The sequence below is a fragment of the Oncorhynchus kisutch genome, linkage group LG16, assembly GCF_002021735.2.
Source record: "Oncorhynchus kisutch isolate 150728-3 linkage group LG16, Okis_V2, whole genome shotgun sequence".
Taxonomy (NCBI): domain Eukaryota; kingdom Metazoa; phylum Chordata; class Actinopteri; order Salmoniformes; family Salmonidae; genus Oncorhynchus; species Oncorhynchus kisutch.
Window position 1 is genome coordinate 15,288,953 of NC_034189.2, and position 65,618 is coordinate 15,354,570.

At 40.3% G+C, this 65,618-nt stretch overlaps 2 protein-coding genes across 5 annotated transcripts; one reads left to right on the top strand and one right to left on the bottom strand.

Annotated features, from left to right (window-relative positions):
• Nucleotides 1-19,267: 19,267 nt before the first annotated feature.
• On the bottom strand, nucleotides 19,268-45,428 carry LOC109906342 (serine/threonine-protein kinase Nek5). Of its 4 annotated transcripts, XM_020503999.2 has the most exons (13): nucleotides 45,091-45,428; nucleotides 37,966-38,059; nucleotides 37,541-37,774; nucleotides 34,447-37,179; nucleotides 28,440-28,577; nucleotides 25,768-25,870; nucleotides 25,446-25,537; nucleotides 25,085-25,168; nucleotides 21,487-21,548; nucleotides 21,297-21,380; nucleotides 21,080-21,134; nucleotides 20,812-21,000; nucleotides 19,272-20,667 (listed from the first exon to the last, which is right to left on the bottom strand). In XM_020503999.2, the coding sequence occupies exons 5-13, from the start codon at nucleotides 28,563-28,565 to the stop codon at nucleotides 19,798-19,800; spliced, it is 1,665 nt and encodes a 554-aa protein (XP_020359588.1). In that variant the 5' UTR covers nucleotides 28,566-28,577; nucleotides 34,447-37,179; nucleotides 37,541-37,774; nucleotides 37,966-38,059; nucleotides 45,091-45,428; the 3' UTR covers nucleotides 19,272-19,797. The 4 variants fall into 4 exon arrangements, with proteins under 4 accessions (XP_020359589.1, XP_020359588.1, XP_031648848.1 ...); XM_031792988.1 differs by lacking the exon at nucleotides 25,768-25,870; XM_020504000.2 differs by lacking the exons at nucleotides 34,447-37,179; nucleotides 37,541-37,774; nucleotides 37,966-38,059; nucleotides 45,091-45,428 and adding an exon at nucleotides 32,424-32,482 and having other exon boundaries at nucleotides 19,268-20,667.
• A 7,966-nt stretch (nucleotides 45,429-53,394) lies between these two features.
• Nucleotides 53,395-60,488, top strand: LOC109906338 (E3 ubiquitin-protein ligase TRIM39). Its single transcript, XM_020503995.2, has 8 exons — nucleotides 53,395-54,506; nucleotides 55,478-56,059; nucleotides 56,425-56,520; nucleotides 56,844-57,077; nucleotides 57,428-57,590; nucleotides 58,419-58,445; nucleotides 59,389-59,780; nucleotides 60,121-60,488. The coding sequence occupies exons 2-8, from the start codon at nucleotides 55,487-55,489 to the stop codon at nucleotides 60,334-60,336; spliced, it is 1,701 nt and encodes a 566-aa protein (XP_020359584.1). The 5' UTR covers nucleotides 53,395-54,506; nucleotides 55,478-55,486; the 3' UTR covers nucleotides 60,337-60,488.
• The last annotated feature ends 5,130 nt before the right edge of the window (nucleotides 60,489-65,618 follow it).

Consider the following 65,618-nt stretch of genomic DNA (forward strand, 5'->3'; position numbering starts at 1 on the left):
AATGTAAATAAGACCGATGTAGTAGTCCCAGAGTTAATGATCCAAGGTCAGTTTAGCATTTCACCTCCTGATGATTATGATGACTGACCGTGTTTAGAATAAAGAAAACAAAGCTTAATCATGTTCTCTCTATCCATCTGTCTCTCGTCTGCAAGTATGTTTTGATGTGAGAGAGGAAGCCAGTCCCGTCATCGCCACCTCAGCCGCTCTTAAGATAACCTTCAGGCCAACTGGGGGCCCAAGGCTGGTTAGGAGACACCGTAATTGTGATGAACTGAGAGAATATTAGGGTAGCACTGTAATTCATGAATCATATGCTGTCTGCCGCTCTTCATACCTCTTTCCCCTTGTCTTCTACACCTCTCTCCGCACCTCGTCTTTTTTACCCCATTTTATAATGCATTGAATATATGTGCATTGAAGTAGAGATTGAACTTGTATTTATAATATTACAATTATCATAATTATAAATTCATTTATGTATTTATAACACCTGGATAATGAACCTCTTTCAATAAAGCGTTTCACATTCTCCACAGGTTGAAGATAAGTATCTCATTGAAATACTATCCTGTGTCCTCAGACTAATGCAGATGAAGGGAGTTAGATATGCATAGTTCTTTTCTGTATATATGAATTACGAATCAATCATGTTTCTAGTCTATTTCATAGTTACAGTGTGTAATCATTGAGGTCCCAGGAGCAGGAGTGGTAAACACTGTTGAAGTGTATAATTGTAATACATACATTAAGACACAGCATCATTCAAATAATGGAGTTTCATATGACTGAAAAAAAATGTCTCAGAGATTCATACCTGAACCGCATCTTTATTTGCCAAGGAAGAGTACATTATCAGTGAATATATTCAACGTACAGGCTAAAATGTTGGAATCTCATACGTGGTAATAACTACAGTACATGTGTATATAGGACTTGCATCCTTGGCACAATAAAGTTATTATATTCTACTCTATCCATAGGCTTAATTAATGCCATTCAGACTTGAAGTTGACACAACAACTATGATAGCTGAGGTTCATAGATAGGTTCTGATTTAATATTCATACCAAACGTTTTAGGGTCCAGAAACAGATCGGCTACATATTGTAGCTTGCTACACATCCATATGCATACAGTTATTTTTATCCTCCACTACACAATTTGCAAGTAAATAGTTAGCTGTTACTTCAGCTGCATTGCACGGCAAGCTTTCACAATTGTACATTCAATTTGCAGTAAATGCTTTAGTGAGATTCTTTACATTCACTGTTTCACAAGACGACAACCTGGTTTGCTGGTTTTCTCAGGAGTCCCTAAAACATTAAACAACACACATTACAAAGTCATTCTCCTAACACTAGCTAGCTGGCTAATGTTAGCTAGTCAGATAACTTGCTAAATAGACATTTTCGTGAATGAACTTTGTGTCAAAAAAAAAAATTGCACAAACGTTTGTCTCTACATTAACTAAGTTTTTTGCTTGACTCGTTATAACAACTTCCATCTGGTTCCGCCGTGATGTTTTGTCAGCCATCTTTGTTGAAGATCGCCACAAGGCAAGGGTGGCTCGCGTCAAAAATAGATATGATGGGTCATATAAAAACCTTGGGACCCAAATGCCTAATGAGTGCTCTACCTCCCCCTTGTGGTGGTCTGGAGTAATGAAGCCATGATCCTGGGTACCTCTTAAGTCCCGCGGTGCAAGCTCACAACTTTTAAAGGAGGAACCACTGTATGTATATACTGTATCTTATACCATCTATTGCATCTTACCTATGCTGCTCGGCCATCACTCATCTATATACTTATATGTACATATTCTCATTCCATCCCTTTAGATTTGTGTGTATTAGGTTGTTTTTGTGATTTTTTTTTAAATTACTTGTTAGATATTACTGCACTGTTGGAACTAGAAGCACAAACATTTTGCTACACTCGCATTAACATCTGCTAACCAAGTGTGTTACCAATACAATTTGTTTTTGTTTTGATTCCCAATAACTGGTCCATGTTGGTGAGTTCTGTAAGAGGAACATCGTTAATCTTTCTTAGAAAATCCATATGAAACCATACAAAGATTGAGTTATACTGAATTTAATACTTCATATATTGAGGATGGATTTGAGATACCTTTCTTCTTCTCTTTTAGTTCTGCTTTGACTTCATGTAATGATGAAGAATAATCAAAAAAACTTATTTAGGATTTTGAATACTACAAATCAATTATTGATGCGTAACTAGTAAGTCAGTTACTGAAAGTATACATATTTGATTTACTAATAGGCTTCTGTTTCTCCTGAATATCTGGAAGTAAAAAGCATACCTCTTAAAATAAATGACCGGTGAAACCCTTATCACATGAATAGATATGTTCAGAAAAAATACAAAATATGTTCTTATTAAAATAGAAAGAGATTTAGTGATACACACCAGTTCCAGAAACACAGGAATCACTAATGCAGAGTTGTAGACGTGGTTGTTGGGGGGAAATCAGAATTAGCTAAGTAACATTGACATATTTAACCTTTTCACACGGGTGTGATCATTCTACAGTGGTACCTGTAGCTTACGGTCAAAAAGGTGTGATTATAACGCTTATTAAGGACGTCCAGTTTTGGTATGACACAACAATCAGCATTTGAGCTGTTCACAATGTTTTTTCAGAAACATTTTGCACAAACAAGGTCCTTACAAAGTTATGTCCAGAATGTGACCAGTTTATTTTGGTATGCAATGTTCAGACATTCACAGAAATAGCTACAGCATAACACAATCATCCAAACCAGAAAAATGTAGGCGACAATTGTCCTAGCGCTAACTGAGGAAAGAATGGCATAACACAAGCGGTCATATTTTTATACCTCTCGGCGGACAGAAACTACAATATGAATTAGCTAATAGCAATTACTATTTATAATAAATCACATCACGGGTGAGCTCGCCATTGATCGAAATAACTGAGTTAAACACTTTCTCGAAATCGAAAGTAATCCGACAATGGGGAGTTTCTGCGGACATCCATGCTTGTTTTTTCCGCATCAACCAAAGATAATAAGAGGAGACAAGATGAGTTTGGTCTGTATATAGTATGCATGTTGAAGGGGGTGTGTCATCTACAATCATCCACTTCCCTTCATTCACTTCCGGAGGTTTTCCCGAAAGATGAGTGAACCATTCCTTCACCTCATTATAACATCTTTGATCTGACGGAATGCATTGTATAATGTCAACAAACATATGGCGCCACACATAGCTGGCAAATAGCTTAGCTTATTATAATCAGTACAGCATTCAAAAAAGTATTTTACACACATCATAGGTATCCATTACAATATTTGCAATAATCAGAATGCATTATTTGTCACTAGTAATTGAAAACAAGTGAATAAAACTGTAAAAACACGATCCTCTTTACATACATACTGTATGCGCCTACAGTAGAAACGAGAACACGATATACAGAAAATAGGGAACTTACTTATGTGTAAGGAAAACAACAAGGAAGGCAAAGCGAATGCCACCAAGAACATGTTCAAATTCTTGCAAGACTGCGCAAATATATGCACACTAGATCTGCGCAAACATGAGTGAAGTGCAGTGGGCTCAGTAAAGTAAAGCCTCAAACATAAATTGTCCGCAACGCAGAAATGGGCTCCTTCTATGTGAATTAATGAGGAGGCGGAACACACCTCAATTCAACCTGTTTTTAGAAAATACAACTTGCTAGAAAATAATTTGAAATTGACAAGTTGAAACATGGCATATAGATATTTATCAGGCAGCGCATGTTAACTGTCGTGTTGCGTAAAATCACATTTTGGAACAGTGAGCGCATTCTGACATTACGTGCATAAAACAACGCATGCTGGGGAGACCTTTAGAACTCACGTGTGAAAAGGTTAAGGCGTCTCATTTGCAGAATATGCTTACATGTTTTACTTACTGTTGATATGCCTCCCTTCAGACTCTGGTGTTGGCGGCTGCACTTCCTCCCTCATATGGGCCTGTGGTTATACGGGGGTGAAAGCTTCTGCTTTAGTGAGCTAAGCTGTAGCATTGAGGAGGTTGACAAAGTACATGTGTTTAACTTGTGACACACCTCTATGTGTTTCACCATGATTTGGGGAGTATCATATGCTCAAGCACTACTGAGCACATATCCAGCAATTACTGACTAACTGACCTGACAGGTGACCTGCCATGATACTATGCCTTTAGAGGTGGGGGGGGGGTGGAAATGCAGTTGTTGTTCAATCACTGCATTAATATGAAATATGGGTTATATTATATGCATATTCATAATCCATCTTTTCTTGCAGGTTTTTTCCCTCTAGTTAAACAAGTTGTTGTTGTTCGACCACCACCAATTCAAACACCAAAATACACAACTATTACATATTGTCCTACAGTATGTGTTTTCTTGCTGTGTTTTCATCCAGTAAATCTGTTAAGGAGTGTACGCTAGCATACACAAGCTGTCCTCAATCTTCAGCTCCAAAGATGTCCAGTTGCAGTTATGATATTGACAAATAACGTTCAATACTGTTCGTGTGAGTGGTTTCTGAAAGTACAGAATAAAGATGCATTATTAGTAGTTAGAATACAATATCAGGATATAGCAATAAAACAATATTACAAAGAAGTAACAATAACCCTGATATAAAAATAATATAATGCATTCACAAAATCACAAATATGAGTTATATAACAGTAAGAAACAGTAATTGTTGAGCCCCATAAGGGGGCAGGGCAGGGCAGAACAGAGCTATACAGGCCAAATGAAAACAAAACATGGTCATTAGGCCAGGGTAGCTTCAAAAGACAACACAAGTTAATACTTCTGACACAATTAACAGTGTTTTACAGAGCTAATAGAATAATGTAGCTAGCTACATAAGCCGATTTGAATATAACACCATAAAGGTTATGAAATTAGTAACGTTACCTCGTGTGTCCATGGTTATAAGGAATGTACATAAAGATTATGCTCCATACATACAGTGAGCTACAGTAGAAACAACATAAGACATACATAAACTATAATGTAATAAGGCACTTACTTTGAAAGAAATGCACACTTTTCCAGTTATTATCAGTAATGAAAACAACAATGAATGCAATGCGGGCACTTGCGAACAGCCCCTGTTCTGACTGGAGCTGCACAAATCTCTACCGAAACAATTGGGAAGTGTTTGGGGAAGTTTGTCCAGGTCAGTAATACCTAAAAAGTCCATTGTCCGCAAAAGTGAAAGGGCCTCCTTTTTGGGGGGAATTAATGAGTAGGCGGAACACACCGCAATTCAAAGTGTTGTTTGAAAATAAAAATAGAAAAGAAAATCATTTGAAATTGACAGGTTGAAACAGGTTTGAGGGCAGCGAGGATTTACTGTCCTGTTGCGTAACAATCACATTTTGGAACAGTGAGCACATTCTGACATCACACGCCTAAAAAACTCACGCTGGGGGGACCGTTAGAGAAATTTGGAACTCACATATGAAAAGATGAACCTCACTAGGGTAGGGGGCACTATTTTCACCTCTGGATGAAAAGCATGCCCAAAGTAAACTGCCTTCTACACGTATAATTGGTAGATTTGGAAAGATAACACTCTAAAGTTTCCAGAACTGTTAAAATTATGTCTGTGCGTATAACGTAACTGATATGGCAGGCGAAAAGCTGAGGAGAATCCATCCAGGAAGTGCCAGGAAATGGCTGTTTTTCCAATGAAAGCCTATCCACCATTTAAAGGGATAAGACCCAGATTCCGTTCCCTATGGCTTCCACTAGTTGTGAAGTCTTTAGACATTGTTTCAGGATTTTATTCTGAAAAATTAGGGAGAATGACAACTTTGAGTGAGTGGGATAGTGGGATGCCTCCAGAGCTGTTTGCTGCGCGCAACCAAGAGTGCGCATTTCTTGTTTTTCTTTTGTATTGATGACGCTATTGTCCAGTTTAAATATTATCAATAATTTAGGCTAAAAACAACCTGAGGATTGATTATAAACATTGTTTGACATGTTTCCACAAACTTTACTGATACTATTTGGAATTTTTGTCTGCCCGTAGTGACTGCCTTTGAGCCATTGGATTACTGAAAAAAACGCGCCAACAAATTGAGGTTTTTGGATATAAACAGGGACTTTATCGAACAAAATGAACATTTATTTTGTAACTGGGAGTCTTGCGAGTGCAACCATGCAAAGATCAAAGGTAAGTGATAAATTGTATTGCTAATTCTGACTTTCGCAACTAATCTACTTGGATGGTAACTGTATGTAATGTTTTGTGTGCTGTCCTCAGAAAATCGCATAGTTTGCTTTCGCCATTAAGCCTTTTTGAAATCTGACATGGCAGCTGGATTAACAACACGTTAAGCTTTATTTTGATGTATTACACTTGTGATTTCATGAATGTTAAATATTTATAGTAATTTAATTTGAATTTGACGCAATTTCACCGGATCAAATCAAATCAAATCCGGATGTTGGCCAGTTGGGACGCTACCGTTCCAGGAACCCATATTAAGTGAGGTATCCTTGTACATAATTGTTAACTAGCCAGTTGCGGGCAGTCAAAAGTCCATAGAACGAGGGACTAGAGCGCAGGTGTGACGCCTTACGAGGGCACCTGGCTTGGCAAAGTTAAAATTATAATGTGTAATGTTTTGATAAATGGGGTAAACAGGAATGCCCTTGGTTACAATTGTTATATGCTATTTTTTGTGTTTTGTTATTCCTGGTGTTGATGTTGTATTGGATTTTTGGGACCGTGTTACACAGTTAGATAGGAGACACAGGTGCTCTGTTGGTAGTTTTGCACATTTGGATAGACATTAGAGAATATATACCACAGTAAGTGCAGTAGGTGATATTCCCGTATGGAAATAACACCTCATTCTGGGGCCACTAAGTAGGCAATATTTTAATGGATATATGAAATTCCCTGTTCATATGGATAAAATTTAAAATCAGAAAAGTGGTAACCTGTTTATTCTGTTTGTTCTTTCGCTCTGTGTATGTGTTCTGTGTTTCTGTGAGTGTGTGAGTGAAGGAGCAGGAGCCATGGGAGCACATGGGAGCAGAGGACACAGCTTGCCAGACCCCTTGACGGCATCGGGTCTCCCCTTCAGGGAACATGTAACTATGCCCTTGCCAGTCTCCTTTTGTGAGGAGAAATGGCAGCATCAATTCCTCTTGTCTGATCACTGCCCTTTCAATCTAATGGGCAGAGACATCCTATGTAAGTTGGGTATTAACATAACGTGTGGGCCGACTGGGCTGACAGTTATACATGAGGAGGAGGGGGAGCAATTGATGTTGATGTCTGAGTTCTGTGACTGGTATTATGCGTAGAACGTTAACAATGAGGTGCCCAATATTGCTCGTCTTTTCTCAATGGCCAAAACCCATTGGGGCCACAAGGGCAGTTTCATGCCTGAGACAGGCTTACATTGCATTTCCAATTTCTAACCATTGACAAGAGATTTACACTCTGAGAAGGAATGGTTCTCAAAGAGTATAGGTGAAGAGCAATTTGTGTGCTTTAGGGTTAGGGTGCTTTAATTTAACCCCTGCAAGGAAGAAGCTCCACTTGTTTGAAGACAGTGCTCCTCATATGTCCCTTGCTAAATCACAGAGTTGAGTGGGTGGATACTGGATGAAGGGGCTGGGGAATGCTATTGATTGGGAAATGCATCCGGATGTGTCAACCTATTCACCTAGCACATTAATGTTTTGGGATACGCCAGTTGACAGGGGTGTGCATGGACTTCATTTCATTAGCCCTCATTTGTCAGCAACATCATGCTTTTGAATGAGGATTCTATCAGTATGTGCTTCTTAATATGTCTCATGTGACCCTGAAAAGAGCTTGCATCAAAACCAAAATGCTGATTTGGAACTATTTGTGGATGATTCAGCTCAGAGGTCTGAGAAAGGAGAATCACTTTATTGCCTATACTATAACATCAGCTTCAACCACACTTGAATTGTCATCACACCTCTCAGCTCAGAACTGTATGCACTCTTAAGCGCTTGTATCCTGGCTAAAGGCCACAATCTATACTGACAGCAGGTATGCATTTGGGGTCATGTATGATTTTGGTACTATGTTGAAACGGTGTGGGTTCCTCACGTCCTCTGGTATAAAACAATTGCCTATCGAAACTGGTTGATAACCTCTTGAAAGCAATTCCTCTCCCCTCTGAAATAGCAGTGTGTAAGTGTCTGGCACATACTAACTCTTCTGATCCTGTTTCCAAAGGCAATGCAGTGTCTTATCTGGCTGGAAACGCAGCAGCTGTGTGCTGCTGATTCTCCTGTTTTGCAGATGGTTTTACTGGACCGTTCCAGGTGTTGCTGACAACCCCCACCGCTGTCTGAGTAGCTATAGAGGTCCTTGTGGATCCATGCTAGCCCCTGCAGGATGGTGCCATACCACCAGGGGGTGGTCGTCGAGGGACTAGATGGCCAGGGGAGAGCCAAGCTGAGACTCTGAGCATCATGGTGTTTGCCCTTGTTCTTATCTCTCTCGTTACAGTTTCTATATGGATGGTGGTGACCGAAGAGGTGCCATACGATGAACTGAATGGAAAGGCTGGACAAAAGGGGATCAGCACTTATCATGCAGACCCATTGGACTGTACCAGATGCCAGAGACATGACTGTACCATTTGATCTGATGAGGTGTGTATCTAGCAATCTGTATTTTCTGATTCTCATTTCTATTTTTTCAAATTGTGATAATGCCCTGAGGAATAAAGGTTGTAAACTTAGTTTCCCAACGGAGGTAGTTTACATGGAAATATAGTTTAATTCATTCATTTTTATAACCTGTACCATGTAAGTTGCCATATTCTTATTTTCTCAAGAAAGATCATAGTCCTTTTGAGAGAGGAATGTAGGAGGGAAATCAGAATTAGCTAAGTAACATTGAAATAATGAAGGTGTCTCATTTGCAGAATATGCGTACATGTTTTAATTACTGTTGTAATATGTCTCCCTTCAGACTCTGTTGGTGGCTGTATTTCCTCCCTCATATGGGCCTGTGTTTAGGCGGGGTGAAAGTGTTTGCTTTCACATCCTCCTCAGACACCACTCACCACTCTTTTGGACCTCAGTCACTTTTTGACCTCAGCAACACATGTTGCTGTGGAGAGTAGCTGAAAGAGAACTTGGCTTTTATATGTGAAGGTGTATCTAATATGAACCCAGGGATGGCGTGAGTGTAGGAACCAACAATATTCCTTGTGTCAGCAACCCTCCACCCTCTGGCCCATGGTGAGGGATTAAGTCTCCCTTTCGGTCCCCTTTTATGTTCTTCTTCTTTTTTTACCTTAATTTAACCAGGCAAGTCAGTTAAGAACAAATTCTTATTTTCAATGACGGCCTAGGAACAGTGGGTTAACTGCCTGTTCAGGGGCAGAACGACAGACCTTGTCAGCTCGGGATGTGAACGACAGACCTTGTCAGCTCAGGGATATGAACTTGCAACCTTACGGTTACTAGTCCAATGCTCTAACCACTAGGGCTACCCTGCCGCCCCGAAGTAAGTAAGTAACAATATATGTCCTTTTATGTTCTTAGTACTGAACAAAACAACAAGTTCTTTGTACTGGAGGCCAAGTGCTATCACAGGATGTGTGGGGTTAGTGGTTGGAACACCACGTCACCTCGGAGGTTACACCCACCTTTGTTCTGATAGTATTTAACCCAGAGGCTCACTCCACTCAGTGGGGTCTCACTCTTTTCACGTTGTATGTGTATTGTGACTTGCTCCCTGAGATAGAATCAGGGTCAGAGGTCAGCTTTGGGTACAATTTCCTAAATCTCTAAGTTAAAAAATTTCAAATATTTTACTAAGTTATAGTTCATATGAGGAAATCAGTCAAACAGGGATGTAAATAGATTTGTTCACAGAATGAGAGAAATAAGCTTTTGTGCGAATGGAAAATGAATTTTTATTTCAGCTCATGAAACATGGGACCAACACTTTACATGTTGCGTTTATATTTCTATTCAGTGTATATACTGGATCGTGATTGATGACTGGGTTTTAGAAACATTTGTGTCACCCTGGTGATGTTCCCTGGTTTAGGAATCATGCTTCATGTTCTGGTTTATACTTGCCTACGACGCTGCTTGACCCACAGTCTGTAATAATGGAATTAAGCTATGCCTATTTTGGTCATTAATGTGTGATTGACACGTGGCCTGGAATGATCGACTAATTTTGATATTAGACCAATTTTGAGGTCTGCAGTGACATGAGTGATATATCACTTTAACATCTGACTGAAGCTCAGTTCTCCCTAGACCCAGTTGTTCCTATGGGTATGAATCTAATGCTACTTGGCAATGGCCCTACAAAAAATAAAGAGAAAACCCTGTACACAGCAGTACATCTAGATCATAAAAATGGAACCAAAGTCAAGGTCGATCATATGTCATATCTATAATAGTTTCCATTTTTTACACTTGTTTTTGGCTACCATGCCCTACATTGCAGACCAGTCATCTGCAGTGATGCAGTCTCCATCTTGGTTCCCTGGTCCTTTGACATCACCACACATGTGACCTCCTTCAGTTGGTCCATCCCTATTCTCATGTGACTGGTGATGGAGTACAGGACTCCCCCTCCTTCTGTTTGGGTCTCTCTGTCTCTGCTAAGGTTATCTCAGCACTGCAGTCTGTCCACAGCATTTGAGGGTAACAGTTCTCTGAGCTGCAGCTGAGCTGGATGAACACTCTGTGGTGCTTCCTCATGGAGATCCCGGGGACACTGCCCTGCTCTGCTCACAAAGGATGGAATTACTGTATATACATCAGGAAGATAATTTTAAAATTATTTCATGTGGCTCTGCCAAGGCTAATCTAGATCAAAAAGTTGTCAGACAAAATTGAGAAAGTTCCTGCATAGCTTCTGATTATCCTGAACTGCGTAATTTTAAATATCTATTGTCAGTGGTTGGCTTCTCTAAGATTCAGCATGTCAACATTTTCAGGAAAGACTCAAAGACGAGTCAGATCTGTTTAACCAATTCTGTCTAAATTTGGTTAGACTTTATTTTACGGTTGAGTCATTATACCCATAAAACCTAGCGATCAAACAGGCAAATGACTTCAATTGTTATTCCACCATACATTTTTCCCCTAGGGGATTTTAGATACACGAAACACTGCCCTTATTTTAAGTGTAGGCTTACCCTGGTGTGATGTTTTGATAACAAAGTAACTTTTATTGATGTATTCGCATGTATTTACCCTCAAAAATTGAAATGCTACTTACCTGCTAATGTGGCAATCATAAAGAACTAAAAATGCCATGATGATCTGGACGACACTGTCGAATTGGGGCAAAGGTAAGAATCTCTGGATTAACTATCTAATGTTAGTTAAAAACTTCTTAGGGCTGAGATCCCGTTAATGGGATCGATATGACAACAACCAAGTGAAAGTGCAGGGCCCCAAATTCAAAACAACAGAAATCTCATAATTAAAATTCCTCAAACATACAAGTATCTTATACCATTTTAAAGGTAATCTTGTTGTTAATCCCACCACAGTGTCCGATTTCAAATAGGCTTTAAAGCGAAAGCGCCACAAACAATTATGTTAGGTCAGAGCCAAGTCACAGAAAAAAACAGCCATTTTTCCAGCCAAAGAGTGGAGTCACAAAAATCTGAAATAGAGATAGAATGAATCCCTAACCTTTGATGGTCTTCATCCGATGGTACACTCATATGACTTCATGTTACACAATGCATGTATGTTTTGTTCGATAAAGTTCATATTTATATAAAAATAGTATATATTGGCACGTTATGTTCAGTAGTTCCAAAAACATCCAGTGATTTTGCAGAGAGCCACATCAATTTACAGAAATACTCATTATAAATGTTGATGAAAATACAAGTGTTATGCATGGAACTTTAGATGCACTTCTCCTTAATGCAACCGCTGTGTCAGATTTCAAAAAAGCTTTACGGAAAAAGCAAACCATGCAACAATCTGAGTACGGCGCTCAGAGACCCAACAAGCCAAAAAGATATCCGCCATATTGTGCAGTCAACAGAAGTCAGAAATAACATTACAAATATTCACTTACCTTTGATGACCTTCATCAGAATGCACTCCCAGGAATCCCAGTTCCACAAATGTTTGATTTGTTCGAAAATGTCCATTTATGTCCAAAGAGCTACTTTTGTTAGCGAGTTTTGTAAACAAATCCAAAGTCACGAAGCACGTTCACTAGGAGCAGATGCAATGTCAAAAAGTTCCGTTACAGTCCATAGAAACATGTCAAATGATATATAGAATAAATCTTTGGGATGTTTTTAAAATAACACTTAAATAATGTTCCAACCGGAGAATTCCTTTGTCTGTAGAAAAGCAATGGAGCGCGAGCTACCTCTCATGTGAATGTGCGTGACCAGCTCGTGGCAATCTGCCAGACCACTGATTCAAAGAGCCCTTATGAGCCCCCTCCTTTACAGTAGAAACCTCAAACAAGTTTCTAAAGATGGTTGACATCTAGTGGAAGCCTTAGGAAGTGCAACATGACCAATATCCCACTGTATATTCAATAGGGAATGAGTTGAAAATCGACCAACCTCAGATTTGCCACTTCCTGGTTGGATTTTTTCCTCAGGTTTTTGCCTGCCATATGTGTTCTGTTATACTCACAGACATCATTCAAACCGTTTTGGAAACTTCAGAGTGTTTTCTATCCAAATATATGAATACTATGCATATATTACCAACTGGGACTGAGGAGCAGGCAGTTTACTCTGGGCACCTTATTCATCCATGCTACTCAATACTGCCCCCAGCCATAAGAAGTTAAATGTACTAATAAATTGGTAACATTTCTTTAAAATGTTTTCTTTGAACTGTCTTGGGCAAGTTTTAAATTGACACAATAGCTGTTAGCTGTAATGCCCGGGATGTAGTGGAGGAAGAAGTCAGACGCAGGAAACAGAGAGTTCAGAGTAGCGATACTTCTTTATTCACCACACAGGTGAAAACGACACCACTCAAACAAATGCCCCAAAACACAGGGGAACATAACAGTCCCGAACAACACACGTACATGCAAAACCGTGACTTACAGGCGTGCACTAGAGTACACATAAAACAATCCCGTACACTTCAGCAGGCGGGCCAGCTGGATAATAAAGCCCAACCAATTAACCTAACTAAAGACAGGTGTAACTAATAAACAGACAATGGGGAGGAAAAAGGATCCGTGGCAGCTAGTAGGCCGGTGACGACGACCGCCGAGCGCCTCCCGAACAGGAAGGGGAGCCACCTTCAGTAGGATTCGTGACATTAGCAAAGGTGCTGGCTAGAGTTAACATGCAGGAGCTAGCAGGGAGTTGTAATCTTGCATGAGGTCTACTTTGATACTAGTTAGAAGTTTTTGAATCTGAGATTTCATAGAGACAAATGTATTGATAAGTCACCTTGTCAAAAAAAGATTTGCATTGTCAATCAAAATGACCTGCCAGGGTTAGTCTACACAAAACACAGCCCTTATTTCAAGTGTTTCTAAAATCCCCTAAGGGAAAAATGAATAGTGGAAAAACGATTGGGGCTTTATTGGACAATTGTAAGCTTCTGTTACTTGTAACACACATCGGCTGGTTCCTGGATCCAATCTAAGTGGCTGGCCTGCCATTTGTGGCGTCCCATATCTGACATCTTGACATTATTCAACAACAGTGATATGTTGCCTCTCTCCAGCTCCTGGGTGAACAGACTCACTCTGCTCTTATAGCCCTCCCCCTCTTCCCCCATTCTGCTCTTATACAAATACAGGAGGTAAGTGAATTCTCCCTCCTTAAACCACCTGATATCCATGTCAACAGCACTACTTTGAGGAGATAGGTGAGAGGAGAGGAAGATGTCATCACCAGCAGAGGCAACTACAGGGTCAGGAGGGACTATGAGGAAGAGGACTGGAGGGAGAAGGACGAGAAGTTTCATCTTTACAGTTCTCTTTTACCAGTGCTAACCATCAGTGCCCCAAACATCATTGATGTTTGATAAAGATGAGCAAAAAGACTGAATAAAATAAATAATACTAATACTGATCTACAGATATAGGATCTGAATTTGATCCCTCTTTTGTTACGAGAATTTTCCAGCAAGCAGGAAATGCAAACTTGAAATAAATATGACTCAAAAAATGCTTCTAAAGATTGGAAGACTTGATTTGCCCTAACTTAAGGAAGTAATGGCGACAATGGCATTCGCTTCGTCCCTGTCCTTCACCACTTCTAACTGAGACCTGAATCCGAGCCAGCAACCTGTGGACGGGCGGAAAGAGTGTGGCTAGAGTCCTGAGACTGTCCACGATGATTGAGCATGGAGAGAGATCACATAAATCAAATGTATTTATATACAGTGGGGCAAGTATTTAGTCAGCCACCAATTGTGCAAGTTCTCCAACTTATAAAGATGAGAGGCCTGTAATTTTCATCATAGGTACACTTCAACTATGACAGACAAAATGAGAAAAACAAATCGAGAAAATCACATTGAAGGATTTTTATTGAATTTATTTGCAAATTATGGTGGAAAATACATCAGGAGTAAATATCAATTGACTTTTCATAGCTGATCATTCAGAGTATCTCTACCACTCCTGCTGTCTCAAGAGAGTTGATAAAAAAAGGTCTGGGACAGGTAGCCCGTCCGGTGAACAGGTCAGGGTTCCATAGCCGCAGCCAAAACAGTTGAAACTGGAGCAGCAGCACGGCCAGGTGGACTGGGGACAGCAAGGAGTCATCAGGCCAGGTAGTCCTGAGGCATGGTCCTAGGGATATAGTACGCAAGTATAAACACCATGGGACCATTAGCGTACTTTGGTGAAAAAAAAGTGCAAATCAATACCAGAACCACATCAAAGGACATTGTGAAGATGCTGGAGGAAACGGGTACAAAAGTATCTATATCCACAGTAAAACAAGTCCTATATCGACATAACCTGAAAGGCAGCTCAGCAAGGAAGAAGCCACTGCTCCAAAACCACCATAAAAAGCCAGACTACAGTTTGCAACTGCACATGGGGACAAATATCTTACTTTTTGTGTCCTCTGGTCTGATGAAACTGGTCTGATGAAACAAAAATATAACTGTTTGGCCATAATGACCATCGTTATGTTTGGAGGAAAAAGGGGGAGGCTTCCAAGCCGTAGAACACCATCCCAACGGTGAAGCACGGGGGTAGCAAATCTCAAGCCATAAGTGAGGAATGACAATGACAATGACCCCAAGCATACTTTCAAAGTTGTGGCAAAATGACTCAAGGACAACAAAGTCAATGATTTGGAGTGGCCACCACAAAGCCCTGACCTCAATCCTATAGAAAGCTTGTGGAAGGGTACCTGAAGCATTTGACCCACATTAAACCATTTAAAGGCAATGCTACCAAATACTAATTGAGTGTATGGAAACTTGCTGACCTAAGACAGGGAATTTTATGAGGATTAAATGTCAGGAATTGTGAAAAACTGAGTTTAAATGTATTTGGTTAAGGTGTATGTAAACTTCCGACTTCAACTGTATCCTCTGCAGCAGAGATAACTCTGAGTCTTCCATTCCTGTGGCGGTCCTCATGAGAGCCAGTTTCATCATAGCGCTTGATGGTTTTTCCCACTTCACCTGAAGAAACTTTAAAAGTTCTTGACATTTTCTGAATTTATTGACCTTCATGTCTTAAAGTAATGGTGGACTGTCGTTTCTCTTTGATAATTTGAGCTGTTCCTCCCATAATATGGACTTGGTCTTTTAACAAATAGGGCTATCTTCTGTATACCATCCTACCTTGTCACAACACAACTGATTGGCTGAAACACATTGAGGAAAGAAATTCCACAAATTAACTTTTAAGAAGCCACACCTTGAAAGGCATTCCAGGTGACTACCTCATGAAGCTTGTTGAGAAAATGCTGAGAGTGTGCAAAGCTGTCATGAAGGCAAAGGGTGGCTACTGACCAGTAGTGTAGTTCCACAACATAACAAACGTTCATGCAAACTGAACCCACCTCCTGCTCAGAGGTAAAATTACAATGAAGAGAAATACAATCACAGGTAAGGACTCTGATTAATTCAACTAAAAAAGGTTTGAATTGATCATTTAAAATGGAAGGAGAAAACATCACATACATTAAAAGGGAATCTGCAGTTGCTATATTCATTTTTTTACTTATATTAATAAATTCATGATACAGTATTTACCCGTTGATTCTTGAAGAATATAACTTTTGAATGCGTCATGAGCTTAGTTCAACAGTTGTACAGTACCTGATCAGAACTCAAAACATAAGCTTGCTTTAGTCCAATGTTTGTAAACAAACACTGTATAGCCTTAAAACATGGTTAAAACTATACATTTTATATCGTGGATAGTCGGTCCTTGCATTCATAACTCTGTCTATGAGTTTGAGAGTGACAACATTTCTCCAGCCCCATCCCTCAGCTTTTTACCATTTTGTTAATGTTTCAACTGCTAATTGCCCCTTTAAATCAAGGGCTCCCAAGTGGCGAAGCGTTCTAAGGCACTGCATCTCAGTGCAAGAGGCGTCCCTACAGTCCCTGGTTCCAATTCAGGAACATCCGGCCGTGATATGTAGTCACATAGGGCGGTCCGCAATTGGCCCAGCGTCATCCGGGTATGGCTGGGGTAGGCCGTCATTGTAGAATGACAGAATTTGTTCATAACTGACTTGCCTAGTTAAATAAAGGTTAAATAAAATGTAAAAATAAACGATTAAACACAAAGCCCAAAGGTGTATTTCCATTGTGGTCCTCTTTGTCAACAAGATGGTAAGATTGACACTGAATATAGTGTACTCTCAATGTCTTCCAAAATGCTTTCCTTGTTATATAATATCATATTATCAATAGGTAATTGCCCAGCTAGCACATTTAATTTTTTTGTTTCCCATTGGATCTGGGAAAGAAGCCATTAGTTTCCGGAATGTTAAAACTGAACGTGAATATGTTGCCTATTCTGGAAACATACATTTTTAGGTTGTATGGAGATTCTGAGAACATTTACAATGGTTCGCTGAAAGTTTTCCTGGGAGGTTTTATTAACCTCTGAGAATGGAAATGACAGGTTATTGGTAGTTAGTTCAATTACATTCTAACAATATGTTTCCAAAAACAGTTTGATTAACACTGCTAGCTTAGTTTGGGTTGACTGTTTTGAACTCCAAAAACAGATGTGACACATGGATACGCATTTTCATTGATATTAATCATGCAAACAAATGTATTTTTTTATTGTGGCATCGCTTTAGTGAGATTCAAATCTATGATCTTCTGTTCTCTATCCATGGAATTAGCCCACTATTCCTCCAGGATGTACCTAGCATGCCATGTGTTTTTGACTCATAGAAAGCTGTTAATTTGTGTCTATTCAAACAGATCCCAGTTTTGTTGACGCTGAGAATGGACTGTACAGTGCATTTGGAAAGTATTCAGACCACTTTACTTTTTCCACATTTTGCTACATTACAGTCTTATTCTAAAATGGATTAAATAAAGAAATTGTCTCGTCAATCTACACACAATACCCAATAATGACAAAGTGAAATCAGTTTTTTTGAAATTATTTGTAGATAATAAAATCAACCATACATTATTTACTTAAGTATTCAGACCCTTTGCTATGAGACTGGAAATTAAGCTCAGGGGCATCCTGTTTCATCATTGCTGAGATGACTTGATTGGAGTCCACCTGTGGTAAATTCAATTAATTGGACATGATTTGGGAAAAGGCACACACCTGTCTATATAAGGTCCCACAGTTGACAATGCATGTCAGAGCAAAAACCAAGCCATGAGGTTGACGGAATTGTTCATAGAGCTCTGAGAGAGGATTTTGCAGATCTAGGGAAGGGTACTATAAAATGTCTGCAGCATTAAATGTCCCAAAGAACACTGTGGCCTCTATCAATCTTAAATGGAATAAGTTTGTAACCACCGAGACTCTTCCTAGAGCTGTCCGTCAAGGCCAAACTGAGTAATCGGGGGAGAAGGACTTAGCCAAAAGGCACCTAAAGATTCTCAGACCATGAGAAACAAGATTCTCTGGTCTGATGAAACCAAGACTGAACTCTTTGGCCTGAATGCCAAGCTTCACGCCTGGAGGAAATCTGGCACTATCCCTACAGTGAAGCATGGTGTTGGCAGCAGCATGCTGTGGGGATGTTTTTCATCGGCAGGGACTGGGAGACTAGTCAGGATCAAGGAAAAGATGAACGGCGTAAAGCACGAGAGATCCTTGATGAAAACCTGTTCTAGAGTGCTCAGGACTGAGGCAAAGGTTCACCTTCCAACAGGACAACGACCCTAAGCACACAGCCAAGACAATGCAGGAGTGGCTTTGGGACAAGTCTCTGAATTTCTTTGAGTTGCCCAGCCAGAGCCCGGACTTGAACCCGATCGAACATCTCTGGAGACACCTGAAAATAACTGTGCAGCGACACTCCCTATCCAACCTGACAGATCTTCAGAAGATCTGCAGAGAGGAATGGGAGAAACTCCCCAAATACAGGTGTGCCAAGCTTGTAGCATCATACCCAAGAAGACTTGAGGCTGTGGTGCTTCAACAAAGTAGTGAGTAAAGGGTGTAAATACTTATGTAAATGTGGTATTTCAGTTTTTTAAATAGAAAAAATATATACTGTATTAAAATAGTTTTTGCTTTGTCATTACGGGGTATTGTTTGGTGGGGGAAACTATTTTAATCTATTTTATAATAAGGCTGTAACGTTTCAAAATATGGAAAAAGTCAAGGGGTGTCAATACTTTCCGAATGCACCGTATTTTGTGCTGTAATTTTGAAACGTTTCACCTGATATGAATGAAAATGCCCTCAAATGAAAGCAGCTGTTAGTCTGCACTTTATCCTCATAGTCATTAAATGACACATTTTCCAAAGGGCTGGAGTACAAAGCCAAAAAACAACAAATGTTGCCCTTTCCCAATACTATTGGAGCTCACTCTATATAATAAATGCATACTTTCATCCATTTAACATTGTTTTCAAACTTTTTATAGGACTTTTTAGGTGATGTTGCATTGAATTTCCAAGGTCATATTTTGAACTTTATTTTCTGTTTAACTGATTTCCTGTTTTATAAATAATAAATGTAGCAATCATGGACACAGCAGAAGTTGGACAAAAAAGATGTTTGTTCATTTCTTTTTCTATATGATCTGTTTAAGATGTTCAATTAAGACAGAAGGTATATTGAGTTTAAAACATGCTTTTTATTTTTTGAAGCAGACATTTATAGATTATGATTGTATTATATGTTGTTTACCCAGGATAATTTCATAAAAATTACAAAATATTTTTTTTCAACAATTTACATTTTTATACAATCACCATCACCACTTCATGTAGGCTATTATTCGATTGAAACAACTGACACTTTTGTAGTTGTGTAATACACCTGATATCATTTTACGTGAGAAAAAATATGTACAGATCAAATCATGTCAACTGTAATAACCTGAAAGGAAAGTGCTTCAGTACTAAAGCTGAGATATACTGTATACTTATGTTTCTACAACCTACTTATTATCAGAGCTGATTTTTGCAAGAATTGAAGAACAGAAAAGGGATTTTGCTCAGAATTTAAACCGAAAGGCTTATCTGGGTGTCAAAGTCGCACCGCCCACACCTGTGTTTTACAGTTAAATTGTGTATCAAGGACTGATTCAATCTGCTTTATTTCTTGTTTCTTTTACAATCACTACAACTGAGTATAGTTTCAATTGTCTAAGTGACAGCCCTCTATCTTAGGAATGAATGAGATGACGTCACTCAGCTCATCCAGGCACTGCTGTAGCTGATCAGCTGTCTGTCTGATCGTCTGGATGAACTTCATGGTCTTTGACTTGACCTCAGCCTTTGGTTCTTCACATTCAGGGTTCAGCTTATTCATGGAGTCTGTGTCCATCAAGTGTAACTTACTGCTATCACTAGACTGTTTCTCAGCCTTCGCCTGTCGTATGTTGTGGATCTCTTTTGCATCCATGGCGATGAAGAAGATATCAACTGCTACAAAGAAAGCAGAGAATATTCCTGTTGCCATCTCTAGAACACGCACTGCCCTAGCAGTTTGAGCTGCTACCTTGCCAATGGAGGCCACATGGATCAATCGGACAAGCTCTGGGATGCTCCCTAGGCCCCTCCCAACCCTCGCCCCAGTATTTGCTAGCTTCTCTGCATTTAAAATTTCTCTTTCTGAGACACCACTCATCCACGGTGTCTCCAAACCCTCATCGATGTTTTGTAGAGATGTCACCACAGAGTTCATCTTCTCCTGGAACTCCTTGATGATGTTCTTGATGACTTTGTGGTCGGTAGACTGATTGACCATGTTGGTGATGTTGGATACTCCGGCTGTGGCTCCACCGGCGACAGCCACCCCAATACCCACTCCTGTAACGATCAGGGAGGTGCCCAGAGTGAAGGGAGCCAGGATGAGGCCTACTATGGAAGTGATTCCTCCAGCTGCCCCAATAACACCTCCAGTCAGACTGCCTATGGTGGTGCCCTGGTGCACACACTCCAAGCTGTCTGCCAGAGTTCTCAGAGTGTTCAAGTTTGTCTGGAGCTCCTCCACAGTTTCTTCATTCTGTAAGAAAATTAATTTAGACAGATGGATGAATGGGTGGACAGACAAACATATTATTTGATTGAAGGATGGAAATAAGGACGGAATTTATAGATGAATGAGTGAATGAAAAAAAAATGTATCATATCATCATGTCTTGCAAACCTTTTTTGTGAGGAAACTAATAATGAAGGGTTTTGCCAGGATTTCACCAGCTGAAGGTCTACTGGTCGGTTCTTGTTGGAAGATGTCACACATTAGTTGATGGAGCTCAGGTGAGAAACTCTCTGGGAGAGATGGGTAAGGACCCCCCAGTATTTTGGCAACGAGCTCTATTGTGCTTGCTGCAGTGAACTGTTATGAAAGACCTGTTACTATCACACTGCATGTTGCTTTAGCAAGAGGCAAATGAGGAGATGGAGACATTACTTACTGCACTCTGAAGCATACACAACTCATACAGCACACATCCCAAGGACCAAATATCACTGCAAAGGATGGAAAATGCATTTATATTTTATTCTCCATGGTGATTTCACATTGCAGGCAAATGTTCATTTATGTAATTTTTTGGTTTGTTGCTTTGGCCAAACATATGACATCACAGAGCTTTTTTGATATATTTGTCTTTGTTTTTATTTAGAATTTACCTTTTAGTGTCATAAATTCCAGTCCGCATCTCTGGGCCTAAATAACCCAGCATTCCATCTTTTGAAGATTCAGATTGGGAAGCACTGGTAGGAGAGATACTCATGAGCAGACAATCATTTAACAGGATGTAACATCTATGTATTCAAATCCATTTTCACCAGTTTATTATTGTAAAAAAAGATAACATACTTTTCATTGACTCTTCCGAAATCTCCCAAACAAAGTGTCCCAAATTTTGTGAGGAATATATTCTAGTGAAGACAAATATATTTAGTTGACTGAAAACAAAACAGCTAATTAACCATTTTATATCACATCAAATAACATATACAGTTAATTGTCCCACATAAAGGCTATATTCAGGACAACTCTAACCCTAGTCTTTTCAAAAAGATGATGAATATGTACAGAATAACCCTAAAGCACCAACAGGGGTCAAAAAGTCTTGATTTGTAAACCCTTGGTTTGATCGTTAACAAACATTAGGATGTTGTCAAGTAACTAGCTTCCGACCACAAAACACAATTTATCATTATTTCTGTGTTAATATGGAAGAATGAAATATTATATATATATTATTTATATATATATATATATATATATATATATATATATATATATATATATATATATATATATATATATATATATTTTGTATACTAGTGGTGTGTGGGCGGCTCCACCACAGATGTGGCCCCTCAAAAAACTCAAAAATGACAAAAACATGTAAATACATATTTAGCCCCATGGGGCTCATATGAAGTTCGTACCGTCGACGTGCCAACTTCTGTTTGTAGCGTCTGAACTGTTTGGGCTACAAACTAATGTGACCCCACTGTGAAAAGGGGAGATTCTCACAAACACGATGGTGTTCTCCGTTTATTAATTTTTAAATGTTTTATTTCACCTTTATTTAACCAGGTAGAGTAGTTGAGAACAAGTTCTTATTTACAACTGCGACCTGGTCAAGATAAAGCAAAGCAGTGTGACACAGACAACAAAAAAAGAGTTACACATGGAGTAAACAATAAACAAGCCAATAACATTGTAGAAATAAAAGAAAGTCTATATACAGTGTGTGCAAAAGGCACGAGGTGGCAATAAATAGGCCATAGGAGCGAATAATTACAATTTAGCAGAATAACACTGGAGTGATAAATGAGCATATGATGATGTGCAAGTAGAGATACTGGTGTGCAAAAGAGCAGAAAATAAAATAAAAACAGTATGGGGATGAGGTAGGTAGATTGGGTGGGCAATTTACAGATTTACAATTTACAGATGGACTATGTACAGTTGCAGCGATCGGTTAGCTTCTCAGATAGCTGATGTTTAAAGTTAAAGTTGGTGAGGGAAAAAAAAGATTAAAAATTCAGCGATTTTTGCAATTCGTTCCAGTCACTCGCAGCATAGAACTGGAAGGAAAGGCGGCCAAATGAGATGTTGGCTTTGGGGATGATCAGTGAGATATACCTGCTGGAACAAGTGCTACGGGTGGGTGTTGTTATCGTGAACAGTGACCTGAGAAAGTTGGAGATTTACCTAGCCTAGACTTATAGATGACCTGGAGCCAGTGGGTCTGGCGACGAATATGTAGCGTGGGCCAGCCGACTAGAACATACAGGTCGCAGTGGTGGGTGGTATAAGGTGATTTGGTAACAAAACGGATGGCACTGTGATAGACTGCATCCAGTTTGCTGAGTAGAGTATTGGAAGCTATTTTGTAGATGACGTCGCCGAAGTCGAGGATCGGTAGGATAGTCAGTTTTACTAGGGTAAGTTTGGCGGCTTGAGTGAAGGAGGCTTTGTTGCGAAATAGAAAGCCAATTCTATATTTGATTTTGGATTGGAGATGTTTAATATGAGTCTGGGAGGAGAGTTTACAGTCTAGTCAGACACCTAGGTATTTATAGTTGTCCACATATTCTAGGTCGGAACCGTCCAGGGTGGTGATGCTCGGCGGGCGGGCGGGTGCTGGCAGCAAACAGTTGAAAAGCATGCATTTGGTTTTACTAGCGTTTATGAGCAGTTGGAGGCCATGGAAGGAGTATTGTATGGCATTGAAGCTTGTTTGGAGGTTAGTTAGCACAGCGTTCAAGGAAGGGCCAGAAGTATACAGAATGGTATCGCCTGCGTAGAGGTGGATCAGGGAATCGCCCGCAGCAAGAGCGACATCATTGATATAGAGAAAAGAGCCGTCCGAGAATTGAACCCTGTGGTACCCCCATAGAGACTGCCAGAGGTCCGGACAACATGCCCTCCGTTTTGACACACTGAACTCTGTCTGCAAAGTAGTTGGTGAACCAGGCGAGGCAGTCATTAGAAAAACCAAGGCTACTGAGTCTGCCGATAAGAATACGGTGATTGACAGAGACGAAAGACTTGGCCAGGTCGATGAAGACGGCTGCACAGTACTGTCTTTTATTGCTGGTGGTTATAATATCGTTTAGTACCTTTAGCGTGGCTGAGGTGCACCCATGACCGGCTCAGAAACCAGATTGCACAGCGGAGAAGGTACGGTGGGATTTGAAATGTTCAGTGATCTGTTTATTAACTTGGCTTTTGAAGACTTTAGATAGGCAGGGCAGGATGGAAACAGGTCTGTCACAGTTTGGGTCTAGGGTGTCACCCCCTTTGAAGAGGGGGATGACCGCGGCAGTTTTCCAATCTTTAGGGATTTCGGATGATACGAAAGAGAGGTTGAACAGGCTGGTAATTATCTGAACAGTTGCTTATCACGGGGACTATTCGATGCTATTGCAGTCCTCCACAAGATGTTTTTGTGCTGGTCAAGAGCAGTCAGGTCTGGAGTGAACCAAGGGCTATATCTGTTCTTAGTTCTGCATTTTTTGAACGGGGCATGCTTATCTAAGATGGTGAGGAAATTACTTTTAAAGAATGACCAGCCATCCTCGACTGACGGGATGAGGTCAATATCCTTCCAGGATACCCGGGCCAGGTCAATTAGAAAGGCCTGCTCTCAGAAGTGTTTTAGATAGCGCAGAGAGCTTTTAACGGACCTCTGAGACTATCACAGTGCAGGTGCATTTATACGGAGACTTGATTACACACAGGTGGATTGTATTTATCATCATTAGTCATTTAGGTCAACATTGAATCAATCAGAGATCCTCACTGAACTTCTGGAGAGAGTTTGCTGCACTGAAAGTAAAGGGGCTGAATAATTTTGCACGGCCAATTTTTCAGTTTTTGATTTGTTAAAAAAGGTGAAATATCCAATAAATGTCGTTCCACTTCCTGATTGTGTCCCACTTGTTGTTGATTCTTCACAAAAAAATACAGTTTTATATCTTTATGTTTGAAGCCTGAAATGTGGCAAAAGGTAAAGTTCAAGGGGGCCGAATACTTTCGCAAGGCACTGTAATATACAGTACCAGTCAAAGTTTGGACACACCTACTCATTCAAGGGTTTAACTTAATTTGTATTATTTTTTTAATTCTATAATAATAGTGAAGACATCAAAACTATGAAATAACACACATGGAATCATGTAGTAACCAAAAAATATATTTGAGATTCTTCAAAGTCGCCACCCTTGCCTTGATGACATTGGTGTTCAATTGTGGTTCTCAAACCTCTCCTCGGAGAGTCATTTTAAATGTTGTTGTAACCCTGAACTAGCACACCTGATTCATCTAATCAACAGCTTGATGAATTGATGACTAAATAATTAAAGTTTGTTATCTTTGGAGTAGATCATAAACATTGAACATCTGGGGGTCCCTGAGGAGAGGGTTGAGAACCACCTAGCAGACCAGTGTGTACCTGTGGTCTCAGGTCTCTGTGAAGAAGGCCCAGTTCATGCACATGCTTCAGAGCCATGCAGATCTTGACAAAACAGTCCATGATCTGAGAAGTAAAACAGTCCAGAATTTGTTTATCCTAAAACATTTAAAAAAATATATGTCATAAAGAGAAATGGCTTTGTTCCAGGCTGACTACATTGCAGAAGCCTGACAGATCTCACAACACCTTGATAGGTGAATATATCAGCTAATATATGATATAGTAATCTGATGCCCAACTGCAGAGTTGATGACTTGGCATGCAACCATTGGTTGAGGCAATGCGACATCTGCAATGTAGTCAGTCTGGAACACAACCAATATGTTATTCCATCAGAAACCTGTTCTTCTGAAAATGGGTTCCCCTCTTTGATCTTCTGTGCAAGATTTCCACCGTCACAATGGTCCATCACTACATAGTAACTTTCATCATCTGTAAAAATGCAGAGTTTGTGTGAATGTATTATTGTGGGACATATTGTTATAGCATGCTAGCTTACTTGCAAACATATTGGAGTGGTTTCCCAGACAGACATTAAGCCTAGTTCTGGACTAAAAAAACATTAATAAAAAAAAATATTTAGTCCGGGATTATGATTAATCTGTGTCAGAGAAACCGCCCCTAACGTTGTCTCTCTAAACTGAAAAGGAAACACGAGTCACCTCGGAAAGAGTTCTTGTGGCTTGAAATATGGGGGTGATTTATCTGCAGGAGAGTTTCAACCTCATCGATTATGTCTCCAGCACTGGAGTTCATGACTGAGGTCTATTAAAGCAAAAAAACACAGTACTAAATCAAAACCAATCACTTTACTTTATAACGTTTTCTAAATTAAGCATAGCTGTGTCTTCCTTCAAATCAAACTGTATTTAAACCTCTAGAGTCTATTGACACACCGGTGCGTCAATCTAAGTAACATAATAAAAAAATCCTCATCAAAATCTGTCAATTTAAACTAGAGATATCTGCTTCTCAATCCACCACATCTGCATAAGGGGGCCTTCCGCATCTGTGGTCTAAGGTGCCCGAGCTACAACTGTGTTTGTCAGACCATGAGACATCCCGAAAACTGGTCTTCTCACGAAAACGTTTGTAGCGTCCGAACAGTTTGGCCTACAAAACTAATATTGCCACTCCATGTAAAGACGAGACTCTCAATAACATGACAGGGGTCTCACATGAATGGAAGTATGGAGTTAGGTTTGACCCTACCCAGAAAAAGGAGTTAAATATTGTATATGTAAAAAAAAAATGCTAAGAATATTATCTATCTGTATATATATTTCCTGAGCTACTTATATCTCCTACATATAGGACAGGAACTTCTAAACCTTATTCCTAATACATTTGTTGACTCTTTTTTTGCCATTTATGAATGTGTTACTCAATGCGTTTCTATGGGCTATTGTAGTAAAGGCCCAATTCAATATTTTTTTTTTTTTACATTTTTCTTTATACCTAAATGTGTCCTAAAATCAAATAGTTAAATGATCCAATCTTAGACCATATACAGTATCATATTAAACCATAAAGTAACAGTTAGTATCTGGGATGGCCACCAGCTGCATTAAGTACTGCAGTGCATCCCCTCCTCATGGACTGCACCAGATTTGCCAGTTCTCGCTGTTAGATGTTATCCCTCTCTTCCACCAAGGCACCTGCAATTTCCCGGACATTTCTGGGGGGGATGGCCCTAGCCCTCACCCTCCGATCCAACAGGTCCCAGACATGCTCAATGGGATTGAGATCCGGGCTCTTCGCTGGCAATGGCAGAACACTGACATTCCTGTCTTGCAGGAAATCACACACAGAATGAGCAGTACGGCTGGTGGCATTGTCAGGCTGGAGGGTCATGTCAGGATGAGCCTGCAGGAAGGGTACCACATGAGGGAGTAGGATGTCTTCCCTGTAACTCACAGCGTTGAGATTGTCTGTTATGACAACAAGCTCAGTCCGATGATGCTGTGACACACCGCACCAGACCTTGATGGACCCTCCACCTCCAAATCGATCCCGCTACAGAGTACAGGCCTCGGTGTAACGTTCATTCCTTCGATGATAAACGCGAATCTGACCATCACCCCAGTGAGACAAAACCGCAACTCATCAGTGAAGAGGACTTTTTGCCAGTCCTGTCTGGTCCAGCGATGGTGGGTATGTGCCCATAGGCAATGTTGTTCCCGTGATGTCTGGTGAGGACCTGCCTTACAACAGGCTACAAGCCCTCACTCCAGCCTCTCTCTGCCTATTGTGGACAGTCTGAGCACTGATGGAGGAATTGTGCATTCCTGGTGTAACTCGGGCTGCTGTTGTTGCCATCCCGTACCTGTCCCGCAGGTGTGATGTTTGCATGTACCGATCCTGTGCAGATGTTGTTACACGTGGCCTGACACTGTGAGGACGATCAGCTGTCCATCCTGTCTCCCTGTAGTGCTGTCACAGTACGGACATGGCAATCTTTTGCCCTGGCCACATCTCCAGTCCTCATGTCTCCTTGCAGCATGCCTATGGCACATTCACGCAGATGAGCAGGGACCCTGGGAATATTTATTTAGTTTTTTTTCCCAGGGTCAGTAGAAAGGCCTCTTTAGTGTCCTAAGTTTTCATAACTGTGACCTTAATTGCCTACCGTCTGTCAGCTTTTAATGTCTTAACGACTGTTTCACAGGTGCATGTTCATTAATTGTTTATGGTTCATTGAACAAGCTTGGGAAACAGTGTTTAAACCATTTACAATGAAGATCTGTGAAGTGAATTTTTATGAATTATCTTTGAAAGACAGGGTCCTGAAAAAGGGACGTTTATTTTTTTGCTGAGTTTGTGTCCTCTGTTTACCATTGTCTTGTTGGTTATTGTTCCCATGTCCGTTGGTCCTGCTTTGTTGTTGCGGCTTCTGTCCTGCGTGTATTGTGCTCTTGTTTACAGGTCTTGTCCCGTGTACTTAGAGGTTTACCCTCGCTCTTTTGTTTGGGTTACATCCCTGTGTTTTTGTATACGTGTTTGTGCTTCGTCCCCGTGCCTTTTCATGGCATTTTGTATTTTGGGCGGAGTCTTACAAAACCCCTATTACGTATTCCTGCGCTTGTCGCCAATCATTTATACAACTTGATAAGCTTAGTCTTTTAAGATTTAACATTGATTTAAAATTGCAACACACTTTACAGTAAAACAATTGAATGAAACAAGTAAATTAAGTACAAAGAGACTCACATGTGGTGGCCTACAGTATGTTGGAATTTACAGAGCAAAAGCAGACAAGTGCCAAATTCCTTATAAATGATCTATAGTCACATAAAAAACATACCTTATTTATTTAAAAGCGTTGCCCACTTACCTCATTCAGTTTGATCTCTTTAATGACAAACTGGTCCCCATTTTTGTCAGTAGCAATGACACCATTCTCTACCTTCCTCAGGATAGTGTATCCTTTCTTCTCAAGGACACTCTGTCTATTCCCCATCTTTGGATTTAGCTAGAATACAGTATGGTGTCCTTGGTAAATAATTAAAATGTGAAATATGTGTGTTCAGTACAATAATTCAAATTATAAATAAGAAGTTGATGAATAAGAAGCTCAACAATTATTTTGTAATTAGTCTGCATTCCACAGTAAAAAAAAACTAATAGAAACGGTCAAACGTGGTGTTAGTGTGAAAGTTTGGGGATGCTTTGCCGCCTCAGGACCTGGACAACTTGCTGTAATGGAAGGAACCATGAATTCTGCTGTGTATCAGAGAATTCTACAGAAAAACTTCAGACCATCCGTCTGTGAGCTGAAGCTGAAGTGCAGCTGTGTTATGTAGCAAGACAATGATCCAAAACACACACTCAAGTCTACATGAAAATGGCAAAAAATCAACACATTTAAAGTTCTAGACCTAATCACAATTGAGATGTTGAGAAAGGACTTGAAACGAGGAGTTCATGCTTGAAAACCCACAAATGTCGCTGAGTTAAAGCAGTTATGCATGGAAGAGTTGGCCAAAATGCCTCTACAGCGACTAGAGAGAATGATCAACAGCTACAAGAAGTGTTTAGTTGGAGTCATTGCAGCTAAAAGGTGGCAATTCGTCTTTTTACACAGAGGTATTGGACAGTTTGTTTATGAAATGGATTATATGTATGTCATTGTGTAATTTGTTCACGCAGGTTCCCTTTATCTAATATTAGGTTTGGGTCAAAGTTCTGATAACATTCGGTATCAAAATATGTAAAAGTAGAGGAAATTGGAAAGGAGGCAAATACTTTATCACAGCCCTGTATATGCAAAATCAATGATATCATGTTTGGTGGTACTTCCTGCTCTGTCCCATCCTGCATTTGCTACGAATGTCCAACCTTGTGGTCCGCTATGAACAGACAAATACACAGAAAGTGGAATCTTCCTGATTCTAGCATTGATATTTAATTGTGCTTGTTCTAGTTGTTAATGTTGTTAATATAGCAGTGACTATGTACAGTGGCAGAGCTAAGGGGAAATGTCTCTATAATTAATGCCCTTGGTTTCTAAGACCATATCAGATGATCTCTAGAATAGGTTTAGCAACATACTGTTTCTCAGAAATGACACCATCTTTGATAAACATGAGGAAGTATCACTCATGGTAAATGCCTGTAAACATGTTGAATATAATTGCCAAAGAAATCAATAGGCCGTTTTGTAACTGCTCAGCCTCAAACAAATCAGCTTGAAAGCAATTATATCCAACCACATACAACAATAAGAGGTGCACGGCACTGTAGCCATAAACGTTGCACTCTAATGGATTGTAAAAAAAAAAAATGTAAAAATGTAATATTTAGTTCAACACTATACATGGGTTTCGTACACAGTAGTAACATTATGCAATTGTATTACTTAACTCTGGATTAGGGTTGCAAAATGCCAGTACCTTTACCAAAACTTCCAGATTGAAAAATAAATATCCTGTAATATGTTGTGTGTCCTGTATTATATATACCATCATTTATGTCTTTAAATTAGTGTTTTCTCATGCTATTTTCTATGCAGTTGTTTAATGATGTAAATTCAGCGTTTCTTCAGTTTTTCTATGAGCAAGAATCAATATAATGTCAAAGTCAAAAGCTTTTCAAGAAACCTTTTTTACTCCCCCAAAAAGATGTGAATCATCCTGTGAGCTGAACTGGAGATATAACAACAGGTAAGATCTCTTTCTTATCATCGTCACTTCGACAAGGGGCAAAGAAAGGAAAAACATTATCTCTGACGTTACAGACGACGAATGAGTGCATGTGAGACTTGGCCTCGACGTTGTAAAACGAGACCTGCCGCCTTCGTAATTCACAAACATCCAACTTTCCTGGGCAAGCCGTCAACAAGAGTGAAAGAATAGGCTGTGTCGTTGCAGGCTTGAATCTCTTTGCCTTCGATGAGATAAAGACGACAGACCTTGGGTGGGGTTCGCCGCGATTAACTCCTTCCTGTTCACAGACCGCTGTGCAACTCCTAAGAACCAGTTAGATTTGCCCACCTGAAATATATATTATGTCTATGCTAATGAAATGGTTGCCAAATTCCGGTAACTCCAAAATCATCCAGTTTTCCAGAAGTCCCGAGTTGGAGGATTGAAAGAGCACGTTTTACATCAGCCAATGTCACAAAGTGCTACAGTATAGAAAAACCCATCCAAAAACCCCAAACAGCAAGGAACGCAGATGTAGAAGCACGGTGACTAGGAAAACTCCCTTGAAAGGTAGGAACCTAGGAAGAAACCTAGAGAGGAAGCAGGCTCTGAGGGGTGGCCAGTCGTCTTCTGGCTGTGCCTTGTGGAGATTCTAACAGTACATGGCAAAGATGTTGAAACGTTCATAGATGACCAGCTTAGTCAAATAATAATAATCACAGTAGTTGTAGAGGGGTGCAGATGAGTCAAAAGTGTAACTTTTTGAACTACATGGGTCCCATTATGCCTAAAGAAAACCAAACACTGCGTTCCACAGTAAGAACCTCATACCACAGTCAAGCATGGGGGTGGTAGTGTGATAGTTGGGGATGCTTTGCCGCCTCAGGACCTGGACAACTTGCCTTAATAGAAGGAACCATGAGATCTGCTCAGAGAATTCTACAGGAAAACGTCAGACCATCTGTCTGTGAGCTGAAGCTGAAGCGCAGCTGTGTCATGTAGCAAGACACTCAAGTCTACATGAAAATGGCAAAAAATATCGACACATTACAAGTTTTGGAATGCCCTAGTCAAATTCTAGACCTAAACCCAATCGAGATGTTGAGGCAGGACTTGAAACGAGGAGTTCATGCTTGAAATCCCACAAATGTCGCTGAGTTAAAGCAGTTATGCATGGAAGAGTTGGCCAAAATGCCTCTACAGCGACTTGAGAGAATGATCAACAACTACAAGAAGTGTTTAGTTGGAGTCATTGCAGCTAAAAGGTGGCAATTCGTTTTTTTTTTACACAGAGGTATTGGACAGTTTGTTTATGAAATGGATTATATGTATGTCATTGTGTAATTTGTTCACTCAGGTTCCCTTTATCTAATGTTACATTTGGTATCAAAATATGCAAAAGTAGAGGAAATTGGAAAGGAGGCAAATAGTTTTTTCACAGCACTGTATATGCAAAATCAATGATATCATGTTTGGTGGTGCTTCATGCTCTGTCCCCATCCTACACTTGCTACGAATGTCCAACCTTGTGGTCCGCTATAAAAAGACAAATGCACAGAAAGTGGAATCTTCCTGATTCTTGCAATTAAATGAAAATGCAGCTTGTGCTGAGACTTGTGGTTTATGACAAAACATAATGTTGTTAATATAGTAGTGAATATAAACATTGTTAGAGCTACGGGGAAATGATCATTTAATGCCCTTGGTTTCTAAGACCATATCTGATGATCTCTAGAACAGGTTTAACAACATACTGTTTCTCAGAAATGACACCATCTTTGATAAACATCCCGAAATATCACTCCTGGTAAAGGCCTGTAAACAAGTTGAATTTAATTACCATACAAATCTATCAAAAGGCCGTTTGGAACTGCTCAGCCACAAACAAATCAGCTTGAAAGCAATTATATCCATCCACATACAACAATAAGAGGTGCACTTCACTTTTATAACAACTGTATATTCCATGATAGGAAGATATAACACAGATCAAAAACTTCTGACATTCCTTATAATAGCTGGGATTTAAGCTACTTAAAATAAATATGGAAATATAGTCATATTGTGCATGAATGAGTATTAGAATACCATGATATACTTCTAAAAGGGTATGTCGTTTCAGAATTAAATTACCTGTTTATAATATGAATTTTTATTACAAGGAAAGTTCTTACCGATGAATGTGTTGTCTCTGCTATTTACCTTTTACTTTACATCTGGGAAAAAAACATTAAATACTCCTCTTTAAATGTTCTGTCATCCTAAATTTGGACGAGGACACACCCCCTATATTTTCCGTTATCGTTTTTGTGACATTATAGGCAGGGCTATCTCTATTTTAAAGTAGTCAATTTCCGCCACCTACTGTGCAGGATTGTGTATAGTTTAAACAGCAATAAAGCCAAGTCCCTAAACAGTGCTGGAATATTTGTTCAGAAATACAATCAGCGATGGTGTCAAGGATACTGTCTGTATAAGTGGGTGTTCCCTCTCTCGTGCGACCTCACAGTTCCTCAATAATCTCTGGCATGCTCACGCGAGAGAGGGAACAGTTGACTCTGGGCTATTTAGCTCGCCAGAGGGGCTTTAAGTAGACCAGAGTGGCCCTGCCCGATCAGAACATTTTAGGGAGCCGAATGTTTTGCTTTCTCTTCTGTGTCTGAAATAATACATTGGCTCATCTCTCCTGCTGACCTGGATGGAATTTTGTGATTCCTCCTGGGGGTGGCAGGTAACCTAGCGGTTAAGAGTGTCGTGTCTGTGACTATCATTAAATGTAAAGACTGTTATTTTATCAAATCAATTATCAGTGTAATTATTATTATGTGATTAAACTAATCATGTAAACATTAATTCACTAGGAGGTCAGGGCACCACAATATTTTTTTTTAAAGTCTATTTCCCGAATTGACTCTTCAGATATTTTCGTATCTTATCAGTCTTCTATAAATTATTTTAATTGTTACCTGATTAGTTTCCTTCCAAACGTCGTACAATTCTTGGTAATCTGCACGAACCCTAGTTTTCATAACGAATCAGTAATATACAAAATTGGCTTAATTATTCATTTACTGACTAACTAAAAATCACAGAAATACATCACAAACAAACAGTAGATATTGGTTAGTAACAATGATAGAAAGTCCCTAGTGGGCTAAGCAGATATGACGGCTTGGTCGGCAAAGTAAAGGGGTGAGGACTGAGAAAGAGCTGGAAAGACAGAAGTGATTCACTACACAGTCTATAATTCTATTCTTTGAAATGATAAGCCTTTGCACATGAACGGCCGCTCATTCGAGAATCATTGCAGTTCATTTATTTATGACCATATATCGTTGTGTCTTCTCTGTTGGAAACACTGGCTCATCCTGTAGATTTCATCAGTCTCTGTTTAACTTTCCCAGAAGTCACAATTATGAAGTGTTTTGCTCAAAGTGGCCACACCCCGTGTGCCTAGAGATTACATCAGGCGACAAGATAAGAGGCGTTGTGCTTTCACACCCATTCTAGATGGTGATAAATACAGATAAATATGTGCTACCTTTCACTTTGAACAGAGTGCATAGTAGTGTTGAATTTAGTAATAGAGTACTGAGAGAAATAGAAGTGACAGTTTAAGATAGTGAATATTTATCTAAACATTTGTGAGGTACAGGCTGTATCCTTTAATGCCCTTAGTTTCAAAGACCATATCAGATTATCTCTAGGTCAATTTAAGCAACATACTGTTTCTCAGAAATGACACCATCTTTGATAAACATGATGAAATATCTCTCCTGGTAAATGCCTGTAAACATTTAGAATATAATTACCATACAAATCTATCAATATGCTGTTTAGAACTGCTCAGCCACAAACAAATTAGCTTCAAAGCAATTATATCCATCCACATACAACAATAAGAGGTGCACTGTACCAGTGAACTTTGCAATTTGATGGATTGTAAAAAAACAACATCCTCATATTCCATGATAGGAAGATATAACACAGAACAAAAACATCTGACATTTCTTATAATGGCTGGGATTTAAGCTACTTTTCCCCACATGTACAAAGGAAGACATTTTATTTATTTTTCAGGAAATAACTCAAATTCTGCATGAGTATCAGAATACCTTAATAGACTTCTAAAATGGTATGTTCTTTCTGGATTGGCCTGTTGATGGTATGAATTTCTATTTCAAGTAATGTTCTTACCTTTGAATGTGTTGTCTCTTATCTGCTTTCACTTTGCATCTGGATAAAATATGAAATACTCCTCTTTCAAAATGTATGTCCTCCTAGAGTTGAACAAGAGCACAACCCCCTGTATTATCCGTTATTTTTTTTGTGAGGGTATGGGCAGTACCATTGAGGGCAAGCTCCATATTAAATAAGTACATTTTTTCTTCAACAAACTTATTGGTGCATACCGCCACCTACTGTGCAGGATTGTGTATAGTTTAAACAGGCATAAAGCCAAGCACCTAAACAGAGCTGGGATATTTGTTTAGAAATATAATCAAAGATGGTGGATAAATAAGATACTCAGTCCGTTTTCCATTGAGTGTCTGTAAGTGGGCATTCCATCTCTTGCGTGAGCATGCTTTTCCCGAGCGAGCTCACTGGTCCTCCATAATATCTAGCATGCTCATGAGAGAGAGAGAGAACAGTTGACTCTGGGCTACTTAGTGTCCCCTCCCTGCTCGCCTCAACGGGGAAAATAAGTAGACCTGTGTGGCCCCGCCCAATTAGAAAACAATTAGGGAAACGTGTGTTTTGCTTTCTCTTCTGGTATAATGCGTTGGCTGATCCATCCTGCTGATCTGGATGGAATTCTATGATTCCTCCCGGGGGTGGCAGGTAGCCTAGCATTTAAGAATGTTGGACTAGTCATCAAAAGGTTGTTGGTTCAAATCTCTGATATGACTAGGTGAAAAATCTGTCAATGTGCCCTTGAGCAAGGCAGCCACCAGCCGCGGGGGGTCCAAGTCCGGCCCAGATGACTACTTAGAAACAATGGAAGCCATTATTGACACTGGACATGATAAAACAGACTTTTACAGTACACTATATACAGTTGAAGACAGAAGTTTACATGCACTTAGGTTGGAATCATAAAAACTCGTTTTTCAACCACTCCACAAATTTTATGTTAAACTTCTCTGGGATATGTGGGACGGTAGTGTCCCACTTGGCCAAAAGCCAGAAAAAATGTACCGCGCCAAATTCAAATATATTACTTTAAAAATCAATCTTTCATGAAATCACACATGAAAGACACCAAATTAAAGCTACACATGTTGTGAATCCAGCCAACATGTCTGATTTCAAAAAGGATTTACAGCGAAAGCACATCAAACGCTTATGTTAGCTCAGTACATAGCCACAGAAAAACACAGCCATTTTCCCAGCCAAAGATAGTAGTCACAAAAAGCAGAAATGAAGATAAAATTAATCACTAACCTTTGATGATCTTCATCAGATGACACTCATAGGACTTCATTGTTACACAATACATTTATGTTTTGTTCGATAATGTGCATTTTTATATCCACAAATCTCGGTTTACATTGGCGCCATGTTCAAAAATGCCTCCAAGATATCCGGAGAAATTGCAGAGAGCCACGTCAAATAACAGAAATACTCATCATAAACGTTGATGAAAGATACATGTTTAACATAGAATTAAAGATATACTTGTTCTTAATGCAACCGCTGTGTCAGATCAACAAAAAAAAATACTTTACAGAAAAAGCACACCATGCAATAATCTGAGACGGCAATCAGATATAACAACATTTCTCCGCCATGTTGGAGTCAACAGAAATAATGACATCATAAATATTCCCTTACCTTTGAGGATATTTCATCAGAATGCAGTGCAAGGAGTCCTAGTTCCACAATAAATCGTTGTTTTGTTCCATAATGTCCATTACTAGTGTCCAATTAGCTGCTTTTGCTAGCACGGTTAGTTCACATGTCCAAAAGCTGGCGCTGGTCCAGGCGAACTCGGACGAAAACTTCAAAAAGTTATATTCCAGTTCGAATAAACTGGTCAAACTAAGTAGAGAATCAATCTTCAGGATGTTATTTTCATATATATCCAATAACGTTCCAACCGGAGCATTCGTTTTTGTCTACAGAGTAATGGAACGCAAGGCGATATAAGGACTACTGCGCATAACCAGGAACTGGCATTCTGCCAGACCAGTGACTCAAATAGCTGCCATCCGGTCATACATCACACTAGAGTCTTCATTTCATGTTCTACTGACTGTTGACATCTAGTGGAAGGCGTAGGAAGTGCGAACAGATCCATATCTTGTTTGGATGTGAATAGACGATGACTTGAAATTCGACCAGCCCCAGAATGTCCACTTCCTGTTTGGAAGTTTGCCTGTCCTATGAGTTCTGTTATACTCACAGACATAATTCAAACAGTTTTAGAAACTTCAGAGTGTTTCCTATCCAATAGTAATAATATGCATATATTAGCATCTAGGACAGAGTAGGATGTAGTTCACTATGGGCACGCAATTCATCCGAAGTGAAAATGCTGCCCCCTATCCCTAACAGGTTTTAATCAGATATTGTAAAACAGGCTAGAGTTTAATTAGTTATAGTTTGTTTAAATGTACACATTGTTTAGTCATTATTCATAAAATTCCTAACAAGGAGGTAGTTCACTATGGGCACAGAATTCATCCAAAAGTGAAAATACTTCCCCCTATCACAAAGAAGTTTTAACAAACTATAGTTTTGGCAAGTAAGTTAGGACATTAAATGTGTGCATGACACAAGTAATGTTTCCAACAATTGTTTACAGACAGATTATTTCACTTATACTTCACTGTATCACAATTCCAGTGGGTCAGAAGTTTAGAGCCAAAAATGTGACTAGTCACAATGATTCACACCCACCTGCATATTGTTGCATCTCTTTCAGCTCTGAGGAAGAAAACATTGATTCATATCCAATTTCACAAATAGAATTTAAAGACTGCCAACCCACACATTAAAATACTTGGTAAGACTTTAAAATAGTTTTTCATAAATAAGCCTTTATAAATGATTATAAAAGCTTACTTTCAGCTAATAACTCTCTCACTTCCTTCATGAGATAATCCTATATCGCATATATTCCCCTTTCCACCAAGCCCAGATACTGGTTTTTTTCATGATATGCTTGATGTGCACAATACATATTGTAAAAACATATATTTTCACAGACTCACAAACAACTTCTAAGACCGGTGAGAAATGCATATCCAAAACGATGCTTAGAACAAAGTGGCTTGTGGTTTTGTACCTGTATGAGGTAGACGTGGTCCTCGGTGTGTGACAGCTGCTCCAGAGCACCGCTTCTCTTCTGTAGATCAGTGATTTCCTCCTCCAGCTCTTTGACGAGCCCTTCAGCCTGTGTCTCTGCTGCTTTCTGCTTCTCCTCAATCACATCATAGAGCTCAATATGGATCTTGGAAATTGACTTTATTAAATCACTGGATATCTGGGTACTGTCCATTAACTTTTTATTAGCACTCGTCTGGTAAGAAAAATACAACACAAATGACAGATCAAAAATAAGTTAAAGAACAAATAGGTAAATATACTTTGATTATATAGGGGCAAGAAATGACACCTCATGAATAATGTATCAGCAGGTTAAGAATATATTAAAGTTGATCCCACATAGAGGAGAACGATACAAGTCAGGATGCTTATGTGAGAACTCACTCTGCTGAGATCCACTGATTGTTTGATCTCCATCTTCTTCTCTCTGCCCTGGGGCATCTGCTGAACACATACCTCAAGTGTGCTTGACCTGGGCCTGGGGAAACAACCGTAAACAAAATTGTTACTAATCAATGGTTGACAAATTCCCAGGTTTTCTAGAAATCCCGATTGGATGACTCCTGGAATCAGGAGGAAATCCGGGAGTCCTGCAACTTGGATATCTGGATAACCTATGCATTTTGGGGTAAAGTTACTGGAATTATCTAACCTTATTCATGCCCCATATTTGCTCATTCATTTGTCTGTTATGTACAGTATTTTTTAAATATAATTTTTGATTTTAGAAAGGTGCTGTGGGTACGTTTTTTTCCACAAGATCATCTTCACTCTTTTTCCACAGTTAAAATTAAGTGATTTTTGTGGTCCGTCTCAGCACACATCTGGCACAGACACGTCTGGTCGTTCTGACAGAATAAGTCCCGGAACCTCTTGTGCTTCTTGCACATCCTGTCCTCCAGGTTCTTCACAGGGTCCACTAGCGTGTGTCTCTTCAGGGTTGCCACTATGGTGAGGCTCCAGGTGAATCTCACAGAAAGAGGTCAGACACACCAGGCAGGAATTCAGGGACTTGAGCTTCCTCCCAGAGCAGAGGTCACAGGCCATATCGCCAGGACCAGTGAAGACAGGGCCCTTCATATCCTTAACACTCAAGACTTAAAATGACCAACTACTTCTCTGTATGACGTGTTGATCCGGAGCTTTTGAAGAACTCCGCTTTACACATAGGGCACTGGGGTATATCACTGGAATCCCAGTAACTTTCGATACAATTCTTTCAGAAGTTGTGGCCACAGGGAGTGGTGACTGGGTTCATGAATAAATCTAGACAGGCAGTTCAATTGCTCTGTCTCTCAAGCAGACTACTTCTAGAGGAAGCCATATCTGAAAATAGAATAGTGTGTTGGTCAATGTCATTTGAATCTTGACCCAAAACCCATATCTCTTGCAAGGTAATCAAAGCCCAGAGAACAATTGAAGTCGATTGGGGCGGCAGGGTAGCCTAGTGGTTAGAGCGTTGGCCTAATAACCGGAAGGTTGCAAGGTATCTGTCGTTCTGCCCCTGAACAGGCAGTTAACCCACTGTTCCTAGGCCGTCATTGAAAATAAGAATTTGTTCTTAACTGACTTGCCTAGTTAAATAAAGGTAAAAAAAAAAAAATAATCAATACATTTGGTAAGAAAATTATTCAATACCCTAGGATTCTTAGCCTGTTCCCAGATCAGTTTGTACTCTTGCCAACTCCATTTCTGTCATTGTCAAGCCAAACATGACAATGAGTTAGCATGATCGCAGAAACAGACTGCCACTTTGGCATGAGGATTTTATGACCATATCAGATGGTCTCTTCCTTAAAGGTGCAGACACACCGAGAAATATCACTGCAGATAGGTACTTAGCACAGTAGGATGCCGTTCCATCTCTTGCTAGAACAAAATACATTCCTGCTGTGTACTGAGCTGGTACCGACAAACCGTTTCTACTTGTAGAATCGCAATGCTGGTTAGTGGCTGAGAACCTCTATGTGGGGGAGCATACAGAAGAGACAAGAAAAAGAGGACCCTTTTACCAGTGTAATCCACCCCCTTTTAATCAGAATTGTTCTAATTAAACAATAAAGCTGAAAAATACATGTTTTTTCGCAATCAAGTCTTTACATATTTACATCTAGATAAGGAGTTTTGTGCTCGAGGGATTTTTTGTTAGGTTGAGTGATCATGTGCACCTGTTCATTAGTTAACTAGCTAGCGTTAGCTTGCTAACTGAGCCAGGCAGTAACACACGTCATATGAAATGAATGGGGTGATAACCTCATCTATTCTGTCTAACTTTGATTCTAAGTAAAGACCAACAAAATCCGACTTATCACATGGAATATGCATGGGCTCCATGATGGGGGGAAAACGCGTATGGTTCTCAAACACCTAAAGAGATTGTCAGCAGATGTGGTTTTCTTGCAAGAGAAACATTTTAAATTTGAAGAGGATCTTGGTTGGAGAGGCCTATGCTGTCACCTAGTGTAGTAACAGCTTGAGGTGTAGGCATCCTGATGAAAAAAGAAAACACAATTTTCCTTTATATCCCAGCACGTGGACCATGAAAGCCATTTTTAAATGTGGAATTGTATCTTACATGGTGAAAAATACACATTGATTTCATTGTATATCCCACCAGGGGGTAAATCTGGTGTTTTTAGATATAATTCAAGCTTTATTAGATCAAATCTAGAAAGGAACTATTATTTTAGCAGGTGACCTAAATCATACGTTTGATAAGATCACATTTAGGGAGACTCCAAAGAGGCTGAGAAATGTTAATCTCTACAAATAATTTACAGGACACCTAGAGTTTACTATTCCCGACTACAAAGGACTATTCCTTTTTTTCCTCAAACTAAATAAATGTATTCAAGAATTGACTACATGCAAAAATTCACTCAACAATTTACTGGATTAAAAATATTCATAATATAGTGATATCATATCATTCTCCAGTATCATGCATCAATAGAAAATATACTTAGAAACAGATTTTGGAGAATGAACAGAGCGCATCTTCTGATATTTATAAAATAAGTAAATAAAAAATTAGAGGACAGAGAAAAGACAACCCTGGATAGAATTTGGGATGCCATTAAGGCGTACATCAGGGGAATGTTAATCTCACACTCAGCAAAAGTTACATCTGATTTAGAAATTAAAATTAAATAACAATACATTACTATCTTTGAAAAAGCACCTTTTAAAATCTTCACAAGGTGAAGAATAAAATATCTGAACTTAAGCAGAAAGACGCTATTTTGCTTTTGAAGAGAAACAAATAAAACATTCTACTTAACGGCAAATAAACCTAGTAAATATCTTGCAGCTATCACAAAACGCATACATGCTAAACCAGTTATAATTTTAAAGGTTAAAGATACAAAAGCGGTAGTTAGAAACAACAATGCAATTAATTACACATTTAATAGCTTCTATGAAAACATATTTGAATCAGAATTAAACAGCAGTAGGACGGATCCTATAGCCTTCTAAGACTCAATAACAGCAGACAAAAAATGATCAATAAAAACATAGATCACGGAAGAAGAAACTGGTAAAACATTTGCATGGAGGAAAGCACCAGGAACAGATAGCTTTCCCATAGAATTCTGTTCAACATTTAGGGACAAAGTAACCCTCTATTTACACAAATCACAACACACATGTAACTAAATTCACTACTTCCTAGTTCCATGTATCAAACAGTTATTTAAGTGATAATAAAAACAGGATAATCTGGAGTGTCCCCTGCTTATTATAGACCCATAAGTTTATTCAATTGTGCGAATAATATAATAACAAAGTTTAAAAGCAATGGAATGGCAAAGTCTTAACAGTATTTATACATACAGTGCCTTGGGAAAGTATTCGGCCCCCTTGAACTTTGCGACCTTTTGCCACATTTCAGGCTTCAAACATAAAGATATGAAACTGTATTTTTTGGTGAAGAATCAACAACAAGTGGGATACAATCATGAAGTGGAACGACATTTATTGGATATTTAAAACTTTTTTAACAAATCAAAAACTGAAAAATTGGGCGTGCAAAATTATTCAGCCCCTTTACTTTAAGTGCAGCAAACTCTCTCCAGAAGTTCAGTGAGGATCTCTGAATGATCCAATGTTGACCTAAATGACTAATGATGATAAATACAATCCACCTGTGTGTAATCAAGACTCTGTATAAATGCACCTGCACTGTGATAGTCTCAGAGGTCCGTTAAAAGCGCAGAGAGCATCATGAAGAACAAGGAACACACCAGGCAGGTCCGAGATACTGTTGTGAAGAAGTTTAAAGCCGGATTTGGATACAAAAAGATTTCCCAAGCTTTAAACATCCCAAGGAGCACTGTGCAAGCGATAATATTGAAATGGAAGGAGTATCAGACCACTGCAAATCTACCAAGACCTGGCCGTCCCTCTAAACTTTCAGCTCATACAAGGAGAAGACTGATCAGAGATGCAGCCAAGAGGCCCATGATCACTCTGGATGAACTGCAGAGATCTACAGCTGAGGTGGGAGACTCTGTCCATAGGACAACAATCAGTCGTATATTGCACAAATCTGGCCTTTATGGAAGAGTGGCAAGAAGAAAGCCATTTCTTAAAGATATCCATAAAAAGTGTCGTTTAAAGTTTGCCACAAGCCACCTGGGAGACACACCAAACATGTGGAAGAAGGTGCTCTGGTCAGATGAAACCAAAATTGAACTTTTTGGCAACAATGCAAAATGTTATGTTTGGCGTAAAAGCAACACAGCTCATCACCCTGAACACACCATCCCCACTGTCAAACATGGGGGTGGCAGCATCATGGTTTGGGCCTGCTTTTCTTCAGCAGAGGCAGGGAAGATGGTTAAAATTGATGGGAAGATGGATGGAGCCAAATACAGGACCATTCTGGAAGAAAACCTGATGGAGTCTGCAAAAGACCTGAGACTGGGACGGAGATTTGTCTTCCAACAAGACAATGATCCAAAACATAAAGCAAAATCTACAATGGAATGGTTTAAAAATAAACATATCCAGGTGTTAGAATGGCCAAGTCAAAGTCCAGACCTGAATCCAATCGAGAATCTGTGGAAAGAACTGAAAACTGCTGTTCACAAATGCTCTCCATCCAACCTCACTGAGCTCGAGCTGTTTTGCAAGGAGGAATGGGAAAAAATTTCAGTCTCTCGATGTGCAAAACTGATAGAGACATACCCCAAGCAACTTACAGCTGTAATCGCAGCAAAAGGTGGCGCTACAAAGTATTAACTTAAGGGGGCTGAATAATTTTGCACGCCCAATTTCTCAGTTTTTGATTTGTTAAAAAAGTTTGAAATATCCAATAAATGTCGTTCCACTTCATGATTGTGTCCCACTTGTTGTTGATTCTTCACAAAAAAATACAGTTTTATATCTTTATGTTTGAAGCCTGAAATGTGGCAAAAGGTCGCAAAGTTCAAGGGGGCCGAATACTTTCGCAAGGCACTGTATCAATCAAACAGGGTTTATCAAAATAGACACGCACAAACAAATACAAGAACATGGTTCAGATTAATACGATAAACCAATAAACAAGATATTGATTTATCAATCATGTTTGTTGAAGCCGAAAAGGCTTCCGGCCATCTTGGAAGGCCATTCCTATTCAAAACTTTAGAAGCTTTCAATTTTCCGGCTGAAATGATAAACATGTAATACAAATATTGTATAACTGTCCTCGAGAAAAAATATACACAACAGTGGAGGCTGGTGGGAGGAGCGATAGGAGGATGGGCTCATTGTAATCAAACATATGGAAAGCACATTTGACTCCGTTCCATGAATTCCATTCCAGCCATTACAATGACCCCGTACACCTATAGCACCTTCCACCAGCCTCCACTGATACACAAATAATACATTATTAAACTGTCACGTCCTGACCTTAGTTCCTTTTTTATGTCTCTGTTTTAGTTTGGTCAGGGTGTGAGTTGGGGTGGGCATTCTATGTTTTGATTTCTATGTTTGCATTTCTGTCTTTGGCCTGGTATGGTTCCCAATCAGAGGCAGCTGTCGATCGTTGTCTCTGATTGAGAACCATACTTAGGTTTTTCCCATTTTGAGTTGTGGGTGATTGTTTTCTGCTGTGTGTCTGCACCAGCCAGAACTGTTTTGGTTGTTCTCTTTGTTATTTGGTTATTCTCGTGTTCATTTAATAAATATTGACACGTACCACGCTGCACCTTGGTCCTCTCCTTCCAACAGCCGTTACTGACAATTGAACCACTTGCAGAAAGAATTACACAGGACCCAAACGTAACAGGTATCAGTATTGGTAAACATGAATATCAACTAAATGTATTTGCAGATGATCTCCTGATATACAGTGCATTCGAAAGTATTCAGACCCCTGGACTTTTTCCACATTTTGTTAAATGACAGGCTTCTTCTAATATTGATGAGAAAAACAAGAATTTAATCCATCTACACACACAAGGCCACATAATGACAAAGCAATAACAGGTTTAGTCATTTTTGCAAATTCTGTATATACTGTATATGGTGAAGGATTAAAATTGACCCCCATCATTGATTGTTATTAATTTGCTTACGTGCCATTGCACTTATGCTCACTGTATAGCTGAATATTGAGGCCTCTGTCTGTGTCTAGCTCTCTGCCAAAACCTGCAGCCCCGCATCTGTGAGAAGGGACTGAGGGTGATAGCAAGACATGGTGTCTGTTTTCTCTGAAACAAAGGCAGATTTGCATGCCACTGAGACAGGTTCTCAGAAACCAAACCCTGCACATGCAGGGTTTGACATAGGAGATCACACCATAAGGTCTCGGGTATATAAGATCCTGTGTTTCTTTTGTTCGGGGCAGAACACAGGAGAGACATCAGTTGTATGTCTATTGTTTGATCTTTGACTTCTGTCTACAGCTTTATTTTGATAAAAATTGTTATTATTTACAAGTGCACATTTTGAGTGGAACCAACAATGGGCAAATGAAATTAATAGAATAAAAAGGAAAGTTTTACATCTTCCTAAGGCTGAGGGTTGTTTTAACCTTCCAGACTTGGAATTGTATCAACTCGCTACCCAAGGCTTTTACTTTGGACATATGGTTAAATGCACTAAAGAGGAACAATGGGTATATATTGAAGATGTGCATGCTCATCCCCAGAATATTTGTATGTGTCTATTTTTAAAAGAATAAAGCTAAGAACATGAACAATTTCATAGTTAATAACTTGTTAGGGAGGATGTTCCTGTCGCGGGATCAAATCAGCGCATATTTTAGAGCGCCACCGAAAGTTTTCGATAAAACTCAAACTTTCATTAAAACACACATACAAGGTAGTGAATTGAAGCTGCACTCGTTGTGAATCTAGCCACCTAGTCAGATTTGTAAAATGCTTTTCGGCGAAAGCATGAGAAGCGAATATCTGATAGCAAACACCCCCCAGAATACCAGACCGTCAACAAAACAACAGATTTTGCGGTAGCCGGCACTACCCAAAACGCAGAAATAAAATATAAAACATTCATTACCTTTGACGAGCTTCTTTCTTGGCACTCCTATATGTCACATAAACATCACAATTGGGTCTTTTTCCCGATTAAATCCGTCATTGTATACCCAAAATGTGATTTGCTGAAGACCGGTCTGATCCAGTAAAATGCACCTTTACAAGACGCAATGTCACTTTTTAAAATTACAAAAGTTGCCTATATACTTTTACAAATCACTTCAAATTACTTTTCTAAACCAACTTTAGGTATTAATAAACGTTAATATTCTATTAAATTGATCACGGGGCGATCTGTATTCGATAGCAGCAAGTCTTGAAATCATCGTCCATGTTTTCACATTCAAAACATCCTGTGGTGAGCCCAAAGAAAGGAAATGCGTCACGCTATCAAACCAAGGATAAAGCAGAATGAAAATGACAGTATTGGCGACATCGTGTGGAAGCTGTAGGCGTTTACAGGGGATTCCTATGTATTTTTTTCAGCATTAAACAATACATTGACTGGAGGATGGATATTTTTTTTGTGTTTCGGGGAACAGTTTTGATGCATTTTGACTCCTTAAACACGCTATGTTATAGCCACAGACACGATTTAACCAGTTTTAGAGACTCCAGAGTGTTTTCTATACACACACACTTATCATATGCATATACTATATTCCTGGCATGAGTAGCAGGACGCTGAAATGTTGCGCGATTTTTAACAAAAAGCTGCGACAATTCGCATCATCCCAAAGAGGTTTTAAGAACACCATAACAATATGGAAGAAAATGAATTATATTCTAAAAGAACCAATATCACTCTCTAAAACACAACCTTATGGAACGATCCTTCGATAGCTTTTGGTAAAAGGAAAAACATGTATTTTTTTGACAGAATTCAAATGTAATTTAGGATATTACTAGTGATGAACCGATATGACAATTTTGCCCGATACCCGATATTTCCCTTGCCCCAAAAAAAACGACACCGATTCCGATAACTGATATTTAGAATTGTAGAGGTATTTTAAGCATTCTAGCACAGTTACACACACACACACACACACACACAAACACGGACACAGCGTTCTAAGGTACTGTGTCTCAGTGCAAGAGGCGTCACTACAGTCCCTGGTTCGAATCCAGTCTATCACATCCGGCTGTGATTGGGAGTCCCATATGGTGGCGCACAATTGGCCCAGCGCGTTCTGGGCCGTCATTGTAAATAAGAATTTGTTCTTAACTGACTTGCCTAATTAAATAAAGGTTACACACACACACACACACACACACCACACTGACCAAAAAGTTATTTTGTTGGCATTTACGTATGTCCCCAATACCAGTAAAACATAATCAAAACCTATTTATTTCACTTATTTTCTGTGCTGTTTTGTTGTTCAGTCGTTTCATTCTCAACCAGTATTTCTATGGAATGCCGTTTGGGACTTTGCGTGTCAAAAAAGATACATGTCAAATAACACAACATAATCTGGTTCTAACTCTATAGCTAGGTGTCATCTAGAATAACCCTCATTTATTAGACCGTTCTTATTTGATTAACGGTGGTTGGACCCATCTATGTGAAGGGTTAGCCACAATAGTGGACTTTGCGGTTAGCCTTCAAAATAAAAGTATGGCATAATTCTACTTTGAATTCACTGGCATCACTGTCAATTACATACTTTTATTTTGAAGGCAAACCGCAAATCCCACTATTTAAAAAAATATATTATTATTAAAAAATTTTAAGGAGTGGATCAGCTTAATATTGCGGAAAGAATGTTTCTTCCATCAATGTAATTGTCTGCATCATTTCCAATCCCCCATATTGTTTTGGTAAATATATACAGTGGGGAGAACAAGTATTTGATACACTGCTGATTTGATACACTGATTTTGCAGGTTTTCCTAATTAGAAAGCATGTAGAGGTCTGTAATTTTTTATCATAGGTACACTTCAACTGTGAGAGACGGAATCTAAAACAAAAATCCAGAAAATCACATTGTATGATTTAAGTAATTAATTAGCATTTTATTGCATGACATAAGTATTTGATCACCTACCAACCAGTAAGAATTCCGGCTCTCACAGACCTGTTAGTTTTTCTTTAAGAAGTCCTCCTGTTATCCACTCATTACCTGTATTAACTGCACCTGTTTGAATTCGTTACCTGTATAAAAGACACCTGTCCACACACTCGAACAGACTCCAATCTTATTATGTTATGTACCTATGTTACATAGGTATGTGCGTTAGCTTTGACATCAGTTTTTAACATTGGTGTTACACTAGACATCAGCCGGATTTCATTCATTCAGATCTAGGATGTGTTATTTTAGTGTTCCCTTTATTTTTTGAGCAGTGTACTTATTTGAAGGTTTGTGTCGAATTTGAATCAAGTTTAGGGCGGTGCTAAAGTGATATTAGAAGTAAACAGTAGCATTGATAATGATGATCGCATGCAATGATGACGCAAAAAATGACTAGGTATCCCCCCTTACCCCTGTCACTGTCCCTTTCTTGTTTTTAAACGATGAGAGAAGTGCTACACCTGGTGGAGAGAGATTGTAAGACAGAAATAGTTGCTTTATATGTGCTGTACGTTACGACATGACACGTCACGATGTAACAGAGTTTTTTTTTTTTCAACTTTTCTCCAATACTATAGAGCCATTAGCATGTCGATCAACGCTTGAATAGAAACCTAGCTCACACCCCCGATTTTGAAGTCAACACAGTCGCTACAGTCCCATTAGCTTTCTTTGTATGCTCGTTTGAATGTTGTGGTTGCGCACATTTGTACGGAATGGGGTGAGTTTACATTACTACTCTTTCTCTTGACTGCTAACAGGTGGCTACTTCATTTGAGTTAATACATTGTGATTTAATTATAATATTGCTAGTTATCTAGTTGTGGCCATCTGGTTAGTATCAACAAGGGGCTTACAAACCAATTCTAGCTCTCTTTGCAACAACATTACCGCAGCTTGCTAGTTAGCTTACATTAGCTACAGCAGGCACAAGCCAAACAACAAATTAATGTGCATTTTGCCACCTACTGTGCGGGTGGATATTTCTCTGATTGGTTTCAGGTGGCATTTTGAAGACTGAAGTACTTAAACAATGCAAATTGGAGGTACAACTCTTCTGTTTGAACAACAAAAAGTAAACTGTTGTGTCTAACCCTGTCTGGCATTTTACACAAACCGGTTAAAGAATATAAAAGTACAGGACGCCCCAAAAATGCTGCCAATGTAAAATAGGCAACACCAAGCAATGAGATGTGTCAGACATGTATGTCAGACTCATTCTGAACAAGTTGTAATCTGTTTTCTTCCCTTGACATGCACGCTTGTGGAAGCATAAACTCACATGCACAACGGAACATCCAACTAGGATTTATGCTAGGATCACTTAAGGGTCCAAGCAAAATACCAGCCATAGTAAAGTTGAACATTTACTTCTAGGCCTTTGACTCTACAGCACTCACCAGTTTTCTTCCCAGAAGTCCATAGGTCATCCCTGTAGACTGCCCAAAACTAGTGCCTTACAGCTGTAAACCTATCATATAGTTATCAACTTAGGAGAGTGCCTAAGCAACACACCAAGTAGGAAAACCCTAGATATGGCATTAGAGACAATGCCATGATAGTCATTTTGCCAGAACATTGGACGTATATAGAATACAGTCCAATTAGATTTGTGTGAGAACTATATTTTGTATATCTTTTGTTTATGCTTTCATTCCTTTTTGGTTCAGTTCCTTTGACACTTAGGAAGTGATAGAGCCATAAACAAAGTCCCAGTACAACCATCACTTAGTGCCACAACGCCGCTCATTGGGTAATGAATGTAATTATATATATTTCTTGAGTGTGTGTGCGTTGTTAACATCTGCCTAAGTTACTGCCCAGATCTTCCAGTCTGGACAACGACCAGACGACGGATCCGGAACAGCGACCCCAAATCCGGACACCCACGGCCCATCCTTGTGGCGGCATGCTCCGCTGTCAGAGAGCTTACCAAGGTAAACCACCAGATGGGGGGGGGGGGGGGACCGCAACAGCGATCACCAACCAGGACATCCCCTGGCCCTCCCTGGGGTACTTTGCAGATTCCAGGGAACCTACCAAGGGACATCTCTAGAGGGGACCGCAACGGCGATCACCAACCGGACATCAACTGCCATCCTTGTGGTGGACTGCTCCGCTTTCAGAGAAGCCTACCAAGTTCAACCACCAGAGGGGACTGCAAAGATGATCTACAAACATGACATCACGTGTTCATGATTTTATGTTGATTTGTAACTTGCAGGACAAACAAGATCCAAACCACCAGGGGGGGGGGGGGTGTATGTCATGACGTTGCCCTCTTTGAGTACAGCGAACACCATCCCCCGCTCTCTGCTTCTACAACCAGACTGCTGTGGTCAGAGTGAGGTCGTAAATTCCTAGGGAAGACCCTGCCTCATGGCCACACAGTATAGAGATAGAGTGAAGTTTCATAGAGAACAAAGGAATTTCTTCCAGCTCACAGAACTTGAGGTCCGAACAACATTTATGTTCCGGAGAAGGTATAAAAGATCGGTGAAGAATCCAGCTACGAACTGGTCCGCTCATGGGAGATGGTGCGGCCACATTACCTTAGCGTTGTTTACATAATAGCCTCATATGAGGTTTATATCTAATTGTTGTATAAGATGAATGAGTGAGGATGATACTGTTTGTAAAATTGTGTAATGTGATTTTTGGACTGTTTAATGAAGGAAAATCCAATTCCCTTTGAGTTGAACTAAATCAGAGGAACACCCATGAGCCCAGTTAGGGTCAGGCATCCTGAGACAGCCCCTTTTCTGAAATCCCGAATAAAACCCAACTTTGCGAAATTCTCAGTAGACCATGTTTCTCTCAATCATGGGAGGACAAAGGTTGCAGACCATTACTGAATTTTTAAACCATACTACGTGGTTAAACTCTTAGACTATCGATACTGACAGAATAAGAAGAAGTCTTTAATATTAATTACTAGTCTGCAGCTAGGAATTCGGTATCATTGAACGCGAAGAACGACAACTGCTGAAAACATCCATTCTACAACAACATGAATGAATATCGCTCTGAACTATCCACTATAACCACGACAGAGAGAGAGAGAGACAGACAATTCTACAAAAGAAACAAACTTTTCAACAGCAATCAAGATGACACACTGAGCGTAAATATATATATTGATTGCAATTGTTTCCAAATGAGTGAGCGTTCATGTGTAAAGGATTAGCATTTCAACTGTTATAATTATTAACTCTTTAGTGACTTCTTAGTCGAACCCCACTTCCCTTTTGTCTAACAAGCCACCATGCCGGTTTCGCCCACTAGGGCACATTCTCCTATCATTTCTTGTAATCATATTTACTTTGTTTGTTTATGCATTTCTGTGAATTACTTAGTAAATATAAATTATTTAAGACAATTGATGTATGGATGACTCATAGTGAAGACTGGGTTCGTGCAGATAACCAACCATTTACGACGTTTGGAATGAGACTAACGTGAGGTAAAGTAAATAATTCATTAATCAGAAGACTATTGATCAGATATGAAAATATCTGAAAGGGTATATTGGGAAATTATAACTTTGTAATCTGAATATTTTCCTTGGTGCCCCGACTTCCTAGTTAATTACAGTTACATGATTAACCTGTTATGGCTGCAATCCCGATACCAGGATCAATGACAACTACCAGTGAAAATAGAGGGCCAAAAATGTTTTTTTTTCTTCATGGACAGCTGATATATTCTGCTCTCATTCACTCCCACAACAACATAGAAGCCTCATTATAATTTCTATTGATGGTTGACATCTAGTGGAACCCCTAGGCAGTGCAACATCATTCATATCTCAAGGGGACTTCATTGGGGACTCTGGTGAATACATACAAGCTCAGATTTCTGACTTCCTGTTTTGATTTGAACTCAGGATTTGCCTGCCAATATGAGTTCTGTTATACTCACAGACATCATTCAAACAGTTTTAGAAACTTCAGAGTGTTTTCTATCCAATACTAATAATATGCAAATATTAGCAACTATGACTGAGGAGCAGGCTGTTTGATATGGGCACCTTTTCATCCAAGCTACTCAATACTGCCCCTGCAGCTAGTTAATCAGTTTGATTGCGTAATACTAATTACAAAGAATCTTTGATAAAAACGAAGTCTTCAATTTAATGATAGTAAAGACACGACAGACCGGTCATAAATATATGGTTTAGGATCCGTGTAGGATAGGTCCCTAGTCGGGGTATTTCCCTGCGAGATCTGTGTGAGGGACGAAAGTCCCAGCTACTGTGAGGCAGTAGAGTGTATGTGGATAATGATAAGACAGTTACCTATAAATTCTGAAGGAATGCCACATGCATGGTAAAATGAAAAGCAATAAGATATTTGAACACTTTGAGTTACGTGTATGAGCAATAGTAATAAGGAGAGAGGTTTGTTTATGCCCTTTTGGGGTGGGGAACCATGACAGATTATGTGGAAATGGGAAGATAGGTGTGAATAACATTGGGAATGTGTTTAATCAACAACAGTGATAATTGAGGCGCAACACTGGAATAAGACATTAGGTCATCCGTATTCTCCAGTAATACATTTGCAGACACTATAGTATTGGGTCTAATACAATGTATTAAGTGCTGTGACCAATTAATAGGCACAAATACCATAACTATTCTCTGGGAAAGTGGGTAGCTCTACCTTGGACAACAGTTAATAGAAGGTGTGTATTAGAGACGGGAGTGAAGAAATCTAAACACAGTAGACACCGATTGGAGAGGTTCGGGAATAATAACTATTGATATGGTGACAGGCGGTCCTGATTCTCCCTGTAAAGCAGAGCTAGAAGACTTAAGAAGTTAAAGACATGGAGGTGCTGAAAGAAGCGCACAAGCATTCTACCAATTCGGCTCAAATATGGGAAAAATATTGTTCAAATACTGAGATTCTGTTGTGGTATGGCACAATGACATCAAGCAAGCTCAATATACAAGTGTTTTGATGTCGGTGTTTTATCAACAAGAGTATAACCGATAACTAAATTAGTAGATGTACTCCTTTGCAGGAGTACATTGATAGCATTTATACTTTAGCTTTGAAGGCAGGTTTGAAACCTGTGATCAAAATGACAATTGCGGGGGTAGTGGATGAAATAGAGCAGGATGCTTTGATTGTCTAAAATAACTACACTCACTACTACACTCACTTCGCAGATGTGCGAGGTTAATACGGAGAGGTTAATACGGCCACAGGGGAAGTCACTAACTACAGTTTCAATGGCCAAGGTAAGACAAAGAAACGTAGAGAAAAACATCAAAGCATATGGGGTGAGATCCCTGTTTTAGATGTGGGGCCGTTGGGCATTGGAAGTTTGAGTGTAGAGTGGGAATGGAGCCTGCTGCATTCGGAGGAAATGTTGCCATGTAAAGTGTTTGCATCTTTTTCAAAAGAGCAGCAACAAATCCTTCTGAAAGTAGTGGGACAAGAAACTTACACACAGCGGTGTATGGCTTTGGTTTGATCGATAATGGTTCATATAGATGACAGTTTCTATGTGAATGAAGACGTAGGAAACCACGTTTTACATAACTTTTTAATAGATGCCAGGGATCAAATGTCACAAATTCCTTATAAGAAATTGGCTAAATTTGCCACAGGAAAAAGTATTTTGGGTTCAAGAATCTAGGTGAAATGCCAGGGGGATGGATTCTAAAGAGGTAACAAATTTAAATTCTGGCCAAACTGTCACAGCTGTTTGCAGAAGAGGACCAAGGTGCAGCGTGGTACGTTTTCATGATTTTTAATCAAACTGAACACTAGAACAAAAAATAACAAAGTGGAAAAACAAAACAGTTCTATCTGGTGCAGACACACAAAAACAGAAAATAACTACCCACAAAACACAGGTGGGAAAAGGCTAACTAAGTACGGTTCTCAATCAGAGACAACGATAGACAGCTGCCTCTGATTGTGAACCACACCTGCCCAAACACACAGAAATAGAAAACATAGAACACAAAACATAGAATGCCCACCCCAACTTACGCCCTGACCAAACCAAAATAGAGACATAAAAAAGATCTCTAAGGTAAGGGCGTGACACAAACACTCCTGGCAACTCAGAAAACCTTGGGGGATTTAATATCATGAGACATTTTGTCATTTTATTCTGAAAAATATTTACATGTTATGTCTTATTCTGAAATAGATTCCTAGAACGGACAAAAGGGTGGAGGGGTCACGAGGAATTAGCATAGGGGTTACCAAAGCTAAAAATTAACTTGTTTTTTTTTAGTTCATGAACATGGTGGTACAGTGGTTATGGGGAAAAGAAACCAGTGAAACGTTAGACTCGGTGGCAAGATAAGGGTGGTACATGCTAAATAAAGGATTAAAACAAATGTTAAATGATTGGATTAAGGACAGCTTCAGGACCACCATTGCGGTGCCAGGACAAAGAAGAGCTTGGACTGGGCTGAGCGAGAGCTGCCCTCCCGTAGGGATGGGAGGGCCAAGAGAGCTGAGGTGGCAGAACGGAGTGCTCGGGTTGGGGTATAGGGTTTGAGCATGGCCTGAAGGTAGAGAGGGGCAGTTCCTCTTGCTGCACCGTAGGTAAGCACCATGGTCTTGTAGTGGATGCAAGCGTAGACTGGAAGCCAGTGGAGTGTGCGGAGGAGCGAGGTGACATGAGAGAACTTGGGAAGGTTGAAAATCAAGCGGCTGCAGTGTTCTGGATAAGTTGCAGGGGTTTGATGGCACAAGCGGGGAGCCCAGCCAATAGTGAGTTGCAGTAGTCCAGACGGGACAGGACAAATGCCTGGATTATGACCTGCACCACTTCCTCTATGAGGTATGGTTATACTCTGCGGATGTTGTAGAGAATGAACCAGCAGGTCCCTGCTTTCATGTTTGCATAGAACAAGTTCATCGGACTTTGGGGAGTTAGAAAAATTCAGTCAATTTCAGTGCGTTCCAGACAACTCTGAAATAAACAGGGAAGAATCTCCAACTGGGAAAAATAGTTTGAATGGTCATCCAATTTGGAATTACAAGTTGGGAACCCTGGCCTCTTTCTCAAGATCCGACTTTCTGATCTGAAAATCACAGAAGTCATGTTTTTACCTAGTTTTTAACCGAGTTCCCAGTTGTCTTCAAAGTACCAAAAGCATTACAATGTTTTCAATCTGTGTACTGCAGGGTTAAACCAATAGTTGTTGAGCACAGATGTGGGTATGGGAATCATAATGGCACTTCCACTGATTTATTGCTTCATGAAAGAGGGAGGAGCTTACAGTACAAAATGCAACCTGAAACCAAGGAAACTCATTAAATCACTCCCCCCCCCCCAGAAGAAGAAAAAAAATCTGTTTGGTTGTTGCGCTCCATACACAGAAAGGTGAGTTTCAAAGGAATACTTTTGACAAGACTAACAAAAGTTTGTCAAATGTGAACTATGCTTTACCATCCCCATGTGGAATTCTTAAGGACTTTTAGTCAAATGTTGTGTTCGGAACTAAGTGGGAGGTGGGAATTTACCATTTGTGAAGTCTCACATACCAGTTGGATGCATTCACATGCTTCTTACTCGTTGAGAAATGCCGATTGGCTAATGGCCAAGATGTTGCGTAAAACATGAGGTACAGCTATCATGCTTGTGAACAACTTAGTCTTAAAAATATATATGGGTTTCATGTTTTTGTTGCTGCATTTAACTACTGAAAATGCAGTTGTCAAGAGTTTCCTTTTGTTGGTGAAAGCATGTGGGAGATCAGGATGAGTGACACGTTTCCTATTGGTACTAATTAATTGGCGGGGTGTGTGTGTGTGTGTGTGTGTGTGGTAAATTCACTTTGTTATGAGAGCAGCACAACGAGTGAATCTGTTGTAGCCTACAGTTTGGCCTACAATGCTATGTGTGCAAGGTTGATTACACTTATTTTTGGAACAGTTTAACCATTTTATTGCAACAATCGTTTGAAGATCTAAAATATATACACTACCATTCAAAAGTTTGGGGTCACTTACAAATGTCCGTGTGTTTAACCTCTTAAGAATTACCCCCTTTCAATTTTCACCTAAAATTACATACCCAAATCTAACTGCCTGTAGCTCAGGCTCTGAAGCAAGGATATGCATATTATTGGTACCACCCACATTATTTGAGGGATCTATTTTTACTCTGTGCTCAAATATTATTAAAAGATTTTGGTGTTCTCAAATGTGACTTTTGGCCATAATGTTAATATAAAAATAAAAAAAGTACAGGCTAGTCACTTTATATAATGTTGTCTGTGCCACTATGAAATGACAGACTAATTAATTTGAAACTCAAAGGGATTGCAATGTTTTCTAACCCTTTGCCCACAGCTTGAAGAGATGGCCTTGTCAATGTCAGAGGACCAGTTCCTGTGCTGCATCTGTCTTGGTGTTTTCATCGACCCAGCCACAATCCCGTGTGGACACACCTTTTGCAAGCCTTGTCTCGAGGCCTATTGGCACACGAGAGACACTGCGATCTGTGCTCTGTGCAAGACTAGCTTCACACCAGCCCCCAACATCCAGGTCAACATGGTCATGAGAGACCTTGTGGAAAGCTTCAAGGGGGCAAGTGGAGGGGACGAGGTCGTTGACCAGTCGTCGACTCTGGCTCCGGGAGAGGTCTCCTGTGACATATGCATCGGAGACAGGATGTCCAAGGCCGTCAAGACCTGCCTGGTGTGTGTGTCGTCGTACTGCCTGGAGCATGCAAGGGTCCACAATGCCCGGTTTTCCAGGCACCAGCTAGTCAGACCGCTAGCTAACCTGGAGGAAAGGATGTGTCCGACCCACAACAGGCTCCTGGAGCTTTACTGCTGCTTTGACAAGACCATGTTGTGTGTGGCGTGTGACTCTCACCAGGCGCCGGCCCACCTGGTTGTGACTATGCGGGTAGAGTTCTTGCTTCAAAAGGTAAGAATGAGTTTTGGAGCAACTGTTCATCAATCCAGGGTTGTATTCATTAGTCACCAAATGGAAGCAAACTGACTTAAACCAGGAGGGACTACCTGAACTTGTCCAATAAATGCTTGTTTTTGTTTTCTGTTGCGTTATATTTTGCTTTATCCTTGGTTCTGAGCTGTATTCCGTATGACACACTATAACAAATTTGTAACAGAACATTGTTTCCTATTGGAATAGTTTGGGTAGTTGTCCCACCCTGTTTTGGCTCTCTTCATTGGGTTTTCTTTCATTTGGTGCATTAAAAATAATTATTGGGCACCATGTGCAGCTTTTTGTTCCAGCACGAATGCTAACACCTATGGTCTTAACTTCAGGCTCAGCTGGCTAAAGCCAAGACAGTGGTCAAGGAGAAGCTGAAGGCCACTCGGATTGAGGCAGAGAAATTAAACTCTTCAGTCCTACTCTGTGAGGTGACTTCATTTGAATTGGCTATGTTACGCTGTTGTAATTTTGCAATCTTTCGCCATAGAATTCGAAAGTAATTCATTCCAACTTCCCATGGGTCTTACATTGTTCTGCTACTGAAAATTACCATGGCTTGAAGACTGCTCTTTGACCTCTTCGGCGGTGGGGTGGAATGCTGCAGAACGTTTAGAAATGTATCATGTAGAACAGAAAATGTCTGTCAAATTTATCAAGAAGTTGCGTCTGTGCTATTTATTGCATTTCTATCTGCAATTTCCAGAAGGTATCAAATCTCATGAATCCTCACTTCTGTTTCATCTACTTGTAGAATAAAGCAGCAAGGCAAATCAAGTTTGTGAATGCCTTCCACCTAGCCCTGGTCAGCAAGGTGAGTATGCTCTACGATCGCTATAACACTGAGGCCTCGAGGAGAGTGGACGAGCTGGAGTGGACAGCTTCCCATTGGAATTGTGTGCTTGAAGAAGACATTACAGCTCTGATGAGCAGAGTTTTTGCATTGGAGCGAGTGATTGGCTCCTCAGACTCCTTTGAGCTTCTTAATGTGAGTTATTGGGCATGTTTGACTTTGCAGCTAACTTGAGAGTTGATTGACTGATCTGCAAATCCCTTTATATCATAAATGACTAAATGTTTTTTGTAGCTCAATCAATTTACCCTGTGAGGAATCATGGTTTAGATTCTTCAGAAATATAGCCTGTCTTACAGTCCCGGTCATGGATGCAACTATGGTGGAAACTTCTGGAAACTTCTTCCAGCCAATGCTTACACCAATCTAATACGCTGTAGATTATCCACACGTCTTGCATCCAACTCGGTCATCGTTGTAGGTGGATCAACATGCGTGTGTGATGCATTTATTTAAATCCTTTCATTCTTGCTCTCTCCTTTTAGAATCTTCCCTCTCTCCCTCCTGCTCCTCCAGATGGCATCAGAGGACCATGCAGCGTCAACATCCCCACAGATCTACTTGGGAACCTTGCGGAGCATTTCATGCAAAACATGGCCAAACTACCCAAGATGGGATGCTTCACTACAAATGGCAGTGCTGGCTCAGGTCTGTGTGAACACAGCCATAGTCAGATTATACACAGAATCCTAAACATTAAGAACACCTGCTCATTCCTTGATACTGATAAAGTGAAAGGAATGACTTCTTATTGATGTCACTTGTTACAATCCCTTCAGTCAGTGTAGATGACAATTGAAACATGGCTTGTGTGCTGTTCAGAATGAATGGACAAGACGAAATATTTAAGTGCCTTCGAACGGGGTATGGTAGGTGCTACATGCACCGGAATGTGTATCAATAATAGTCCACCACCCAAAGGACATCCAGCCAACTTGAGGACTGTGGGAACCATTGGAGCCAGCATCCCTATGGGATGGTTATTGACTTTTTGTGGATTTCATGTCCCAATGAATTGAGGCTATTCTGAAGGCATGAGGACCTCTTTCCCCACACCTATTGATGTAATTATATTGAGTCGTACAAAAGTTTAAAATGCATTTGGTCATTACTAAATGAGGTATTTTAAAAAAACTTCCTCGGTTGAAGGAGACTATGATATCTTTGCAATAGGGGGGGAAATCAGACTTCATTCACTGGTCCTCAACTCTGACACTTACATCAGCGTACTTAGCCTGCCCGGGAGCAGGTTGGTTCTGAAGGATTTGTTGCCTTAAACATTTACCTGACTGGTTATCCCGGGTTGCACTCAGACCTGACCTAAGCCACCTCACAACTCCTCAAACCTGATTAGTAGGATACACCTCTGGTTCTAGATAAGCCTTCATAGTCTGACAACATGAGTATGGGCCAGATGTGCAACATTAAACATTTGCAATTGCATTTTCTAATTGTTACCTTCTGTTTATCCCTCAGAGATTACCTTGGTTAAAGAGTTCACAGGTGAGCTAATGTGTAGTCCTGAGTCTGCCTCCATGTTGTGTATATACACTGCTCAAAAAAAATAAAGGGAACACTAAAATAACACATCCTAGAGCTGAATGAATGAAATATTCTTATTAAATACTTTTTTCTTTACATAGTGGAATATGCTGACACCAATCACACAAATTATCAATGGAAATCAAATGTATCAACCCATGGAGGTCTGGATTTGGAGTCACACTCAAAATTAAAGTGGAAAACTGACTTTGCTGTAATGTCCTTAAAACCAGTCAAAATGAGGCTCCGTAGTACGTGCCTGTATGACCCTACAATGCCTGGGCATGCTCCTGATGAGGTGGCGGATGGTCTCCTGCGGGATCTCCCAGACCTGAACTAAAGCATCTGCCAACTCCTGGACAGTCTGTGGTGCAACGTGGTGTTGGTGGAGGGAGCGAGACATGATGTGCTCAATTGGATTCAGGTCTGGGGAACGGGCGGGCCAGTCCATAGTATCAATGCCTTCCTCTTGCAGGAACTGCTGAGACACTCCAGCCACATGAGGTCTAGCATTGTCTTGCATTAGGAGGAACCCAGGGCCAACCGCACCAGCATATGGTCTCACAAGGGGTCTGAGGATCTCATCTCTGTACCTAATTGGCAATCCGGCTACCTCTGGCGAGCACATGGAGGGCTGTGCGGCTCCCCAAAGAAATGCCACCCCACACCATGACTGACCCACCGCCAAACCGGTCATGCTGGAGGATGTTACAGGCAGCAGAATATTCTCCACGGCGTCTCCACACTGTCACATTGGAGTTACATTGTGTTTAAGTGTTCCCTTTTATTTTTTGAGCAGTGTATTTAGTTCCTGGTGTTGATATCCCTATATGCTCAACTTTGTAAAATGAATTCAACATTTGATTGTAGTTTTCCTCTACCCCTACCTATCCCTTCTCCTCAGTTGAGGTGACTCCTGACCCCAGCACAGCCCACCCATCGCTCCTGTTCAGAAGGGGGTCCCATGGTTGTGAGATTCGGGTGGACCGGTGCAAGATTGCTAGGACGTTCCCCATGTCGACCCAGCGCTTCACCCAGGTGCCGTGTGTCCTCGCCACCCAGGGGTTCAGCAGCCATCGAGCCTACTGGGAGGTTGAGGTGGAGGACTGGGTTGGAAATGGATCTGATGTGTGGTTTGTAGGTGTGGCAACTGAGTCCTCCATGACTTCTCAAGGGGTGAGTGTCACCCCTGGGAATGGGTTCTGGGTCCTGGTACACCGTGAGGGGAGGCTTTGGCCAACCGCTACCACCAACCCTGCCAACAACCCTATGGCCATCGTAACACAAATGAGAAAGGTATGTAGAAGAATAGTTGAATACAGGGCACAAAGGGCGCTCTAGTCTAGTACATTTTCTATGATGGGTGTTTTAAGAAATAAAATAAATAACTTTCTTTAAACGTCTCATTTCCAATAGGGGGTGAAATCTCACCGGGATATTTGTCCTGGCAAAATAGTTCATTTTAGTTGGCTTCATGCATGTCTTTGTAGCTAGCCTTTAGACTTGACAAGATATTTGACATTATTGAAGTGGTTTTGCTTATCTTTAATTTCAAGTCAAATGTACTAAATATCAGAGGGGCAATTTTTCTCATCTACTTTAACTTTTTATTCATGAGCTTCATTACACATTACAGGCACATGTGGGTGTGTACTTTGACGGGCGGAAGCGACTTGTGTCATTCTACGACATTCATCTCGGTGATCACCTCTACACATACCAACACGTGCCAACCAATGAAAGACTCTTCCCTGTCTTCAGCCCTGACTACTTCCGTCCTTCAATCAAATACGCCAACCATGCCATGATTGTTAAAACCCACACTGCAACAAACCCCCTATGTGGACGATGATGCTCATTGACAGTCCAATCCTTTTCGGGCAGAGTTCTTGTCAGAATCATTAGAAAATGGTGAATTCAAAAATGTTTTACAGGTAGACTTATTGTTCTACGAATATTTCTTTTGTGTGAAGTTTTATAAAATAAAATATATATTTTTATTTACCTCCAGCTCATTCTTTCATGTAGAAAAAGTACAGCTGTCCCTCTCCCATCTAACAGGACTGTATATTACTATAGTGGCATCGCCTTAATTACCATTCACGTGGGATGAGTCAAAGTGTGACTAGCTTCTCAAACTTAGCTTCCCCTGTCCTTAATGTCTACATTTTATGTCATTGGATGCGGTCTGAAGGGACCTTGGTCCTCTCCTCAATGGAGTTGAGGAGACCCGGGAAAGATCAATTGCTCCCTCGTCACTTAAACCATTGCATGAAAACATGTCCCGCTCCTCTGACCTTCTCCTCCAGTGGATTTTGAGAAGGAGCGACTGTGTGGACTATGCAATTGAAGCCCTATTTCAGTCCAAGTGTGTAGAACTGGGCACATGTTTTGAATAGACTCTTGCCAGTCAAATCAATTGGTTATCCATTCGGAATGTTGCAGCCCACTTCTCCACATTTGTGTACACTTGCACACCAGTTCATGGATTTAAAAGCATTGGTTCGGTGTGACCGTTTCTGTTAAATCCATTACTGGGAGTGACGTGCACGCTTCATGAGAAGAGCTTTATTGGGATGCAATCCATTGGTGAATACCAAACCTCTCCCCTACCAACTCACTCGGAGGGCCCTCCATTAGCACAGGCTGCTGATGAAACTGAGGGTGATTTCCAGGGTGGCAAGGTGATGAATAAACCCTTCAACTTTGGAATATACTATTGACTTGCGGTGATTAATGTTCCATGACATTCTAACAAAATCCTGTGTTTAAACAAGCTGTTAAAAAAACATATCCTGGGAAGTGTTAAATTAAAATGCATTTGTCAGACATGCCTCCGTTTGTACTAACTGGCAATTGACACTTCAGCCTATTTATCCCCAGCATCAAACCAGGGTCTACAAATGTGAAAATGGCTTTCATGTGGTTAAACATTGGTTCAGAATGTGTACGCACAGCAGTGTTCTAGAATATTGAACTGTTGGCTTATTCATTCTCATTGCAGCTCAAGGAATTTTTCCATATCAAAATATTCAAATGAATACTCTTACCGGAATCGCATTGGTTGAGAATTGTGGGGAGTTGCCGATACAGGCTGTGCGTCTGGATGGTGTTCTGAGCCGTGTCACAATGAGACACCGGACTATAACGTATATGGATGGTGGTCTGAGCCGTGTCACCATGAGAGACCGGACTATAACGTCTATGGATGGTGTTCTGAGCCGTGTCACAATGAGACACCGGACTACAACGTCTATGGATGGTGTTCTGAGCCGTGTCCCAATGAGACACCGGACTATAACGTCTATGGATGGTGTTCTGAGCCGTGTCCCAATGAGACACCGGACTATAACGTCTATGGATGGTGTTCTGAGTGTGTCACAATGAGACACCGGACTATAACGTCTATGGATGGTGTTCTGAGCCGTGTCACAATGAGACACCGGACTATAACGTCTATGGATGGTGTTCTGAGCCGTGTCACAATGAGACACCGGACTATAACGTCTATGGATGGTGTTCTGAGCCGTGTCCCAATGAGACACCGGACTATAACGTCTATGGATGGTGTTCTGAGTGTGTCACAATGAGACACCGGACTATAACGTCTATGGATGGTGTTCTGAGTGTGTCACAATGAGACACCGGACTATAACGTCTATGGATGGTGTTCTGAGTGTGTCACAATGAGACACCGGACTATAACGTCTATGGATGGTGTTCTGAGTGTCTCACAATGAGACACCGGACAATAACGTCTATGGATGGTGGTCTGAGCCGTGTCACAATGAGACACCGGACTATAACGTCTATGGATGGTGTTCTGAGTGTGTCACAATGAGAAACCGGACTATAACGTCTATGGATGGTGTTCTGAGCCGTGTCACAATGAGACACCGGACTATAACGTCTATGGATGGTGTTCTGAGCCGTGTCACAATGAGAAACCGGACTATAACGTCTATGGATGGTGTTCTGAGCCTTGTCACAATGAGACACCAGACTATAACGTCTATGGATGGTGTTCTGAGCCGTGTCACAATGAGACCCCGGACTATAACGTCTATGAATGGTGTTCTGAGCCGTGTCACAATGAGACACCGGACTATAACGTCTATGGATGGTGTGCTGAGTGTGTCACAATGAGACACCGGACTACAACGTCTATGGATGGTGTTCTGAGCCGTGTCACAATGAGACACTGGACTATAATGTATATGGATGGTGGTCTGAGCCGTGGTGTTCTGAGCCGTGTCACAATGAGAGACCGGACTATAACGTCTATGGATGGTGTTCTGAGTGTGTCACAATGAGACCCCGGACTATAACGTATATGGATGGTTTACTCCATAATTCTCCTGGTTGCCCCCTGAAAATGTGCCTGATAATTGATTCATGCTTGGCCAGACGGGATTTATTATTTGCGTAACATAGACCAACGCGTGGCCATTGCTCTGATGAGTGAAAGAAACGCGCCTGTGTCGCACAGCACAAAAATTTGATTTAGAAAGAGAAGACTAATCTGTCTGTTGGCTACCAAGTTATCAACTTCCAAATAGGGCTATTGAGCGAACAGCATTGTTTTACCAAGTATAACTAAATACTATTTTGACATGAGCGCATTGGCCATTGCTGGTGAGTGAGCTGAGCATCACTGGGTGAGTCAGTGACAATGGAATGCTTTTTTTAGGACTAGAATTTCATATTGTACAATGTGTCTCCACACACCTGCAGTAAGTCTAGGCTATTGATGGATTGAAGACAAGGTCGTTTTTATCGATCTCAGTTTGTCAGTTATGGTAGAAAAAATACAAGATTATGTTATATTGTTTATGCGTCGAATAGCTTTCATCTGTGTGAGTGTGACTGAGTTGTGCATCTGGGGCTTGGCGCTAGCAATTGATTTGTGATGGTTTGGTGATAAAACCTACAGCTTGCATTCCACCGATGGGGTGGTCATTGACTAGCTTTATTATTGCAATTCTTAATTGATAATAAGTATTGAATGTTTGAAGAAATAACAGTCTCTCTCACCTAATAAAGCATTTTCCACGACAGTGTCAAAGTAGCCTGTCATTTTGATCATTTGTGAGCTATTAAAATATATTCAGCAAAAGTCTTCAGTCATCTAAAATGATATAGAATTGCATGAAATGCGTGTAAAAAGGCCACCTTTTCTTGAACTCTAGACTACAAAAAAATTTTCCCCTTGGGTGCAACTTCTACAAACGCCTCTACTCTACTGATCTATGCCTGTATGAAAAAGCCATGATAATGGGATTTTCTTTTGGTGGATTCTGGAACCGCAGAGTACCCCTGGTCACCCCCTTCTCTGGCCCACTTTTTGTTCCAGCTCGTCCCAATTTACGAAGTAAGCACTGACTAACAGTCAGGCATGGTGGTGGTAGTAGTGTGATGTTTTGTGGATGCTTTGCTGCCTCAGGACCTGGACGTCTTACCTTAATAGAAGGAACCATGAATTCTGCGCTGGGTCAGAGAATTCTACAGGAGAATGTCAGGCCATCCGTATGTGAGCTGAAGCTGAAGTGCAGCTGGGTCATACAGCAAGACAATGATCCAAAATACACAAACAACTCTATGTGAAAATGGTTAAAAAGCAACAAATTTGAAGTTTTGGAATGGCCTAGTCAAAATCCAGACCTAATCCCAATAGAGGAGATGTGGCATTACTTGAAGTGAGCAGTTCATGCTTGAAAACTCACACACGTCACTGAGTTAAAGCAGTTCTCTATGCAAGAGTGGCCTAAAATTCCTCCACAGTGAGAACCTGATCGACATCTACAGGAAGCATTTGGTTGCAGTCATTGCAGCTGAAGGTGGCACAACCAGTTATTGAGTGTAATGGGGCAATAACGTTTTCACACATTGGAATTGGGTGTTGCAGAACTTTGTTAATTAAATCAATTAAATAATTATATATATTTTTTGTTATTTGTAAACTCTTTTATCTAATATTAGGTTTTGGTTGAAGATCTGATAACATTCAGTATCACAAATATGCAAGAAATGGAGAATCTGATATGTGGCAAATACTTTTGACTTTTTCAGGTAGCCTACCATAGGAGAGGGAGCATTACCCAAGGCCTATATTTGTGCCTACATTAATGTTTAGGCTCACTGATGCTATTCGAAGCCATGTGTTCCCAATGCCCAAATTATATTCAACATACGGTATATGAAGCCGCTCTCTCTCGTGTGTGTGTGTTCTATTCCATAAGCCTCTCAGGTTTATAAATAGCTGCAACAACCCCACTCCCTCCCTCCCTCTCTTTCTCCTTCACTTCCTGTTCTTCTCTCCTCCCCCACACTCTAGCACTTAGCAGCGCTGCTGGAAGCACTGCTGCACTGTTTGTCCTGTCTTGATCCCCCCCCCCCTTCTCTCTCACCTTCCTTTTTGTCTCTCAATCCCTCTCTTTTTGTCTCTCAATCCCTCTCTTTCTGTCTATTGATCGCTCTCTCCCCCTGTCTCTCTTTCTATCTCTTACACACATACTCATCTGAGCTCTACCCATAGTGGATCTCTGCTTTCCCAGGAGAATCACATAGCCGATTCCCCAAACACACACACACACACACACACACACACACACACACACACACACACACACACACACACACACACACACACACACACACACACACACACACACACACACACACACACACACACACACACACACACACACACACACACACACACACACACACACACACACACACACACACACAGTCTGTTCCTCACTGCTCTGTGCAGCCCTGTCAAGTTTGTGGGTCTCTCCCCATACAAACACTATAAACAATCCTTCTGCATGCTGTGGATCCCTCTCCATCCGCTAAGTAGGGTGATCAGTGTTCTGTTGTGACCTTGAGCTAGTTAGCTTTGCCATAGATATTGATGATGGTAACCATAGGTTGTGTGTGTGTACCCACCTTTTATGTTACTGACAACATAAACTGGGATTACAGTTACGATATGGGACTTCAGATGATAGTACTAAGCGGTTTGTGAAAGGAGCGCATCTGTGATGCACCAAGCATATTTCTAGCCCTTAGTCAATTGTAAGAACATTTGTATTTTGACTATTAATGAGTGCACATTGGAAAAGTTCATAC

What these genes read in the sequence shown, in the direction of transcription:
- LOC109906338 (XM_020503995.2), top strand. Translation starts at nt 55,487, where the DNA reads ATGGCCTTGTCAATGTCAGAGGACCAGTTCCTGTGCTGCATCTGTCTT. An exon ending in TAGAGTTCTTGCTTCAAAAG is followed by an intron (nt 56,060 to 56,424) that starts GTAAGAATGAGT and finishes TCTTAACTTCAG; the next exon opens with GCTCAGCTGGCTAAAGCCAA. An exon ending in TCGTAACACAAATGAGAAAG is followed by an intron (nt 59,781 to 60,120) that starts GTATGTAGAAGA and finishes TACACATTACAG; the next exon opens with GCACATGTGGGTGTGTACTT.
- LOC109906342 (XM_020504000.2), bottom strand. Translation starts at nt 28,565, where the DNA reads ATGGGGAATAGACAGAGTGTCCTTGAGAAGAAAGGATACACTATCCTG. An exon ending in CCACAAGAACTCTTTCCGAG is followed by an intron (nt 25,538 to 25,767) that starts GTGACTCGTGTT and finishes GCATTTTTACAG; the next exon opens with ATGATGAAAGTTACTATGTA. An exon ending in TTAGTTTCCTCACAAAAAAG is followed by an intron (nt 20,668 to 20,811) that starts GTTTGCAAGACA and finishes ATTTTCTTACAG; the next exon opens with AATGAAGAAACTGTGGAGGA.